At 44.5% G+C, this 60,948-nt stretch overlaps 2 protein-coding genes across 3 annotated transcripts; one reads left to right on the top strand and one right to left on the bottom strand.

The window, feature by feature from the left end:
• Positions 1–2,966: 2,966 nt before the first annotated feature.
• Positions 2,967–6,232, bottom strand: Mrps17 (mitochondrial ribosomal protein S17). 2 transcript variants are annotated; one of them, XM_005080443.4, is made up of 3 exons: positions 6,096–6,215; positions 4,556–4,695; positions 2,967–3,637 (listed from the first exon to the last, which is right to left on the bottom strand). In XM_005080443.4, exons 2-3 carry the CDS (start codon positions 4,676–4,678, stop codon positions 3,371–3,373), a joined length of 390 nt encoding a protein of 129 aa, XP_005080500.1. In that variant the 5' UTR covers positions 4,679–4,695; positions 6,096–6,215; the 3' UTR covers positions 2,967–3,370. The 2 variants fall into 2 exon arrangements, with proteins under 2 accessions (XP_005080500.1, XP_040587405.1); XM_040731471.1 differs by lacking the exon at positions 4,556–4,695 and having other exon boundaries at positions 6,096–6,232.
• Positions 6,233–31,066: 24,834 nt separating this feature from the next.
• Positions 31,067–50,632, top strand: Septin14 (septin 14). Its single transcript, XM_040731604.1, has 9 exons — positions 31,067–31,127; positions 36,268–36,385; positions 37,713–37,908; positions 38,315–38,501; positions 40,121–40,285; positions 44,554–44,650; positions 45,707–45,875; positions 48,096–48,228; positions 49,353–50,632. Exons 1-9 carry the CDS (start codon positions 31,074–31,076, stop codon positions 49,530–49,532), a joined length of 1,299 nt encoding a protein of 432 aa, XP_040587538.1. The 5' UTR covers positions 31,067–31,073; the 3' UTR covers positions 49,533–50,632.
• Positions 50,633–60,948: the final 10,316 nt, after the last annotated feature.

Here is a 60,948-nt window from a genome sequence, read left to right as displayed (position 1 = left end):
GGATTCCCGGAACTAGAGCATAGACAGTTGTGAGCTGCCATGTGGGTGCTGGGAATTGAACTCGGGTCCTCTGGAAGAGCAACCGGTGCTTTTAACCACGCAGCCATCTCCCCAGCCTCATGGCTGCGGTTTTTTAAGAAGCAGAATTTGAACGTGTTAATACAGCAAGAAGCATCGAGGACAGGGCATGTCTTAGGAGTGGTGGGGGCTGATTCACACTGGGAGAGGCACTTGTTCCTTTGAGTGGGGAGAAGGCTGAGGGCGTTTTATACGACTGTAGCCTCAACTGTGGCAGGCAGATATGAGTCTTGCTGGGGCAGGGCCTCCTTAAGAGCGGGAGAGCCCTGTGCTTTACACAGATCCTCAATTTCTTAAGTTATTTGGATTAGGGTCTTGTTGTGTAACCCAGTCTGGCCTCAGATTTGTGGTCATTTTTTTTAACAGTTCTTGAGGTGGTTGAACTTGGAAGAATGGGCTTAAAAATGAGGCCGACTGAAGTCTCATGTAATAGCCAACTTAGAACTAAGAAGAGTCATACAAGTGAAGCGTACAATCACAAGGACAAGTCACACATGACAAAAACAGGTTTCCCCACAGAGACTTATAATCACAGCAGCAAGCAATAGCGACTAATCTGGATTAAACTCAGCTGTCCCCTACACCTGGGAAGGGCCCAAAAGCACATTCCAAGGACAGTTTTGTGTCTTGAAGAAACTGAAGTCATAAGACCCTTGTCTCATTTTCTTGGAGTTTTCTCACAAGCACCAGAACTCTCCTGTAAGAACCCCATTCTTAGGCTGTTTGACAGCAATCTTGCCTGAGGGTTCTATCCTGGCACCAAGCTAGAGTTTTCCTTATGAACATAAGCCATCTCACCTCTGTACAAGGTTTAGGTTTTAGGATCAGTCCTGTGTCCTCCCAACTACTCCCTTCCCCCCCAGACAGGGTTTCTCTGTAGCCCTGGCTGTCCTGTAACTCAGAGATCTGCCCGCCTCTGTCTCCGAGTGCTGGGATTAAAGGTGTGCTCCACCACTGCCCGGAAGGATTAGTTTTTTAAAGTCAGTTTCTTAGCCCTTCTTCTTATTCTGTTTCCTACAATGATGCAAATAAATAAGGTTTTCTTTGAAAACCTTAAATATCCATTATCCTATTTCTCTGATATCTACCTATGTTCAAAATGTCCCAACAACTCTCTTCTAAGAACTCCTAGTTTTGTTTAAAAAAATAAAGATCAATACATGAGTTTGCATGTATGCCTGTGTGCCATATGCATGCAGTGCTCACAGAGGCCAGGAGAGGGCGCCAGATCCTCGGGAATTGGACCTAGCCGTTTTTAGTTGTGTGATACAGGTGGTTGTGAACTGACCCCAGGTCCTTTGCAAAAGCAGCCAGTGTTCCTAACCACTGAATCATCTCTCCAGCCTCATTGGTCATGTTTTTACTTAGGACTTTACACTTCTTCCTGTTTGAAATGTCCTTTTCATACCTTTATTTACTATTCTGCAGACTTCAAATTTTAGTGCCAGCACTGCCCCATCTCTCCAAGTTATTTGGTCTCTCACCACTTAGCCTCCATGGGTCCTGCTTGTCATAAGGGTACCTATGCATCTTCCCACTTTGTGAGCCCGATGACTCATGGCTGTGCTTATCACTCATACCTCCAGTAAGCTAGGCTTGGTGGCATACAGCTATGTAGTCATTCCAGCTACCCAGCGGCTTGAAGGATGACTAAATTTAAGGCACATCTAGGCTCTAAACTGAGACACTATCTCCAAACAATAACAAATCAAACAAGAAACACACATATATCATACATATTAGCTGAAGTCTCTTTCTAGGTCTTAGAAAACTGAAATTCAGAGGTCAAAGCTTCTGCAATTAAAAAGAAATCTGTTAATTCCAGCACTCAGGAGGCAGAGGCAGGCAGATCTCTGTGAGTTCGAGGCTGGGCTGGTCCGACAGCCTCCAAAACAATACAGAGAAACCCTGTCTCGTAAAACAAAAAACAAAACAAAACAAAAAATCTGGGCTGGAGAGATGGTTCAGCAGTTAAGAGCATTGCCTGCTCTCCCAGAGGTCCTGAGTTCAATTCCCAGCAACCACATGGTGACTCACAACCATCTGTAATGAGATCTGGTGCCCTCTTCTGGTGTGCAGGCATACATGCAGGAAGAACACTGCACACATAATCTTAAAAAAATAATCTTAAGTCATAGCACATATGATTGTGTGTGTGTGTCAGTTATCACAATGATAAAGAACAACTCAGAAACCTCCACTTCAAATGCACATAGAGTCCTGCATCTTCCTGGGCATGGTGGCTCACACCTATAATCTCAGCACTCAGAGAACTGACAAGGAGGAGGCTCTGACTGATTCCGAGGCCAACCTGGGTTAAAATGTGAGCCCCATTCTCAAACAAAACAAATCCTCAAAGAATGAAAGTGCTGCAACTAATTGTTTACCTGATTTGTTGTTGTTGTTGCTAGTTTTTGTTTTTTGAGACAGTTTCTGTGTAGCCCTAGCTGTCCTGGAAACCAACTCTGTAGACCAGGCTGGCCTTGGACTCAAATCCAGCTGCTTCTGCCTCCTGGGTACTGGGATTAAAGGTGTATGTCACAACTGCCCAGCTTGTGTTTCTTTTTGCTTTGACAGGGCATTGCCTTGGGAGGAAAAGTAAGTGCCGTTACACGTTGGGGCCAGGGGTTGGCGTCCTAGTTTAATGAATACAGGGTGGAGGTGGACTGTTTAGGATCCTGTGTGCTCTGTCATTCTGTTCTGTTTGAGACAGGGTCTATGTAGCCCTGGCTCTCCTGGAATCCATTATGTAGACCAGTTTGACTTTGAACCCACAGAGCCACTAGCTTCAAGGGACATGTGCACCACTATACCCAGCAATCCCCTGTGTTTTGAGTTTATTCTTTAAATAAGGTAGACTAAGACATAGATAGAGACAAGGACCAGAGTAAGGAATAACAGTTTTTTTTTTTTGCAAAAATTCGGAGTAGAAACTATAGTGACAGCAGGGGGATGGGGCCTGACATCCTATGTGTTCTATCAAAAGGTTTTCTTCTTTCAAAAAAAAAAAAAAAGGTACTGCAGGGCAAAACAAACAAACAAACAAAACAAAACACAGGTTCTGGGACAGCGAGCTTACAAAGCAATGCAGCATACTCAGACATACAGTGTAGTCTGGAAGCATGTTCAGTGCAGAGAATCAGAAACATGGCATAGACCTTTATGGAACACCGTAAGCTCTTGGCTTCATTTACTTTTACTGCTGCGTTAATGTCACAAGGGAAACCGGACAGTCAGTAATGAGAGTCAGAGAGGAGACATATAGACAGAAATCCCTCTGGCTCCTTCTTCCCTAGGTGGAAGAGATCTTGAGTTCTTCCAGAGTTTTGCTCAGGTTAGTGGTTTCTGAAGTGAGTGGACTCTCTAGGTAGTCGGTTCCCGCACAGGGCTTTCCTGTGATTGGGTCGATAACTCGGCCCACTTTGAAAATGATCTCGGCCAGTTCGTGTTTCACATGCTTTGATCGTGCAGCGGGCAGAGCCTTGAGGAGCACAATGTCCCCGACGCAGCACTGCTGAAGGGCATCGTGGGCAAAGTAGGTCTTCCGCTTGTTGAAGTACTGTCAGGAGGAGAGGCACAGATCAGTAAGCCCCATCTGTACTCCGGGGGCGCACAGAGAACATGAAGAAACAATGCACAGAAAACCAGGCAGGGCTTGGCAATGGAAGGAAATACTTCTGGAAGCTTCTAGTACAATTAGCCGCTTACTTTTTGGAAACTGGCAATGACTTTCCTTTCCCAGAGACATTTCTGAGCTATGAGGACAGCCCTTTAATCGAGCTGGCTCTAAATCAATGATTATCTGTCTGTCTCTACACTGACCTCCCACGCAGGGCTCCACACCAGTCACACACTTTTTCCACTAGCTGCGTGAGTCACTGAACCACTTCCAAGTTCGGTTTCTTTCCGTCACAAACGGATGCTCTAAAGTTACTAAGACAAACATTAAAATAAGGATGTTCGGTGGTGGTGCATGCCTTTAATCCCAGCACTCGGGAGGCAGAGGCAGGTGGATCTCTGTGAGTTCGAGGCCAGCCTGGTCTACAGAATGAGTTCCAAAATAGCCAGGGCTACACAGAGAATCCCTATCTTTGAAAAGTCTCCCCCACTCCCCAAGAACCACCACAAACTATTCATCATAGTTAGAATAACATTTTGTTATCTGGTCCAGGAAGAAAATCTTACTGGAGGGTCAGCTCAAATGTTTCTTTACTGAGACCTTCTCTTATGGCAACCTGGGAGGAAAGAATAAAGTGTCTTGTTCCCTGTTCCCACGTTGTTTTGTCCAGTAAATGACTATGGAGTGAACGTAAGTGAACTGGGTGTTCCTGAAACCCTCCTCTGAACCAGGTTATACAGTCCAGCAGTGTCTAGACAGCCGAAGAGGTTCAACTCACCTTTTATCAACAGGCAAACGTTTTTCTGCTCTGACCCTAGTAACTTATGGATGCCACTTAAAACAGGTGTTGATCCTTACCTTTAGCAAGTAGGGATCCAAAACAAGTCTGGTCGCTCTTACTTTAGCGGTCTTTACCATGGCTGTACCAATCACCTTCCCCACCACCCATTTGGCATGGACAGGTGAACGGACTATTGACATTGTGTGTCTCTGAGCACCTAAAATTAACAAAGAAATTCAAGCTTAACCCTGTGGAGTGCTGGGATTAAACTGCTGGGACAGTCTTGCCCCTTCCTCCCTCTCCATCTGACAAGCCAATGGCCCTATCTCTTTCCCAAGAAGTCCACCTCTCCACTGTAGCCCAGGCTGACTTTGAACTGGGACATCCTCCTACACTGGCCTCCCCCGAGTTGGACTGGAGAGATGGCCAGGTAGCTAAGCTTCTTTCAGAGGACCTGGGTTTAGTTCCCAGCGCCCACGACCCACATAGTGGCTCAAAACTTTTGTAAGACCAGTTAGTTCCAGGGGATCTGCTGAAATTACGTAGAGGCTGGTGCCACAACACTCCATTTAAACTTTTAACATTCTGATGGCAAGCACTTACAAAGTGGACTTTTTTGTTTGTAGACAGGGTTTCTTTGTGTAGCCCTGGCAGTCCTGGAACTAGCTCCGTAGACCAGGTTGGCCTGGAATTCACAGAGACCCACCTGCCTCTGCCTCTTGAGTACTGGGATTAAAGACATATGCCACTACTGCCTGGCTAATCAAGTGAATTCTGTCAGGAGCAATGCTCATGTTCAGAAATCATTTTTGCTGTCTTTCTGAATAGCCAGGTCAGAGATTCACACAGGCCTTGTCTTGAAAGTGTTTACAAAGCAGTAAATGAATCTCACTAACTCAGATTCCCCATTCGGAAAGTTAGGGACAACATGGCTTGCTCACAAAGTACTAGGAGGAATTTTAAGAGTGTGCAGTCACATAAATACACTTGTCACACTGGAGTCCCTCTCTGCAAATGAGGCAGGAGACAGAGGGTAAATAGGTAGTTCAGGGAACCGCCCCAGTGAGTCTCCAAGCCAACCATGTGGAAAACTCCCCTGCTGCAGGTCAGAAATTCTCTGCAGATCAAAGTTCCTCTACTTACAGGTGCCTCACGGACCACCAGAAGCTAAGTCATCTTATTTACCCTTTACCCACGATCGTTTTCTTTGATCTGTAACCATTTACAAACACCTTGTCCTTGCCACTTGAACGGTGCCCTTTCTTGGGACCGGCCCACCTGCTTTGGGAGTTTCTATTTCTAATAAAACGATGCTGTTTGAAGCGTTCACCTCCCGAGTCTGCGGGGTTTATTCCTTGCTGTTAAAGGGGTCCGCTCTCGAGGCCACAGCACCCATTTAACCCCGCGGATTGACTTTATTACAGCCATTACAAGCCTGCTACCGTACACACAAGCGCTCACAGCCCGGCTAAGCACTGCAGGTCCTCTGCCGGGCAGGAGACTTTGACTCGGAGAGACTCTGGGATCAGCGGCTACCGAAACCACCGCGTCTAGGGGAGACTGCGGGAGACGTAGCACTGCTGACCTTCCAAACCCAGACCTGGAACCCTCGCTCACCTCCGGATTCTGCCACTGGGACCAAGGCCGGCGGAGCATGGGGCGCAGCGTGATGCCGTCACACGGCGCGCTAGCCCCGCCCCGGACCACCCTTTGCTCAAGGCGCCAGGCCTATGTTTTGGGCGGGGCTAAAGGCAAGAGACCCCGCCCAGTCTATTTGAATCAGCACCTCGGGCGGAAGTCTGCTGGGTTAGGAGTGTCCTGTTTATACTTTTCCCTATAGGCACTGCGATGGGTGCGCAAGAAGTTCCTGCCTTTTCCTATCCCATTTTGTTTCCTGCTCTTCTGATTGTCTAGAAATCGATGGGACTTGCCGTCAAATCACAGGACCTTGTATTCGTCAGACATAGAAGCTTAACTCTCTCCCACTCTCTCTGTGTCTGTCTCTCTCTCTGTCTGCCTCTCTCTTGTCTTGCCTCTGTCCTGGAACTAGCTCTGTAGACTAGGCTGGTCTCGAACTCACAGAGATCCGCCTGTCTCTGCCTCCCGAGTGGTGGGATTAAAGGCGTGCGCCACCAACGCCCGGCTAAATATGTACAATCTTAACTTGTGAGCTATCTTAGCAACTGGTGTAGGAAGACTTGAAAAATAAAATTAACCTAAAACTATAGGACCAGGGAGATGGTTTAGTGGTTAAGAGCACTGGCTGTTCTTCCAGAGAACCCACATGGGCAGACAGCTCACACTGTACCTGTAACTCCAGTTCCAGGGGATCTGACAGCCTCACATGCAGGCAAAACACCAATGTATATAAATAAAAAGTAAATTATTTAAAAAGGAGTATAAATGTGGCTAAATGGCTGATGTCTTTTCTAGCATGCACCATGTCCTGCAAACAATCTCCAGTATTACAGTAACAACAATAAAACAAGGCATCAATCTGTCCAACTCATTTCTTAGCAAATATTTATGGATCGCATATTCTCAGAATCTGTGCTAGGCATTGTAGGGAAAGGATGAATAGAGGGGACCCTCACCCACAAAAGGGCCACAGTCTAACAGAGGCAAATGAGAAAGAAACAAGTATAAAAGAGGTAGGGGAAGAGTGTAAAAACAGAAAGCATTTCTTGACACACACACAAAACCTTTGCCACCCAACGGAGGTTGTGGTTTTGTTTGTGTCAGATCTGAACTGGGGTTGCCCTCAAAGGGGTGGTGTGGTAGTTTGAGTGTAACTGGACCCCAATAGCTCATAGGAAGTGGCACTATTAGGAGGTGCATTGTGGTAGAATATTATTTTAAGGTGTGTGACTTTTGTTTATGCTGCATTTGCTTAACTCTGTGAAGCTGTTATTCTTTGACTGTCTAAAACACCTGATGGTCTAGTGAAGTGCTGAACGGCCTATAACGAAGCAGGAGCAAGGATAGGTGGGGCTGGCAGGCAGAGAAGGAGAAACTAGGAAGCAGGGGTGAGCGGCAAGAGAACAATGAGAGGAGGACATCAGGTGCCAGCCACTCAGCCACCCAGCCAGCCACATAGTGAGAAGGAAAGTAAGACACACAGAAGTAAGAAAGATAAAAGCCCAGGGGGAAAGGTAGACGGGCTAATTTAAGAAAAGCTGGCTGGAAACAAGCAAAGCTAAGACTACATGTTTGCCTGCGTGTGTGTGTGTGTGTGTGTGTGTGTGTGTGTGTGTGTGTGTGTGTGTGTAAGCCAGATCCCTTGGAACCAGAGTCACAGACGGTTGTGAGCCGCTGTGTGGGTGCTGGGAATTGAACCTGGGTCTCCTGGAAGAGCAGCCAATGTTCTTAACTGCTGAGCCATCTCTCCAGGCCTTAATTTTTTTCTTTTCTTTTCTTTCTTTTTTTTTTTTTTTGAGACAGTGTTTAATCTGGGTAGCCCCAGATGTCCTGGAACTTGCTCTGTAGACCAGGCTGGCCTCAATGTCACAGAGATCCTCCTCCCTCTGCCTTCCAAGTGCTGGAATTAAAGACATGTGCTACCCTGCCCAGCTTAAAATGTATTTTTATTTTTCAAGAAAGCAGAATGAACAAATTTTAGTTAGTATAGCAAACTATAAAGTTCCATAGATAACATTTATTAGGCCAGGCTAAACATCCTTTGTGCCTTAAAAGAGTATTAAGATGAAGTGTAGAAAAATGTCTAAATAAAGCACCAAATGACTAACCTTTAAGAAATATTACCCTTTCTGTTTATTCTATTTCTTGTAACTGGTTATACAAGACTGTCTTGTTTAATCAATATTCATATAATTAAAAAGCATTATAGAATAAATCTACAGGTTAGTAATATTAGGTTAGTGTATGTTATTAGAGTTTTAGATTTATTAAATTGTTATATTTTTGTGTGTTTTTTTCCCATTTCCTTTTTAAAAACAGTCTCAAGTAGCCCACATCGGCCTTGAACTCCATCCGTAGTGGAAAGCAGCCTTGAATTCATGGTCCTTTCTCCCACAGCAAGTGCTAGGACCACAAAGAAAACAGGAAACCTGGAGTGCTAGAATTACAGGATTGTCATCACCCCCCACCCCGTTTTAGATTTTACACTGCATTCAGAAGATGGCACAAATATTATTTTTAATTAATAACATTCACTACTTGTAAGACCTCCTGGGAATTTTTAAATGTGCTATCATCAGTTATAAATCTGGTTTCTATGCAGCAAAAGTTCACTTGTAAGCTTTCTTTCCACCATGAATAATTTGATAGTGAATGGAAAGAAAGAACTATGTACCACTAATTGGAAGCCTTCAGTTGGAGGTTTTTCCTCACACTTACAGTCACGTGACTTCTCACGGCTGTGGATTTTCTTGTGTTGGTTAAGGTGAGCGCTCTGGCTGAAGGCTTTCCCACGTTCAGTACGCCTACAGGGCTTCTCTCCGCTGTGCGTCCTTTCGTGTTGGTTAAGATGTGTTCGCTGGCTGAAGGCTTTCCCACAAAAACTACATTCCCAGGGTCTCTGTCCGGTGCTCGGTGAGAGATGCGATGCGGCTAAAAGCTCTGCCACACTGATCGCGTCTGTGGGGCTTCTCTCCGGTGTGGGTTCTCAGGTGCCGAGTGAGGGCTGAATGCTGCCGGAAGGTTTTCCCACATCCGTGACACATGAAAGGTTTCCCCCTGTGTGGATTCTCTGATGTTGAATGAGATGGATTCTCTGGCTGAATCTTCTCCCACATTCGTGACACTTACAGGGTTTTTCTCCGTTAAGCGCTATCTGAGGTTGGTTATGAGCTGAATTTTGGTTGAAGGCCTTTCCACATTCTCCGTGTTTCTCTCTGAGAGCACGCTGGCGGAAGATTTTCCTACACTCATCATATATTTGTAGGGATTCTCTCTTACATAGTTTCCTCGATAGTCAATCAAATCCGAGGACTGCTTTTCTTGTGTGTGATAGTGGAGAGGCTTTTTTAACCAGAGGGATTCTCTGATGTGTAATAAGGTTAGAATTCAGATTATAGCTTTCCTGTACTTATTACACCCCACGCTTCTCTGTGTAATTTTTTGGTGGGCGAAAAATACTTGTTCCAAATGCTTCTGCTGCTTTTCTTGGTTCAATTCTAACTGATAGTCAAAATTCCAGAGTCCTCCTAAAATAGAGTACCAGAAAGTGCCCCCAGTTAGTCTCTCCATTATGACTTCATGGAGCTGGTTTTCATCGGACTCGTTCTGCTTGGGAATTGTCTTTTTCATTTCCGGTCTGTCCACCGGGTCTGAAAGAGATTTGGAATGTACATATCCTTTCCTATAATCCCAGCACTTGGGAGGCAGAGGCAGGTGGATCTCTGTGAGTTTGAGGCCAGCCTGGTCTACAAAACAAGTTCCAGGACAGCTTCCAAGACAATACAGAGAAACCCTGTCTTGAAAAACCAAAAAACAAAACAAAACAAAACAAAACAAAACAAAAAATCCTTTCCTACATTACACTTTAAAAAGAAAACTCCTGCCCGGCGTTGGTGGCACCCGCCTTTAATCCCAGCACTCAGGAAGCAGAGGCAGGTGGATCTCTGTGAGTTCGAGACCAACCTGGTCTACAGATCGAGTTCCAGGACAGGATCCAAAGCAATACAGAGAAACCCTGTCTCGGAAAAAACAAAACAAAACAAAAAAACCAAAAAAAAAAAAAAGCTGTTACATACAGAATCACCAGATAACTCTGATGGTAGTATAAGGAACATTTTAAAAGATGATAAGTAGGAAGACTATGGAAGAAGGTAGGAAACAGCGAGCATGGGGACATTTAAAGCACACATATGGCCATCATAACTAAAAAAAAAAACAAGGTCATCCAGAGGCATCCATGGTTGTAAACAAATGGGTAGAAGAGAGAGAAATGCCAGACGGAGACTGTAGCATGGATAATAAAAACCCAAGACTCTGGAGGACGTCTGAGCTCTGAGAAGGCAGAGCTACGTCCTGGCCCTATAAAGTGTCTTTGCAGACTATTCTATTCATGCTGTCCTGCTACAGCCTCTGGAGTGCTGGCACTGTAGGTGCACACCACCATGTCCACAGGCTCATCTGTTTTTTTTTTTTAAATGCCTGACTTAAAAAAAAACATAATTGGGGCATGGGCCACTGCACGTGTGTGGAGGTCAGGAGCGCGCGCGCGCGCGCGCGCGTGTGTGTGTGTGTGTGTGTGTGTGTGTGTTTTGGGGGATCAGACTCAGGTTGTCTGGCTTCACAGTGACCACTTTTACCCATGGATCTTTCCTGCTGCCTCTGGCTTCATTTTGTTTTTTGTTTGTTAGTTTATTTGCTTAATATATGTGAATGAGTGTTTGTCTGCATGAATGTATATATGCCACGTGCATGTCTGGTACCCATGGACATAAGATGAGGATATCTGGTCCCTTGGGACTGGAGTTAAAGATGATTGTGAACCATCATGAAGGTGGTAGGGACAGAACCTGGATCCTCTCTAAGAGCAACTGTTGAGTCATCTCTCTAGGCCCAGAATAAAGTTACTAGTTTTTGGAGGGTGGGGGCGGGTGAGTGAGGTTTCAGGGTTCCTCTGTATAAACCTGGCTGTCTTGGTAGTCACTTTGTAGACCAGGCTGGCCCCAAACTCAGATCTGCATGCCTCTGCATCCGGAGTCCTGGGACTAAAGGTATGTGCCACCACTTTGGAGCTCTTCGGGCCTGGAACTTGATATGTAGACCAGGCTGGCCTTCAAGTCACAGAGATCCACCTGCCTCTGTCTGCTGAATGCTAGAATTAAAAGTGTGCAGCACCATGTCTGGCCAGAATAAAATTATTTAAAAACAACATAAGCCAGTGTCTGGCAAACAGCAGCCACAACATCAATATTGTTGCCATAACTGTTTGATCAAGAAACCTCACATTTAGGAGGACCTTTCAGAGAAGACACCATAGCCAGGCACGCTGGGACACACCTGTACATCCCCATGCTTGGGAGGCCGAGGGAGAAGAGTGTCAGTTTTAGGTCATCCTGACTTGCACTGTGAGTTAGTGAGTTCAAGGTTAACCTGGGTCATACAGGGACCCTATTTAAAAACCGAGAAAAAAAAAGTGCACAAGTCACTAAGTTTAGGTTTTGAAATATTTAATTCAATGCTAGCATGATATTGATAAAAAAAAACCTAACGGAAAAATCTGAAACTAGTGAAATGGGAAGATGAAATGGAAGCGCCATTTAGAAGCAAGAGCCAAGCTGGGGCGGTGGCGGCGCACGCCTTTAATGCCAGCACTTGGAAGGCAGAGGCAGGTGGAGCTCTGTGAGTTCGAAGCCAACCTGGTCTACAGACTAAGTTCCAGGACAGCTGAGTAAAAAAATAAAAGGTCAAACACTAAGTCACAGGAAGAGACCACGAAGGAGCAGAGATCCCCAAGTACAAGCTAGAAGAGACAAGTGGAAGAGGACTTCGAGACTATCGAGTCGACACCATCCAGCCCAACAGCACGACTGACGTCAGCCACTGGCTTTGAGGGGAAGGGCAGTAGTGAGACTTTAGGGACTTGAGCAGTACAGGAAGGGTAGGGAAGGAATCCCTAAGGTAAGCCAAGGAGCTAAAAAATGAGGTTTCTTGGCTATGGACAGTAATTATAAAGAGTTAGATGATAAAGAGGGAAAGGAAAAATTAAAGTGAAATAGAGAATCTTCGATATGAAAAGAGAAGATTTAAAGAATACTGAAAGGAGGGTCTGGAGAGATAGCTCAGTGGTTAGGAGCACTGGCTGCCAGTTTCAATTCCTAGCTCCAATGTGGTGGCTCACACGCGGTATGTAACTCCAGTCCCAGGGCAATGGTGACCTCTTCTGGTCCCCTCAGGCACTGCATATACTTGGTGCTTAGATAAATGCACCACATAGTATCAAATGGGGAAGAAAAAAAAGAATAAAGAGAGAACGCTAGGGGGCGATCTATAACAGTGTTGATAGACGTTTAAACTTCACATCCAGGATTTCATTTTTTCACAACAAATGTATATTTTCTATTCAACCGGGGGAAATAAAAAAGAGAACAAGACAGCCATTTTTACTTTGTATAAAAGATACAGTGTGAATGGAAAGCTGAATGTTTTAAATAATCTTTCCATTCCGTAAGAAGCGCACTCCACTGAAAAGGAGCCATTTCACCCACTGATTTTGCGTCTCACCTGGGAAAGCATCCGGCTGGCTGCCGCTTTCTGGCAGCCGCTGCTCCTCTTGTTCCAACTGTGCGATTACTTCTGGCTTATAAAGCTGGTGTCCTGGTCATGGGGGCGGGGGATGGAGGTTTTACATGCTTATAGGGAATAAAGCAGTCATCTCCAAATCAGGCCTGCTGGCTCATCTATACCCATTACCCCAGCACTCGGGAAGATGAGGCACAAGGGTTACCATGAGTCTGAGACCAGGCTGCAATATATAGTGAGACCTTGTCTTGGAAAAGGAAAAAAAAAATAATCTCAACAAAGTTGGAGCTTCCCTGAAGAACAAGAGACAAATGTCTGTCTCCAAAACTGGCCAGCTTTCTTCTGTATGCCCTAGATTGTATTCACAAAGGTTTTGATGCCTCCTACGACCTAAGGAAATAAACTCATTTGGATGGGCTCCGGTGTGCCAACAAGTCCAAGCTTACCCAGCGTAAGCAGATTCCTGAAGCTGTCCAGCATCACGTTCTGATAGAGAGTTTCCTGAGCCCGGATCAGCTGTGCCCATTGCTCTCCGGTGAAGTCCCGCCATATCCTGGAATGTCAGCAGCTCCTGAGACACCAAGCACACTCTTCCGTTTTCACTTTTTTTTTATTTTACTTCCTGGCTGCATTTCCCCCCCCCACTTCCCCTCCCAGTTCCTCCCCCATGCTCACATCGAATTTGATAGTCATTTTTTATTTATTTATTTTGTTTTACGAGACAGGGTTTCTCTGTATTGTTTTGGAGGCTGTCGGTCCAGCCCAGCCTCGAACTCACAGAGATCCTCCTGCCTCTGCCTCCCGAGTGCTGGGATTAAAGGCGTGCGCCACCACCACCCCGCCATTTTTTTAAAAGCGAAGGGCATTTTTTTTTTAGTTATTCCAAATTATTTGGTTTTCATAGAAATGATATTTAGGGGCACTTACATCTCATCAGCTAACACAATATTTAGTTATATTGTAGAATTGTAATATTAGGCTCAGACAGATTTTGGAAGGTTCCTTTCCTTGGTGTGCGTGCGCATGCGTGTGCGTGCACAAGTGTTCACATGTGTCCAGGTGTACGTACATATGCCCATCCATGCATGCCACTCTGGAAGTTTCCTCCAAACTGAAACCTCCCCTCCCCCCTCCCCCGCCCCCAGGAAGAAGGGAGAGCTCCTGAGACTCAGGAGGTAAACAAACCATCATAAGACTAGGAGACCAGGCCCGACGTTGGTGGCACACGCCTTTAATCCCAGCACTCGGGAGGCCGAGGCAGGCGGATCTCTGTGAGTTCGAGGCCAGCCTGGTCTACAGAGTGAGTTCCAGGACAGCCTCCAAAGCCACAGAGAAACCTTGTCTCGAAAAACCAAAAAAAAAAAAAAAAAAAAAAAAAGACTAGGAGACCAGAAACTTGGCAAACTCCCTAGGGTTCCTCCCTCACTATAAACAGGAATAAACAACCTGGTGGCGGGGGCGGAAGGTGGGAGCTCAGAGAGAAATTCTTGGACTGTTGCGCTCGCTACCTGCAAGCTGTGCAGAGAGCTCCAGGACTGCAGGCTTTGTGAGCTGTCTCCCATGCTGGGGGTCTCTTTGGTGACACAGCTGCTTTTGAATCATCCCCACTCCTTATAAGTAACCCCTCATCTATACTCCTATTAGCAACTATTAGCAACCCCAGTAAAACTCATTGGTTCACCAACATGGACATTAGTACAGTTGATACTTCGGGCTGTCATGGCTTCCCTTTGTGTGTGTGTGTGTGTGTGTGTGTGTGTGTGTGTGTGTGTGTGTTTTGCATCTCTCCAGAAAGTCTGTCATGTAATAGTATAAAGGTGAGAGGACAAGTGTATTGTTTCTCCAGCATTTATTTATTTTTATTTTATGTACATTGGTGTTCTGCCTGCATGCACGTGTAACTGTGTGAGGGTGTTAGATTTGCTGGAGCTGAATTACAGACAGGTGAGCTGCCAGGTGAGTGCTGGGAATTGAACCCCGGTCCTTTGGAAGAGCAGTCAATGCTCTTAACCACTGAGCCATCTCTCTGGCTCCCACGTTTTCTTCTTGAGACAGAGTCCCTCATTGGCCCAGGAACTTCCTAGTAGACTAGTCTGGCTGGCCACTGAGTTCCAGGGTTCCTGGCATGTGCATGTATATGTATATACTGTATATGTGTGTATATACATGCATACACACATACATATATATGTATATGTAGATACATTTGCACGGTTGTGCATGCGTGTGCATATGTGCTCAGGGAAATACACCTGCATAAGAATAACTTTAGGTATTGGTTCTCACAGGGTCTCTCCCTCTCTCTTTTTTTTTTTTTGCTGTTGTGTCCACCAGGCCATCAGGCCAATGAGCTTCATGGATCCTTCTGCCTCTGCCTCCCTTCTTGCCATAGAAACAGTGGGATTACAGACGTGTGCCACTGCAGCTGACTTTTACATGGCTCCTAGGCATCTAGTCCTCATACTGAGACAAGCGCTGTATCTATTGGGCCACCTTCTGAGCCTAATGCCTGGAGTCCTTTTTTAACCTGGGTTCTGGGGATCACATTCAATCCTCTCGCTGGTAAAGCAGGCAGCTTACTGACTGAGACATCATCCCAGTCATTATATAGCAGAGATTTTCCCCAGCTGGGGAATTGAACCCAGGACCTCGTGTAAGCAAAGCAAGCGCTGCCTCGGAACAACCCTTCTGTATACTGTGAACATGCATTACTCTTTTTTTGGGGGGGGGGGGGGACAGGGTTTCTCTGTGGCTTTGGAGGCTGTCCTAGAACTCACTTTGTAGACCAGGCTGGTCTCGAACTCACAGAGATCCACCTGCCTCTGCCTCCCAAGTGCTGGGATTAAAGGCGTGCGCCACCAACGCCCGGCACATGCATTACTCTTACCGGTTAATAAAAATGCCGATTTGCTGATAGGCAAAAGTATAGGCGACGCGATCAGACCGAGGATGCTGGGGGAAAGAGAGGCAGACACAGGGAGGGAGATGCCAGCCTGCCAATAGAGGAACAAGACATGCTAGAGGACAGGAAATTCACAAGCCAAGTGGCAAAACGTAGATTCATAGAAATGGGTTAGTTTAAATGTAAGAGCTAGCCAGTAATAAGATTGAGCTATCAGCTGAGGATTTGTAAGTAATATTAAGTCCTTGGTGGTTAATTGGGGATTGGTGGGCAGGAGAGAAACATCCGTTTACAGAGCACTCTTTCCCAGCTTTAAAATAGATTCTTCTTGCCTGTGTAGGTGTTTTGCCCGCAGGTATGATTGTGCACCATGCATATGCAGTACTCATGGAGCCCAGAAGATGGCACTGGATCCTTGGGGACTAGAGTCACAGACATTAGCTGGCATGTATGTGCTGGAAATTGAGCCCTGGTTTTCTGCAAGAACAAATGCTCTTAAAGGCTGAGAAATTCTTCCTGTAATAAAAGCATTTTAGAAGAGAGGAAACTGAATTTACCTGGCACCCTCTGATCTAGAATCCATCATTCACTTCCTTCTCCATCTTCTCCAGGGAAAGTAAAGCATTCTGAAAGAATATAATGGGGCGAAAGAGAAAGGAAATGCATTGCTAATATATGACATCAAAGCTGAATTTAAACCTCGGAACATCATGCTCTAGCAGACAATATACAGAGAAGCCCTCAAAGATACAAACTTAAAAGTTAGACAACTGTAGCATCAGTCTTTTTTTAATTGTAAAAATTACTTATTTTATGTATGTTAGTGTTTGCCTGCCTATATGGATGAGCACCATGTATGTGCCTCTGAAACTGTAGCTGTAGATCATGTGATCTGCCATGTGGATGCTGGGACCTAACCCAGGTCTTCCGCAAGAGCAACCAGTGTTCTTAACTGCTGAGCCATCTCTCCATCCCTGTTGTTGTCTGTTTGAGGCAGGGTCCCATGAAGCACAGCCTGGTTTCAAACTTACTACATAGTCAAGGATAACCTTGATCTGATTCTCCATCATGCCCGGCTCACCCTTGCTTTTCCATTGCATGGGGTAGCTGTCTGGAGTATCATATGGGAAATGTAATGGTTCTCAGCCTGTTTATATGCTTGGGGGAATTAGACAGGACACCAAGGCTCAGTCAGCGCCTGCTTTCAGAGATTTTTACTTAATTGGTGCGTGTTGGGCCTGGGCAACAATATTTTAAATTGTTGATGTCTCCAAAGTGATACTAAGTACAGGCTTGGACTTCTGAGATAGTGATGCACAGGACATTGTTGAGGCCCTTTTTGTTCCTTAGGTTTTTTTTTTTGAGACAGGATTTCTCTGCAATCCTGGCTGTTCTGGAACTTGCTCTGTAGACCAGGCTGTCTTTGAACTCAGAGATCCGCCTGCCTCTGCCTCCCCAGTGCTGGAATTAAAGGCGTGTGCCACCACCGCCTGGCTAGTTTTGTTTTGTGAGACAAGATCTCACTACTCAGCACAAGCCAGCCTTAAAACTAACAATTCTCCTTCCTCAGCTCCTCACCCCTCCAAGTGTCGGGATGACAGAATGAGAAGCCACAACTACCCAACTAATAATGTCCAATTCTTTTCTTTTTTTAAGCTGATGGAGGTCAAACACTGGGCCTTGCACATACCATGCAAGAAATCAGACACTGAAATGATGAGAGCAGGTGTTACCTGACACCACAGCAGCCGTCTCTGTTTCCAGGGACTCTGAGATCTCTGCCTGTTTAGAATGGAGATGTACAGGTTCTGAAGATGACTATTACTTCCCCAGAATCCAAAGACATCATTCACTTAGTAGGCATTTTTTTTGCTATGATATTCTAAATTGTCTCTTGCCAGGGATCTGAGAAGATACAATTTCAGAATCACCAGAGGAAGCAGAAGGAATTCAGAAACCTTGGTCAGTACTGACCTATGGAGTCCACCAAGAACAGTACAAACTATTTATTAAGACAGTGCACAGCACGCCAGGCATGATGACGCACATCTTTAGTTTCAGCACTCAGGAGGCAGAGGCAGGTGGGTTTCTGAGTTCAAGGTCAGCCTGGTCTACAGAGTGAGTTCCAGGGCTGCATAGAGAAACCCTGTCTTGAAAAACAAAACAAAACAAAGTAAAAGGGTTTCTCTGTGTAGCCCTAGCTGTCCTGGAACTTACTGGCCTTAAACTTAGAGATCCACTGCCCTGCCTGCCAAATGTTGGGATTAAAGGCATGTGCCACCACTACCCAGCCAATAAACAGTACTTAAATGGTTCTTCATCTCCCTTCCCCTTCTCCCATCTCTCTCTCTCTCTCTCTCTCTCTCTCTCTCTCTCTCTCTCTCTCTCTCTCTCTCTCTCTCTCTCTCTCTCTCTCTCTCTCTCTCTCTCTCTCTCTCTCTCTCTCTCTCTCTCTCTCTCTCTCTCTCTCTCTCTCTCTCTCTCTCTCTCTCTCTCTCTCTCTCTCTCTCTCTCTCTCTCTCTCTCTCTCTCTCTCTCTCTCTCTCTCCAGGGTTTCACTTCCATGGGCTGGCTTTGAATTCTTGGTTATCCCCCTGTCTCGGCACTCCCCAGAGTGGGAATGACAGACATAAGATACTGCCATTCTCAGACTTTTAGATGTCTGATTCACACATTTTAAAAACCAGAGGTTGCAGGACGTCAGGGTGCATGCCTTTAATCCCAGCACAGGTAAGCAGATCTGTATGAATTTGAGGCCAGCCTATAGTGAGCTCCAGGCCAGCCAGGGCTACAGACCAGTTCCCCTTAAAGAAAAAAGAAACAAACAAAAAACCCCAGAGGGCTGTAAGTATGATCAGCTGTGAGAAACTTAGTCCTAGTCTTTTCACTCCATTTTCCCAGAACAGAGAACAAAGTGTCCTTGACTAATTAATTGAAAGACTTCAGAAAGATGAGATTTTCTTTTTCCTTAGAAAGGGTGGCGGGGTGGGGACCAGGTCTGGGGCTGTAGTCCAATTGGTAGACAGCATTTGCCTAGCATTCATGCAGTCCCTCCACGGTACCTACTAAACTTGCTTGGTGACAGAGACCTATAATTCTAGCACTCAGGAAGTAAAGGTGGGAGGGTTCGGAGAGTGAAGCCATCCGTGGTTACTGAGTGAGCTGGAATTCAGCCTGGAAGCCTAAGACTCTGGCTCCAAAATGGAGGAGGAGGAGGAAGGGGGGTGGGCGGGGGAGCAGGCATCTCAACAGTGAAAAGTACTGATTTGCTAATTATTATCACAGAACAGTCTTTGTTTGTTCACAAAGACACCCTGAAAAATAGCTCTTAAACAGCCAGTGATGGAAATGAAGATGCCGTTTCTTTTATTAAAAAGTTTCTCTAATCAGCGTATATTAATTATAAACAATAATGGATTTCATCATGGCATTTTCACAAACTCCTCCCCCAAGGAAAGCATTTCTGTAAAGCATTTTTCTTTGGAAACCAGCAGTTTCACTAGAATAGCCCCCTTAGATAAGGAAGCCATTCACCAATTTTTTTTTTCCGAGACAGGGTTTCTCTGTATTGTTTTGGAGGCTGTCCTGGAACTGGCTCTGTAGACCAGGTGGCCTCGAACTCACAGAGCTCTGCCTGCCTCTGCCTCCTAAGTGCTAGGATTAAAAGCATGTACTACCAATGCCCGGCAGCGACATCAATCTTAAAATTGCACAGCCAATTCACAAAGAGGTAGACCTTTCCCTATTAATTTTAAAGCACTTTAGGAACTGGGCATAGTGGTACATACTTATAAATTCCAGCACTCCCAGGAGGCAGAGGTAGGTGGATTTATGAGTTCTAAGTCACCCTGGTCTACATAAGCAAGTTTCAGACTATCCAGGGCTAAACAGTGAGACTCTGTCTGAAAAAAGAAGCATCATATGGGCCAGATCGGCAGGGCAAAGGAGTGTGCTGCCAAGTTGAGGGCTGGAGTTTGATTCCTGATTTCTCTAAGCTGTCCTCTGACTTACACACACACACACACACACACACACACACACACACACCACAAAGTGAACAAATCAATAACATAAAAAGCTTTAGGAGGGCTGGAGAGATGGCTCAGAGGTTAAGAGCACTGACTGCTCTTCCAGAGGTCCTGAGTTCGATTCCCAGCAACCACGTGGTAGCTCACAACCATCTGTAATGAGATCTGGTGCCCTCTGCTGGCACGCAAGTGTACATGTGGGAGGAATACTGTATACACAATGAATAAATCTTAAAAAAAAAAAAAAGGCTTTAGGAACTAGGCTCTTATTTTGCCACATGTGAGATCTCAGAAAGTGCCCATTGAAAATGAATGAAAATGACCTTAAGTTTCAAACTCAATGATCTCAAAGCCAAAGGTGACACAAAAAACTACATTCATCCGGGGGAGAGAAGCTCATTGGGCAAGAGCACTGGCTTTGGGAAGAGCATTGGGTAAGAGTCTTACCACCCACACCATGGGGTACAACTCAAGGCCAGCCAGAGGTATATAGTAATCCCGTACCCATCCACTGACAGTGCTGTGGCTGGGGAGGCAGCTAGGAACGTTTACTGCTCTTTCAGAGGATCTGGATTTGGTTTTGATTCCTAGTATTCATAAGGGGCTGCTTACAATCACCTGTAATTGTGGCTCTAGGTGACCCAGCATCCTCTTTGGCCTTTGAGAGCACCTTTACACATATGGACACATTCCCACATAGATGTACACATATATACATGATTGAAAAAGAACATATAGGGATCTCACTGTGCAGCTCTGGTTGGCCTCAAACTCACAGAGATCCAACTGCCTTTGCCACCTGTGGGCTGGGATTAAATGTGTTCACCACAACAGGCTAAATAAGTTTCTTTGTTACATGTCTTCAAAGGTTTTGTGTTGTGATGTACGTTATAAAACGCACCAAAATTCCCATCAGATAGGAAGCATGGTGATATATATTGTGTGTTATGTTTCCCAATGTTTTACGGTATTTTTATGTGCTCTCCTTACACGTTTACATGAGTTCCAGGGATTGAATTTAGTGGCAAACACTTTATTCTTGGAGCCATCTCATCAGCCCAAGTATTTACATGTTGTTCATGTAAGAGTTTAAATATGAAGAGATTTTGACATCTCAGACCTTGTGAGACACCTCATTTACATTTTCCTTGTTCAGAAAGCACTTTTTTTCCTCACTGTAACTGTCCAGGGGCTCATCTTCATATCTCATTGATGTGGGATATTAATATTTCCTGACAGCAGGAACTACATCTGCCTATTCACTCTTCAATTTTCTTTCCTTCCTTCTCTCTGTCTCTGTCTCTCTCTCTTTCTTCTTTCTTCCTCTTTCTTTCTTTCTTTCTTTCTTTCTTTCTTTCTTTCTTTCTTTCTTTCTTTCTTTCTTTCTTTCTTTCTTTCTTTCTCAAGACAGGGTTTCCTTGTGTAGCTCTGGTTATCCTAGAACTAGCTCTGTAGACCAGGCTGGTCTCCCCCTGCCTCTGCTTCTCAAGTGCTGGATTAAAGGTGTGCGTCACCACTGCCCAGCCACTGTTCTGTTTCAATGCCCAGTGACTGGCAATAAATACTTGCTAAAAGAATACACGAAAGGGTTTTAGTGTCTGTGTTTAAATTGTTTTTGTTTTGAATTTTTATTTATTTTGAGATAGGATCTCATGTAATCCCAGGCTGGCTACGGTGACAGAAAAATGGCAGATACTCTGTATGTATATAACAAGACACTGACATAAATTATAATACAATGTAGCAATGCACCAGGGAACCACTAACTTGGTCTAGTAAATGCTTTCGTTCTACATGTAATTACCAGTGATGTAAGGGTTTACTATATCTCTAGTTTTACTATGATTTATATTAGATTTATCTCAAATACACAATATAATGTATTTCAGAGACCAAAAAAAGTAAAACGGCATCAGTTTTCTACACGGGGTATACAAATGTTTTTTATTTTTTTATTTTTTTGAGGTACGACCTCATGCAGGTCAAGCTGGCTTCAAGTGTATCATTAGGTGTCATCTGATAGAGAAATACTGCACAGTGTCTGTGAGTGATCCTGTGTTGGGTAGTTAGCACCTGGCTTTACTAGGGTTGATCTGAGCCGCATGGTGGCGCAGTCTGGTTAATCCCAGTTGCAAGAGGACTGCAAATTCAAGACCAACCTGAGCAACATAAATTCTACCTCAAAATTTAAAATATAGAGGGAGAAGAAATAGCTGAGGTTACAGCTCTCAGTAGTAGAGCATGAGGCAAGCTCTGGGTTCAACCCCCTATACCCCCAAACAAACAAACAAATGAAAGATCTGTTTAATTAAGGTTAAACCAACTATGATCACTTAAGACAGATACAGAGATAGAAAGTACAGGGCCAGCCGTGGTGGAGAGAAACAGGGAAAGCAATTTTCTAGTAATAGCATAGGAAAGACTTCACGTGCGGAAGACCTAAGTCCCCAGAGGGACACAGGGTAGGAATGTCTTGGAGAGGGGCTCAGCGGGATGCCCGGATCAGTGCGGCTAGGAGTCCGCTGGCTTCCACCCTCTCCCGGGGTGCTTGGCACTCACTAGTCTCCAAAGACAAAGGGCCCTGGGGGAGGCTCCGCCCCCGTGACGCCGAGGCCACCGCTTGTCTGGACCCGGGAGGGAGAAGGTGCTGAGGACACTGACGGTCCTGACGGTTTGAGTCAATGATATCCGGTGACTGGGCCCCTGGACCAGCTGACCACGCCTGGCCTTTTCCACTGCCCGGGCGCAATGGCTACGGAACTGGGGTTTAGGAGCTTGAGCGCACATGCGCCAGGATGCCTGGAGATGCCCTCCCCACCTTGTCCCAGCTTCTAAGGGCTCAGCTAGGCAAGTCTGCCTTTTCCTAAGGGGTCTGTAGACCTCCGACACCCTCAGTCTTCCACAGGAGTTTCCTGTTCTGAGTGTCTTTAATGGGTGAGCCCAGGACCTGGAGGACAGCCGTTGTCAGTCAGAAACCTTACAAGGCGACAACTCAGACGTAATTCACCCCATCCTGGAGTCATTCTCGTCCCCTCCACCCCACTGCCACTCTTACATAGATTACTAAAATATATGAGAACTCTAATCACAGGTCGACTGAATGGAATTCGTGTGTGTGTGTGTGTGTGTGTGTGTGTGTGTGTGTGTGTGTGTGTGTGTGTTCGTTCCGGAGCCACTGAGGATTAAGTTCAGGTATCTTCTCTACTGAGTTATAACCTCTGTCCTTTTTCCATTAATTTTTAAAAAAGATTTATTTATTTTATTTGTATGAATGTTTCACCTGCATGTACACGCGTGCACAATGTGCCTGGTGCCTGCTGACATTAGAACGTATCTTACCCCTGAAACTGTGTTATGGGTCCCAAGAGCAAAAAATCACTTTTTTGTTTGTTTGCTTGTTTATTTTATTTTTCGAGACAGGGTCTCTCTGAATAGCCTTGGCTGTCCTAGAACTTACACTGTAGACCAGCTCAAGGCTTGAACTCACAGAGATCTGCCGCCTCTGCCTCCCCAGTGCTAGAATTAAAGTCGAGCATCACCAATGCCCAGACAAAAGGCCCTCAGTCACTGAGCCATATTTCCAGTCCTGTATTTGTTTATTTTTTCCTTCCTTTCTTTATTTCTTTTTCTCTTGTGAGACAGGTCTCCCTAAGGTACCCAGACAGGCCTGGAACTTGCCATCCTGGGTCCGGAGCATCAAGCTCAGCTAGAAGGGAATTCTTGCTCACCTTGAATTCAGGGAGTCAGTGTTCTTTCTCTGCCCCACATCTGTCCCCCCTTTCTTATTTGCTCTGAAACAGCTTTTTTGCTAGCTCAGGCTGGCTTGGCATTCACATCCTCGTTCAGCTCACCACGTGCTGGGATTACAGGTGGGAACCACCAGGGCCATGCTAAATTTAGCACTCTTAATTACTAAAATCGAACGCAAAGAGGGGCTCGACAATTAATGCTAATTATAAACAGAATTTTACATATTTCATCTTTGAAAAGCTTTTAAGAGAGGGGCTGTCAGAGACTGATCCGCAGGAATACAATTGAACTTGAGTGTGCTCATTGCTTGGAATGCATTTCTGTAGCTCTATAATACTCTTCTGTGGAGGCTTGCCCTTTAAACATGTCCTTAATGCAGATTAATGACATTCACTTGAAGGTTAGGTGGGAGCTCCTCAGGCACAGAAATGGAATTTGATATAGCATAATGTCTTTTCAGTGTCATAGTGAGAGACCTACCTGACTCCATTTTGAAGGCAGGAGACACTGTGCTGTATTTTTAAAAATAAGTTTCTATTAAATGTGAGAGTTGAGTTGCTCTCTGTGTCCTGGAACCAGACCTTCCCCAACACATGACCTTGATTTTTTTTAGGATTAAAAAATTTCCTTGATTTTTTTTAGGATTAAAAAAATTTCCTTAATGCCCCATTGTCTCCCTTCTGTAAAATTGTAAAAATGATTTTAGTCCTCAAATGGGGCACCAGAGGTGAATTCAGGGCTGCTCTCTTTAACCCGACTCAGGAGGCAGTCTCTGGCCAGCTAGCGGGTGCACCCCAATAAAAAGCAAGCTTGCTTCAAATTCAGCTCAAATTGTGGTAGTGGTCTTATTCTCACACCCTGGGGATTAATCATAGAAGGCTGAAAATGCTACAAGAACTATAGTTTGAGCTTGGAAAGTAGTCTCTGTTTTAGGTGTGTGTGTGTGTGTGTGTGTGTGTGTGTGTTGTGTGCCTGTGTGAAGAGGACAAAGGAGGCTGTTGGAAGTTCTCTATCACTCTCTCCCTTGAGATAGGGTCTCTCACCAAAAACCAGAGCTGGCTGCTAGTTATCAAATCCCAGCAATCCCCTGTCTCCATTCTCAGAATTACAGGTTTGTGGTGGGGAATGGGATCTGTTGAGGGATAGAATAATTGTAACGGTATATTGCTGTTTTACCTTGTCTGCTTAAGGCACCTGATTGGTCAAATAAAAGCTGAGCGGCCAATAGCTAGGCAGAGGAGGGATAGGCGGGACTGATGGACAGAAATAAAAAAGGGCCTGCCTGCTGGGGGCCAGCCAGCCAGCCATGGAGGAAGCGGGAGAGCAGGATGAACCGTACATAGGTGAGGTGAACCAGTCTCAGGGCAGCACATAGATGAATAGAAATGGGCTAATTTAAACATAAAAAAAAACCTAGCTAGAAACAAGCCTATGCTGAGGCCGAGCATTCATAATTAATAAGAAGTCTCTGTGCCCTTATTTGGGAGCTGGTTGGTGACCCAAAGGAAGTTCCAATGGCAGGGATCTGGCTTCAGATCCTTATGTTCATGTAGCAAGCACTCTTACCCACTCATTCACTCCAGTCATCTCCCCAGAATCTTCTTTAACAAACAAGCAAGCATGGTTTCATATAGCCGACAATAGCCTTGAACTCAGTAACTAGTCAAGGATGACTTTGAATGTCTGGTCCTCCTGCCCCCACCTCCTGAGTGCTGGGATTACAGGCCTGCATCATCACGTCCTGTTTATGTGGTGCCGAGGACCAAGCCCAGGACGTACCACACGCAAGGCAAGCACTTTGCCAAGGTTGTACCTGCTTCTGTGCCTTCGATGGGAAGGGGCTTGTTTTCAGGACACCTTTCCTATTGTTCTAACACAGAGAGGGAGGCTTCCGTTTCTCTTGATCAGCGATAGCCTGCTCTTCAATACTTGCCTCTGCAGCAACTTCAAACGTGTAAGTGCTTTTTCTCTCCCAGAGATACATTTTACGTATCCTTCCGCCCAGTTCTTTGGCCCTCTTTATTGTAGACCCGGACTAGCCCAGTAAACGGTAGCTACACCACAGCCTGGCTGTTCTCCTGTCTTGGTATCACCTCCATCAAACAACCACCCCACACTTTTGATGTTCAACCTCGATAAGTTCTCACAACACCGGTAGAAAGGTAGCCAGAGTCTTGGCGAGAATATCATAGAAGAGTTGAAGTGCACTTCTGGGTTTTGAAAACTCACCATTCCCTGAGCTCAAAAACCCACTCAAAATCCCACCAATCCCTGGCTTGCCCCAAGCTCAGGAGTTGAAATCCCACCAATCCCCACCCTGGGAATCTCACCCCCCCCCCCCAAGAAACCCTCTCTAAGCCTGCCTCCCCCTCAGTTCCGTGTTGCTTCTCCCCTGAGCAGAGGCAGTCACCCTTTTGTGTTTTCCCCAATAAATCTCTTGTGTGAGGTTTCTCGTGTGCTGTGACTTTGTGGTATTCCTCGGCTCCCGGCTGCCAGGATGCATTTCCGTTCAGAGCTTGAACACTTCCACTGGGAAAACCTTTCCCCTCAGAGATGTAACATTTACATTCCCTATCCCAGTTCTTCAGAGACTCCTTATCCTCCCCCTCCCCCCCCCCAAAAAAAACCACGAGATGGACCCACACTGTCTATCTTTGTCTCAACATTCTTGTCTTCCAAGCTCCTACCAGATGGCTCGTTAATTTCTGCTTATGGTAGTCAAGGACTTTTCTGGCCTCAAATTTCAAACTCTAACATGTTTTTCCTACAAAGGCCTAAGAATCACATGGTCAGTTTTTATTACAGCCATTGTCCTCTTTCTCCATACCACCTTCCCCATTAGTTACTGTCTCTGTGGTTGTGATACAACACCCTGTCAGGGAGGAAGTGTTCATTTAGGCTTGGGAGAGTCACAAGGCTAGAAGCTTGAAGTAGCTGGTCACCTTGCATCTTGTAGCCAAGAAATTTCCTCTTTTCTGCGCAGCATGGGACCTAAGGCTGGGAATGGCGTGACCCACTTTTATGTGGACTCAATCTTCAGAGGTTGAGGTAGATAATACTACACAGGCCGCAACACAGGCTAACCTAATTTAGATAATCACTCATGGGCACCACCAGTGGCTCATTTCTTAGGTGTTTCTAGATCCTGTCAGGTTGACTGTATAAGCCATTATACACACTATGACAAACTATACCCTCAAAACTGTGAGTCAAACAACCACAGCCCACCCTTAAGCTGCTTTTGTTAGCCCCCCAGTGAGAAAATAAAATAACTAATATAAGGGATAGAAGGGATCCCTTCCTTCCTCTCTTTCTTTTTGAGACAGGGTTTTTCTGTGTAGTCCTGGCTGTCATGGAACTCACTCTGTAGACCAGTCTGTCCTCAGATCCACAGAGTTTTGGCTGCCTCTGCCTCCCTCCCGGGATTAAAGGCCTGCACCACTGTCTAGAGTATAGCATCAGAGAGGCTTCCTCCAGCTACTGATGGAAACAGATGCAGAGGCCCACAGGCAAACATTAAATGGCAGAGCTTGGGGAATCCTGCGGAAGCGGGGAGAGGAAGGATTGTAGGAGCCAGAGGGACAAGGACACCATAAGAAAACCCACAAAATCAACCAACTAGGGCCCATAGTGGGAAAAAAAGACCAAACTGACAACCAGGCAGCCTACGGGGGTCTGTCCTAGGCCCTCTGCATATATGTTACTGAGTACCTTAGTCTTTTGTGAGGCTCCCAACGGTGGGAGCAGTGGCAGTCACTGACTCTTTTGCCAGCTCTTGGGACTCCTTTCCCCCCACTGGGTCGCCCCCTCCAGTCTTAACACAGGGTAGGTGCCTAGTCTCATTACCTGCCCTTTCCTGAAGGGAAATGGAGGAAGGGTGGATGGAAGGGGGGGGGCTAGCTGCAGTGGGGATGTAATCTATGAGAGGGAGGAAGGGGGGATGTTCAGAGTCAGATGACAACGGCTCTCTTCTCAAGGTGACTCTGGCTTCAGCACTCTGGAGTTTTGCTGGGAGATCATGAGAGATCTTTTCCCAAAGTAAGACACTTGTGCTGATTTCGGTAACTCCCCAGCCTTACTGTGAGGCTTCGGAAACTCCCCCAGAACTGGGACCGCCAGCATCTGTACCGATAAGGGTGTTCTGAAACTCCCTTTCTGAGCTTATCCGGGCCAAAGGGAGCCTCCCCACTCTTTACAGATAGGGAGCCAGGACTGCAGATGCCAGGATAACGTGTTTATCTCTGGATGCGGCTGTAGTCGCGTTTCTGAATCCTGCAAGCTTCCTCTCTCGTGGATGTCCCGTGGTCTTCCAGGGTCATCTGCCTCAGGGTGCGGCTATAGAATTGTTACTTTGATTCTCCCCGGTGATGGAGGAGCTGGTGAATGATGGGGCCCCTGTTACGCCATCTCCTCTTCCTCTTTGTTCTCAACATCGACGTCCTCTCCCTCCCGCTCCCCTCCTCCTCCTCCTCCATTTTTTCCCCCAGTCTTGTTATGTAGCCCACTATGCATCTCAACTGAAACTCGCTAAGTATCTCAAACTGGCTTCGGACTTGCAGTTCTCCTGTCTTGGCTGGGATTCCTGACGTGCGCCAGTAAAAGCCTGTCTCGGTTATGTTCCTTGCTGTCACATACCACGACTGAACAATCAAGTGTCTGTCAGTTGTCCTTGCAATTCAAACTGGAAAGCCCCCGAAATGGACCCACCGAGTAGTTACTGTCTTTGTCCTAACTCAATCCCAATGATGGTTTCCTTCCAGACACCATCTGATTAGGTAGACGCAGAAACGTCTTACGGTAACTCACTTTGATTTTCTTCTTTGCCGCCCACACGGTAAATTACAAGATGATCAATACTACAATTTGGCAGGCACTGGCGAGAGTAACAGTAAATTTATCCACCATTGCCTTTGAATCACTGGTGTAAATCTCAACACAGTAGAGAAGGCAAATCATATCCTAGCATTGTTAGGAAAAAAAAAGTGATCTCATGGGTACCCCATTTTGAGAGATTCTTCTTGATATTTAAAACATATTTTCTATTATTTTTAGCTCTCTGTGTGTGTGTGTGTGTGTGTGTGTGTGTGTGTGTGTGCGCGCGCGCGCGCGTGTTTATACGTGAGCATGCGCACATGAGTGCTGGTGCCCATGGAGGTGAGAAGTGTGGAATCATCTGGAGCTGGAGTTACAGATGGTTGTAAGCTGACTGATGTGGGTGCTGGGAACCGAACATGGGTCCTCTGGAACAGCAGCAAATGCTCTTAGTCACTGAGTCATCTCTCCAGCCCTCTTCTGCTCTAGGTTTATGTGCTAGAAAAAAATGCCTTTATTTCTTTAAGGCATTGGTAACTAGACTTTTATTATTTATTTGTTTTTTTTTAATTGGACAAAGCTGAAGTTTATTAAAACACATTTTCAGCATAGGTGTTAAGTACAAGAATTAAGAGAAAGAGAGGCCATTGAGAAAAAAGTAAGACTCTCGAGAGACCATAGGTATGGGCTTCTCAGAGGAGAGCTGTGATCACATGATTAGGAATTAGGCTTTTAAATACAAGGCTTGCATTTCTATTTTAGCAGACTTACCATAATGTCACCAGCTATGCAGACGGAGTCACTCTTCAATTTACAGTTATGTACTTAAATATTTTTTGAGACAAGGTCTCAGATAGCTCTTGTTGGACTCATACTGAATGTGCTGGAGAGTTTTATGTCAACTTGACACAAGCTAAAGTCATCTGAGCAGAGGGAACCTCAAGTAAGAAAATGCCTCCATGAGCTGGAGTTGTAGGCAAGCCTGTAAGGCATTTCCTTAATTAGTGATCAATGGGGGAGGGCCCAGCCCATTGTGGGTGGTGCCATCCCTGGGCTGGTGGTCCTGGAGTCTATAAGGAAACAGGTGGAGTGAGCCACGGGACGGGGGGAGGGGCGAGCTAGGGGGGGGGAGCCACAGGGAGTGAGCAGCACCCCTCCATGGCCTCTGCATCAGCTCCTGCCTCCAGGTGCCTGTCCTGTTTGAGTTCTTGTCCTGACTTCCTTTGATGATGAACAGCAATATGAAGTTTAAGCCAATAAGCCCTTTTCTCCCCAACTTCCTTTTTGGTCTTGGTGTTTTACTGCAACAATAGAAAGCCTGACTAAGACATGGACCAATATCGGAAAATGATCTTGAACTCCTGACCCTCCTGCCTCTGTCTCCCAAGTGCTGAGGTTATAGGCATATGCCACCAAACCTGGCACTTAGCTTTATAAGAAGGTTATGAAACAATCTTGTTTTTTAGCTTTTGAAACACTTATTACTGATTGTAGAGAGGGACTGAAAATAATGACAATGGCCAACATTAGATTTCTATCAAACACATACAGAAATTTCACATGTGCTAGAGTAAATTATGTAGTAGTAGAACAGAGGCCATTTGTAAGAGAATCTCATTTAACATCAAGGAAACCCAAGATAAACTTATGTACTAGTGTTGAACAATCCCCAGGTATGTCAGATGAAACAGAACCACCCTTTGTTTTGATTTTGTTTTATCCACACATAATATTTTTTCTAAAAACATGTCTCATGGGGGTTAGAGAGATGGCTCCACAGTAGGAGTCTTTTCTGTTTTTGCAGAAGACCTGGCTTTCCCAGAACTCACATGGCAGCTCACAAGTGTCTGTAATTCAGTTCCGGGGCATCCAATGTCCTTCTCTGACTTCTAGGACACCGGACTTGTACATGGTGCACATACATACATGTTCAGGCAAGACACTCAAATACGTAAAACAACAACACACAAATCCTTTTAAAAGGTCCCATAGCCTTAGCATCTTTGTGCTGTTCTCAAAAGTGGGCTAGCGTAGCCTTCTCAGAGCATTCTGCTTACACATCAGGACAACACCTCCTTTTGTATGCCACCTCCCTTGTTCCCAACTGTTGCAAATGCAGTGGATATCAGTTCGGCCCAAATCTGCAGATAGCAAGGGAGCGGACACCAGCCTCTGAGTCAGTTCAGACTGTGCGCATAGTGCGGCTGGAACCTGGGGCAAGTAAGTCACTTGGTGTCCTGAGTCTGACGATCGTAGATGTCCTCTAAGTACTGCAGGAGGTACAGCGCCCGGCGCTATGCTAGGCGCATCAAGGCGCTTCTTAAAGGAAAAAAATTGGGTTTGGCTTGGTTCCTAAAGAATTCGTGTAGATTTTAGAAGCCTGTTTTCCTTTGTCAATGTCCTAATTTCACCCCTTCCCGATTTTCCTTCATCCTCTGGGTGCTTATACTTCAGCGTCCAAAAGTCATTCTGAGTGTCTGCCTTCTTGTCTTATCACTTCTTCTTACCATGCTCAGAGCCCTTTACATGGAGGACTGAGTATAGTGTTATGCATGTACGGAATGTCACAGTGAAATTCATCACTGGTTAAAACAATCTATGGAAAGATGATCTCTGTAACTTCTTGATTTGAAGCAAGTTTATCTTTCTTTTCCTTTTGTGTATCATTTAAGTGATTTTACTTTACATATTGGCTATGTTATTGAGTGCACACAAGCTTGTTTAGGATGAAAGATACAGCTTCAAACAAATTGGGAGTGGGAATGGAATGAGAGTGTTTGTGGTAGTTTTTGTAATAGATTTCTCTATTGATGTAAGTTAGGTTAGAGAATATAACCGTTGTGGGCAGAACTGACCAAGTTTTCTCTATTTCAGCCCTTTCGGTCTGGCATGGCAGAAACACCAATGAACGTGTCAACACCAACGCCCGACAATGAAGACACAGTTAAGTATACCTTTCAAATACAATTATGCATTGTGTATTTCAATAAGTAGTTTCAAAATATTGACTATAAGTTGATTCAGGTCTGTTAGCAAAGGAAGCTTGTTATCTTTGGAAATGAATGAACTTTACTACAGATTAGATTTAAATGTAAAGGATGATTTAAATTATTGCTAACATGTTTCTTTCTTTCTTTACTTTTTTCTTTTTGGTTTTCAAAAATGGTGTTTCTCTGTAGCTTTGGAGCCTGTCCTGACACTTGTTCTGTAGACTGGGCTGCCTCGAAGTCACAGAGATCCGCCTGCTTAGGATTAAAGGCATGCGCCACCACTGCCTGGCCATTAACATGCTTGTTGACTCCGTTTATCTTTTTTCTTTTCTTTTTCTTTTTCTTTTTGTGCAAAAACATTATTCTCATTTAGAAGCTAAGGAGACTAAATCAAAAATTAAAATCTCCCTAAAGGTGTCATTAGTTTTGTATCACTGTAACAAAGTACTTCTTGGAGGTAGATGTGTAGAGACTTACTCACTGTCCTCTGCTATTCTATTGTCCCCACACCCCCCTGTACCCCTCCTCTCTGGATCGGAAATCTAAGGAAGGGTAGGAGGCTCTGTTCCAGCTGTGTGGGATCTGCCTCTCTGACAGCTACCTACAGTGGCCACAGGGTCCCTAAGACCCTGGGATTCTAGTCAATCAATCTCCTGTCATAGGAATAGCCGGAAAAGATTTTCTTCCATCCTGTAGTTTGCTTCTTCGCTGTCAATCATTTTCTTTGCTGTGCAGAAGGCTTCTAATTTATTACAATCCTACCTACCAATCTGTCTTCCCCAGATCTGGATATTCTGGGACTTAATTCCCAAAAGTAGTTGCATGAATGACTTGCAATGTCTTTTTCCAGAGTCTTCCAGCCAGCTCTCTGAGCTGCAGGTCTTTTTTTTTTTTTTTTTTTTTTTTTTTGGTTTTTCGAGACAGGGTTTCTCTGTGGCTTTGGAGGCTGTCCTGGAACTAGCTCTTGTAGACCAGGCTGGCCTCGAACTCACACAGATCCGCCTGCCTCTGCCTCCCAAGTGCTGGGATTAAAGGCATGTGCCACCAATGCCCCGAGAGCTGCAGGTCTTAAAGGGACACATGCCTCGTTTACTTTATGTGTCACAGACCAGTTTCCCGCTGCAAGATATTCTCACTGGATTTGTATCAGATGTTTTTGACCAAGGGCTAACTGGGACTCATGGTTGATACCTGATGAGTCAGTAAAATACTGCTGAGGGTTCCCAGTGACAACAAACAAACCAGGAGTCATTGACTCCTGCAGAAGCAGGTTCAGGGTCTTCTCAAGATAGCTCTCATTATGCTACTGTAAGTACGATTTTGAAGAACACACTTCTTTTCTCTTTCTTTCTTTCTTTTTTTTGGGGGGGCGTGTTTTGAGACAGGGTCTCTCTGTATTGTTTTGGAGCCTGTCCTGGAACTTGCTCTGCAGACCAGGCTGGCCTCGAATTTACAGAGCTCCACCTGCCTCTGCCTCCCTAGTACTGGGATTAAAGGTGCGCGCTACCAATGCCCAGCAATCACACTTCTTTTCTATAAAAATATTTATTTGTTTTTATTTTATGTGTATTGGTGTTTTGCCTGCATGTCTGTGTGAGGGTACCAGATTCCCTGGAACTGGAGTTACAGACATTGTGAGCTGCCATGTGGGTGCTGGGGAGAGTAGCCAGAGCTCTTGACTACTGAGCCATCTCCCCAGCCCCTAACACACAACTTCTTGAGAGCCAGATTTCTGTGGGGATCCCACAGTCTGCTGACAGTTCATTTCAACCCAGTCCCACTCCTGTGCTGGTTCTGCTTAGGTTCTCATCTCTGTCCATGTTCTCAGCTGTGTGGCGGTGCAATCAGTTCTGGGGAACCCGCTGTTCCACTGTCTAAGGTTTCTTGAGCTTCCCCAAGCTTGTTTGCACCTTTTGGACTGTTCTCCAGTCATCTCGGTTCTGCCTGCAGGAGAAACTGGTCAGTGCCAGGTGCTCTGTCTGCCATCTTGGATCTGTCTAATGTCCTGCATTTCTTTGGGGTCTGTTATAATGTATCCCTTTTCATCTTTGATTTTGATTATTTAAGTCTTCTCTGTGTTTTTCTTAGTTTAGCCGAAACACATATTAGATAAATGAACTAAAACATTTTTAAGTTCTTTGTTGGCATTTCTTCAATATCATTTTCTTTGGGAACTGTTGCTGGAGAATTGCCATGTTCTTTTGAAATTGACAGTTACTAAAAAAAAAATATTTCCATCTGGCAGTGGTGACACATGCCTTTAGTCCCAGCATTTGGGAGGCAGAGGCAGGTGGATTTCCGTGAGTTTGAGGTCAGCCTGGTCTACAGAGAGAGTGCCAGGAGAGGCTCCAAAACGGCACAGAGGAACCCTGTCTCAAAAACAAATAAACAAACAAAGGAGTTTTTTGTTTGTTTGTTTTTCGAGACAAGGTTTCTCTGTGCAACAGTCCTGGCTGTCCTGGAACTCTCTCTGTAGACCAGGCTGGTCTCAAGCTCACAAAGTGCCTGCCTCTGCCTCCCTAAAGGCATGCCACCGCCACCTGGCGATATTTCCTTTCCTTTTCTTTTTTTTTTGGTTTTATGAGACAGGGTTTCTCTGTATTGTTTTGGAGGCTGTCGGTCCAGCCCGGCCTCGAACTCACAGAGATCCGCCTGCTTCTGCCTCCCGAGTGCTGGGACTAAAGGCGTGCGCCACCTAGGCCCGGCTCTGGCGATATTTCCTTTCCTTTCCTTTCTTTTCCTTTTCTTTCTCTCCCTCCCTCCCTCCCTAGATAGTGACATGTACTGCAGGTTCAAAACAAACCTTTTTTGCTGACAGAGTGGCCACAATACCACGATTACTGAACTTGACAACTGTTGTCTCGTTCCACAGGAATCTTTGTGGGTGCCCCCGGCACCGCTGGGACTGAGGGCAGTTGTTTCCAGCCCTTTGCTTCTGCAGGAGCTTCTGGTGTCTGTCCCATTAGCACAGCTCAACTCAGAAGTGCCACTGCTACCGTTGTCAGGCCGGCCACAGAAAGGGTACTGCACACTCAGGGCTGTGTGGACGACGCCTGCACCAACAGCTAGAATGTCCCCACCCCTCGTGTCCCTCAGCAGCAGGCTCTCTGCAACCCTATCGCAGCATGCACTGTCCCCAAAGCCATTAATTACAGCCACAGACGATGTAGAGAAACTGTCATGCCCAGCTGGAATCAAAGCCAAGACACGCACCAAACTGAAACACCAACCCACGTCCTCAGGAGAGAGCCATTTAGTGGGACACTTTTAAGTGTGGTCAAGACAACCACAGGCACAAATATGATTGCAGGCGTGTAAGAAATGTGGCCAGAAGCCGGGCGGTGGTGGCACACACCTTTAATCCCAGCACTCGGGAGGCAGGGAAAGGCAGATCTCTGTGAGTTTGAGACCAGCCTGGTCTACAAAGCTACACAGAGAAACCCTGCCTCGAATATAAAAAATAAAAAAAATATGACCAGATGCCAGGGAATGAAGGCTCATGCTTTTTAATCCCAGCACTCAGGAGGCAGAGGCAGGTGGATCTCTGAGTTAGAGGCCAGCCTGATCTCCAGATTTTCAGGACAACCTGGGTTGCACAGAGAAACCCTTTCTTGAAGAAAAAAAACAAAAACAAAACAAAACAAAACAAAAAACACAAGACCTGGGAAGAATCCTACAGTGTCTGACCACAGGGTGACTGATGACTGTCAAGAGGTCTGGACCTAGTCGGGCGTTGGTGGCGCACGCCTTTAATCCCAGCACTCGGGAGGCAGAGGCAGGCGGATCTCTGTGAGTTCGAGGCCAGCCTGGTCTACAAAGTGAGTTCCAGGACAGCCTCCAAAGCCACAGAGAAACCCTGTCTCAAAAAACAAAACAAAACAAAACAAAAAAGGTCTGGACCTGCCCTGGCCCCATTAATGGTACTCATGGGAAAAGACAGCCTGCTATTTTCAGACACATCTTGTCCTGCCTCTTAGATAGAATGTTATGGTCTATTCCAATCTTCTAAGTCAGCAGATCTCAACTTTCCTAACGCCATGACTGTTTAATACAGGTCCTCATGCTGTGGTGACCCCCGACCATAACATTATTTCGTTGCTACTTCATAACTGTAATTTTGCTACTGTTATGAATCATAATGTAAATATCCGATATGCAGGGTATCTGATACGTGACTCCAAAAGGGGTCATGACCCACAGGTTGAGAGCCGCTGTCAAGTTCACAGCCTCCCAGTCAGGAATGCTGCAGTTTATAATCACTCCCTGAGCCCATGGTCCATCAGCCCCGCACACTGCTGGAGCACAACCAGGGTTCATGCTGCTGCGGCTGCCTAGTGTCCGGTTGACTAAAGACCCAAGATTCCTGCGATGAGCTCCAGGTGATAGGGTGACAGTCCAACAGACAGCAGGCATGGATCTTCTGACCCTGCACTGAGCCAGAGGCTCCATCAATGGGCACTGGCTCAAGATGGGACTGTGGTAGTTGAGCCAGTGTTAGCTTCTACCCGCCCAACACCAGACTCTAAACGAAGTCCTGTGCTTACCATCTTGTTCAACTTTCCTTTCTCCTTCCTTCCTTCCTTCCTTCCTTCCTTCCTTCCTTCCTTCCTTCCTTCCTTCCTTCCCTCCCTTCTCCTTCCCTTCCTTTCCCTGTTCCTCCTTTTTTTTTTTTTTTCAAGTCAGGGTTTCTTTGAGTAAGAGCTCTGGGTGTCCTGGAACTCACTCTGTAGACCAGGCTGGCCTCGATCTCACAGAGATCTGCCTGCCTCTGCTCCCAAGTGCTGGGATTAAAGGGATGTGCCAACACCCACCACCCGGCTACCCTGGGATTTCTAATGGTGCTTTATTGTCTTCAATTTCTTATGAAATTTAGAAACATACCCTCTCAAAGTGTGATCAGAGGTTGATTCAATTTATTTATAACTAACATCAACATTTGAGTTCTTTTTGCAAAAAAAAGAAACTATACATTTGCATTGAGTAGACAGCGCAGTGATAACCAGTCCTGATTTTTAAAAACATATTCAGTGTAGTCCTTCCAAAGAATGTTATTTCTGATTCTAATGAGAACCGTTTTATTTGTTTTATCTAAGAACAATGAGAACATCCGTTGCTTAACCACTCTGGGCCATTTTGGGTTTGAATGTTTGCCCACGCAGCTGGTGAACAAATCCATCCAGAAAGGATTCTCTTTCAATATTCTCTGCGTGGGTAAGTGCCAGACGTGCATTTAAATTATTGTTTCGTTTGTCTCCTACTCATTTAAACTGATACCAAGCATTATAATATTGATGTTAATTCAGGAACATTTCTTCATATTTATATTGTTTTCCCCTTTCTTAGCTGCATTGTTTAAATACCTCAGAACACTCCAGGCTGGCCTGGTGACACATTTTTTCTTTTTTTTGAGACAGGATTTCTCTGTGTAGCCTTGGCTGTTCTGGAACTCCTCTGTAGAATAGGCTGGCTTCAAACTCACAAAGATCCTCTCATGCTGGTATTAAAATGTGGGCCACCACCTCCCTGATGTGATTTATGTTTTTAATCCCAGTGTTTGGGAGGCTGAACAGACAGATCTCTGTGAGCCTGAGGACAACTTGATCTACATAGCAAATTCCAGGGCAGCTAGGACTACATAGTCAGATCTTGCCTCAAAATTTTATTTTAACTGAAGACATTTCAGTGTTTTTCAAAATCTGACACAGTACAGTCCATTTTCTTTCTTTGCCACGATAGTGACTAAGGGAGTCCAAACCAGTATGAATACTTTCCAGGGACATCTCAGCGTGACTGTTCATTTATGTATTCATTGGAAACAAGTATCATTTTCAGTCAACAAACTCTAATTCTATACATTAGTAGAATATAATCTGTTGCTGTGATACTATCAAGTAGAACGATCAGACCAAGATAAATGAACATAGTCTGTAATTGGACATTTCCTGTTACAATCACCTGGTCCCAAATACAGACTCAGAGGCTGTATTTTATAAATTTATAAATTACAAATGCTTGGCCTATAGCTCAGGCTTGTTACTAGATAACTCTTACATTTAAATTAACCCATCATTCTATCTATGCTCAGCCATGGGGCTTGGTACCTTTTCTCAGTACAGCCTTCTCATCTTGCTTCTCTGCATTTTCCAGTGACTCTCTGACTCAGCCCTTCCTCCTCCTATCATTCTCTGCATCCAACCGTCCCACCCAATCTCTTCTTGCCCTGCTATCGGCCAATCAGTTTGGAGCATTATCCACAGCAATAGAGCTCCTATTCTCCTATCGTTTTAATAATGAGACATTTGAAATGCACTTTTTCATTAGCTGTAGTTAATCTGCTGTGCAATGAATATGAAAGCCTACTCCTGCGTATTTGTAACTATGTGTGCGTCTATTAATAAATCTCAGTTCTAGCCACAGCCTCTTGCGATGATTCTGCCCTTCCCATTCAGGAGTGTGACCAGTTAGAACCATTTAAACCACCCACTGAGGTTCAGCATGCCCTCACACCTCTGCAATGATGCGCTTATGTTTATTGCAGGAGAAACTGGAATTGGGAAATCAACACTGATCAACACACTATTCAATACTAATCTCAAAGAGAGCAAGTCCTCCCATTTCTATTCAAAGGTTGGACTTAAAGTGAAGACGTATGAACTTCAGGAAAGGAATATTCCACTGAAATTGACTGTTGTGAAAACAGTGGGGTATGGTGATCAGATAAGCAAAGAAGCCAGGTTAGTGTCTTCTTACAGTTTTTAAATTAATTTTTAACGTTAGCATAAAAGGTATTGGATTTCATTATGATGTGTTTTTTGTTTCTTTTTTTTTTAAGTAGAGGCCACTCATTTTTTCCTTCTCTCTCTCTCCCTCTCTCTCTCTTGAGATGGGGTTTCTCTGTGTAACCCTTGCTCTCCTCGAACTCTTGATCAGGCTGGCCTCAAACTTAGAGATCCACCTGCCTCTGCCTCCCAAGTGCTGGGATTAAAGACGTGTGCCACCACCACCCAGCAAAATGCATCGATTTTGTCAAGTGCCAAACTGTTTTTCCACACAAATGTTGATTAAATAGTAAGACATCAGACTCAGATTTTATTAATCTGTTGATGCTAAATGTTTCAACTAATAACTTTTTTTTTCCAGCTACCAGCCAGTGGTTGACTACTTGGATGCGCAGTTTGAGGCTTATCTCCAGGAGGAGCTGAAGATCAAACGCTCCTTGGTTGACTATCACGACTCCCGCATCCACGTGTGCCTCTACTTCATCTCACCCACAGGGCACTCCCTCAAGTCCCTGGACCTGATGACCATGAAGAACATCGACAGAAGGGTGGGTTTCGTCACCCCTCAGACTTCCAGGGTTCAATGGATGCTCTGAGATGACGATGCGTCGTGAGGAGTTTCTATGCAATTACTTTAGAATATGTGCATATGTTTAAACGTTTTTTCTGTTGCCCTTCAAAGCAGCCGAATGAACTTTCCAGGGTGCTTCAAACAAAATGCCATAGAGTGGATGGTCTAAACAATAAAAAATAATACTTTTTCACATAGTCCCAGAAGCTAGAAAATCAAGGTGCTAGCATTTATCTTCTTGGCTTGCAGATGGCTGTTTTTTTAAAAGATGTATTTATTTATTATGTATACAGTGTTCTGTCTGCATGTATCCCTGCAGGCCAGAAGACGGAGATTTCATTACAGATGGTTGTGAGCCACCATGTGGTTGCCGGGAATTGAACCAGGTCCTCTGGAAGAACAGCCAGTGCTCTTATCCTCTGAGCCATCTCTTCAGTCTGAGACCATTAAGTTTTTATTTATTTATTTATTTATTTATTTAGGTTTGTTTTTGGAGACAGAGTTTCTCTGTGTAGCTTTGGAGCCTGTCCTGGAACTCACTCTGTAGACCAGGCTGGTCTCAAACTCACAGAGATCCACCTGCCTCTGCCTCCTGAGTGCTGGGACTAAAGGCGTGCACCACCACCGCCCAGCTCAAGTTTTTAATCTTAAAAATACCATTTGTAATATAGTTGCATAACGACACATTCTAAACTGTTGTATTTCCTCAGACAGGTTCTCCTGCCAGAATACTTTCATTTCTAACCTTATACATTTCTTCACTGCTTGAATTTATCATGAGCATGTATTCTCATAGAGGGTCAACTAAATTGGTATTTATATACGTATGTGTGTTTACATATATATCTCACAAGTTCAGATTAAATTTTGTTCATTTGATTAAGTTTTATAGTCATTTATTAGATTTTTTTCCCTTCTGGCTTAGCATAAATGTTTGGGAAAACATGGGATTTGCCCAAGGATTTGAAAAACATGCCTTGAGAATTCTAGAATAACCGCAACTGACATAAAGCTGACATGTATTCATCCGTACCATATTACAGGCTTAAACAGATACAGCTATGAATTGGGTAGGGCAAGGTTAAATGGAAGAGGGAACATTGGTTAATACGCATGTATGGAGAAGTGATTACATGAGTGACAGCTAAGAGAAAAACTCTCTCTCCCAACATTTTGACCAGAGGTCTTTTTGTCATTCGGTTTGATAAGTAATCGGTCTACTGCATCCTACTGCTTAAATTATGCTAATTCCAGAGGCGTTGGGAGCACGAGATTTGGAAAAGAAACAAGGTCAAGGCTTCTAAACCCGAGTTCTTGTAAACGATGAGGGCTCAAGATGGAGCTCAGGGTACAGCATTTATCTAGACCATTCAAGCTTTGAGGTTTTAATCCTCAGCACTCCCCAAACAAGAAATTCTCTGTGGCTGAGTATGATGGGGGCACACCTGTGGGTAACCCCAGCACTCTTCACCATATGCCGGCAAAGATCCTGTTGTAACAGCAGCCGCAACAACAAACACGCGCGCGCACATTCTTTTCCAGGTGTAGGGTCTAGACTGAAAAGCAGTGAAACCTGACCCTCCTCCCTTCTAACAGGTGAACATCATCCCACTGATTGCCAAAGCCGACTCCCTTTCCAAGAGCGACCTCCAGAGGTTCAAGAGTAGCATAATGAGTGAGCTGGTCAGCCACGGCATCCAGATATACCAGTTCCCGATGGAGGAGGACGAAGACGCTGCTCAAGTCAACCCCTCAATAAACGTAAGCTTCGTCTACTGATCACGAGCTCCCTTTCACACGGGAGACCCAAGAACGGTTTGTAATCTTATCTGCACGTTATTGTCGCTTGTACCAGACAAGAGACAATAAGCAATACATTTTCCTCAAAATACATTGTGGGGGAAATGTTTCTTCCCTCCCTCCTTTTCTTCCATTGTTTCAGTCCTTCCTGGCAGGGCTTCACGTGGTTCAGACTGGCCTTGAATTTTCTACATAGATGAAACTGATGCAGCCTAATTCCATCTCCTGAGTACTGGGATGACTGATAGGTGCCGCCGGGCTTGGTTTAGGCAGCGCTTGGGGTTCAAACTCAGGACTTTGTGCATGCAAGGCAAGCCCTGTCTCAACAGAACAATATCCCCAACTATTTAATTTCTTTATTTTGAGACATGCTTACTGTTGTGGGTCTAAGGCTCCAGAGCAATCCAAGCAGACGCAAGAGACTCAAGATTTTATGGGATTGGGCAGCACGACAGAAACTGACAGGTTGGAGATAATAGTACACCTGTGCCAAGTTAGATTGCAGCTTTCACCAATGAGGATTCAAAGATTAGGGACTTCCCTAGGAACATTTTCTGTGATACACTTATCTTATTCTCATTGGTTGGTTCACTCACGTGGGACAGGGCGGCTTGCCCACCATTCAAGTCTCACCTTGACAACCAGGAAGTCATTTGCCAAGGGAGGTCTGGGACGGTCTTGGGAACTTAAACTTTACTTATTCAAAATGGTACATAGTAATCCTAGCATTTGGGAGGCAGAGACAGGAGGTTTTCTGAGTTTGAGGCCTGCCAGGGCTGCATAATGACTCTTGTGTCAACAAAACAAAAAAACAAAAATAAATTGATCTAGATTTTAGTGTTCAATAGACTAAGATGTAAGCACCACATAATCATTAAAATTCAGTGGTTTTAATGTGTTCCCAGATACATGTACTTATCTTAGTGGACAGTTGTACAAGAGTTTCATCTCTTCAAAAATATGCCTTAGCCAGATTATAGGTGGTACTCGCCTGTAATCCTAGTATTTGCAAGATGGTTCAGGAGGGTCAGGAGTTCTGGCTCGTCCTCAGCGCCATAGTGAGTTCAAGGACAGACAATGTCTCAAAAAACCAACTCAAAGTCTCATACCCTTGTTACCTCTTGCTCCGCCTACCTCTCAGGTTCTGAACAGTTGCTGTCTTGTAATTACTTTTTAAAGTATTTATTTTTGAGACCACAATATAATTACATCATTTCCCCGTTTCCTTTCCTCCCTTCAAACCCTCCTTGCTCGTTTTTCAAATTCATGGCCTCTTTCTTCTTTAGTTGTATTCTCATATATATACATACACATACATGCCACATACAAACACAGATATGTCTATATTCTTAAGTATATAAGTACACTTGTGTGTTTGTTTTCAGGGGCTGACCATTTGGTACTGGAGAAACAACTGGTGTACTCATCCCTGGGGAAGGCTTCTCCCTGCTCTCAGGATATATTAGCTGCCCGGAGGTCTTTGTGTAGGGTTGAGGCCTCCTGGGGTCCCCACCCCACATTAGTATATCTACTGTGCTCCTTGGCACTCATGTCGGTGAGACTTTGTGGGTGTAGTTTCTGACATCCCTAAGAGACAGTCTCTCCCTGATTCTCTGCCTTTTATAGTCATTCCGATCTCCCTCCAGTGGTCCCTGAACAGGCTTGAGCGTCATTGTGTTGTAAATGTATCTGTTGGGATCAGGCTCCACAACTCTCTCTCTCTCTCTCTCTCTCTCTCTTTTTTTTTTTGCTATGATTTTCTTTTTTTTTAAGATTTATTTACTTATTATATATACAGTGTTCCACCTGCATGTATGCTTGTACACCAGAAGAGGGCACCAGATCTCATTACAGATGGTTGTGAGCCACCACGTGATTGCTGGGAATTGAACTCAAGACCTCTGGAAGAGCAGCCGAGTGCTCTTAACCTCTGAGCCATCTCTCCAGCCCTCGCTATGATTTTCTGTAGCGATCTATGTTGCAAAGAGAAGTTCCTTGGTGAGGGGTGAGGACTACACTTACTTGTGGGTCTAAGGACAAATATTTAGATCATAGTTAGGGATTATGCTGGCTTAGTAAAGTGGTAGTTCTAGGTTCTCCTCCAAGATCCATGACTTCACTGGCCCCGGGTGGTTGACTGGGTTTCTGTTACCAGACGTGATTTCCCTCTTGTTAACCAGATCTTACCTCCAAAATTAGAAAACTGTTGGTTTCTGCCAAGACATGTGTACCACTACTGCGCTCTTAGGTTACTGTTCATGCTGATTACTGTTGTGGTTCATAGGCATCACAGCTGGGCAGAACCGCTGGCTGCCTCTCTCCTTTGGAAGCTCGAAAGGCATCTTCTGGAACCATGAAAGCTGGTCTTCAGGAAGGGTGTTTTAGCCTTTACCAACAACTCAAAAGAGGGCTTCTCATGCCTGGTGTTGAGTTTTTTGTTAGATGGTGTTTGTGTCTTGGAAGGAGCATTGTCAGCCCAGATGGGAAAATACCATTTAAGCTAGATGTATACATTTATGGACCAATATGTATATTATAGGTATTTTTTATTATGTGGTTTCCTCTTCTAGATATCTCATGTGATGAATAACATGTCATCTTTTGTATCTGTTGACTTCAGTTGGGATAATGTTTTTAAGACTTACAATATTGTACAAGTACCTATTCTTTGTGTGTGTGTGTGTGTGTGCGTGCACACACAGACACACATACACACACGCACTTCTAGATACCATTGTGTGAATATACTACATTTAGGTTTATTCCACATTTTGAGTATTATGAAGAATGCTATTATAAACATTTATGTACAAGTGTTTGTGATGGTATATACTTTAATTTCTCCTGGGTGTGAATATCTAGAAGTAGAATTCTTAGCTCATATGACAACTCTACCTAATCATTTGTTGTATCGATTCCAAAAGCGCCTGTCCCAGGAGTTTTGTTTTAATTTCTTGGTCTTAATTCATACTACTTAATGTTAAAAAAATCTGGCTACATTACTTAGTTTGAGAGGATCCCATTTTTTTATTTGCATTTTGGATGACTACATATGTGAAATGTCTTTTCATAGGTTTTTGTATATTTTTATGTCTTCCTGTAGAGAAGCAAATATTCAGATTCTTTGTTCATTTTGATTGTCTTTTTCTTGTACGTTACAAGGGTTCCTTGGATTCTCTTTTTTCATTTCACTCTATTTCCTGTTATGGTGTAAAGTAGCCTAAATTAGTCAACCCATCTGTCTTTATATAGTCATTATTCAGTCTCTCTTTATAGCCCCTAACTTACCCACTCCTCCTCCTCCTCCTCCTCCTCCTCCTCCTCCTCCTCCTCCTCCTCCTCCTCGTCTTCTTTTAAAGACAGGTTATTTTTGTGTAGCCCTGCCTGTCCTGGAACTAGCTTTGTAGAAGAGGCCAGCCTGGAACTCAGAGATGTACCTGCCTCTGCCTCCTGAGTTCTGGGGTTAAAGGCTGTGTCACCACCACCACCACCACCTGGTTTTTCATATGGGATCAGACTCAGATCCTCATGTTCACATTGCAAGCACTTAATCAATAGCTGAAGGCATCACCCTAGCCCTCCTGAGGACACACATAATATTATTTATTAGCATATTTTATGCAGGGTATCCATTAACTAATTATAATTTTATTTATTGTTGTTATTATTATTATTTCTTTGAGACAGGATCTCACTATTTAGCCCTGGCAGTCCTGGAACTCACTCTGTAGAGCAGCCTGGCCTCAAATTCAGAGAGATCCACCTGCTTCTGCCTCCTGAGTGCTGGGATTAAAGGCGTGTACCATTATGCCCAGCTTAATTTATATTTTTAATAGTTTCATCTGCTAACTTACATACTATCATTACAATAGTTTACCTATCACCTTAGCAATAGTGTCTCTGTGTTTAGTGTAAAGGCAATGTGAGAAAATTATGTGTATTAACAGTCTTTTTTATCTTTGTACTACATGCATCATGGTGCCTTGCTTTAGGAAAGGTAGCACTACTAGGTAGGTAGTTTTTAATTATATGTCAGCCTGAGATTAATGCTTATAAAATAATTAGCACATATTTTCCCCTAGGTACAAAAACCCGACATGATAGATTATTTGTGTAGTCAAATATGTTATACTAGTCTCACCTTAGTCTCTTCTGTCTCAGAAAAAGAGCAACATAGTAGGCCACAGCATTTGGAGGGAGCTTAACTTGTATTGTTTTTATTTGTTTAGGGCCTATTACCTTTTGCGGTGGTAGGAAGCATGGAGGAGGTGAAAGTTGGAAAAAGGATGGTCAGAGGCCGTCACTACCCTTGGGGAGTTTTGCAAGGTAAGCATGAGATTGTGTTTCCTGATGATTAAACCCAGTATATACTGTGTCATCCATAGTCTCAAACAGCATTTTGATCTGAGCCAGTGCTGACAACTCTAGCTGGCGTGTAGGTTAGTAGCTGCTAATGAGGAACACAGATTCCATTTCACTGAAGCTTCCACTTACAGTGGCTATGATTCCTTCTCATGGGACAGTTGTTCTCAACTTTCCTAATGCTGGGACCCTCTAATTCCTCATGTTGTAGCAACCCGCCCACCATAAAACTCATTGTTACGTGAGAACTGTGATTTTTCTACTGCTATGAATCATAGTGTAAATGTCTGAAATGCGGGACGACCAACATGAGACTCCCGACCCACAGACTGAGAACCACCGCTGTAGGATTTGCCAGAAGCTGATGTAGACCCACACCTACAAAGCCTCCTTGTTTAACCCATGCGCCACAGGCACTCGGTCTCTGTGCCTCAGAATGCCGGGGGCTCCTTTTAACAAAACTGAAGAGTAGATTTTAGTGCCTTTAAGAAAAGATGAGAGCCTACCACCTAGATCCACCTGCCCAGGATGGCAGCGCCCACAGTGGGATGAGCCTTTCTGCATCAGTTAGCTGTCAAGAAAATGCTCTACAGACTCGTCAATAGACCAATCTGATCGGAGGCAACTCGTCCACTCAGCTTCCCTCTTCCCTGGTGTGTGGGGTTGAAACCAAGATCAGATATCACACAGGCTAAATCAATAGGAGAAATAATCGGTGAGATCAAAGTTTTTGTTTTTTGATATGCATGAGAGAAAGAGAGAGAGAGAGACAGAGACAGAGAGAGACAGAGACAGAGAGAGACAGAGACAGACACAGAGAGAGACACACAGAAGAGACAGAGAGAGAGAGAGAGAGAGAGAGAGAGAGAGAGAGAGGAAATGGGCGAAGAAAAAGCTGGAAACAGCATGAAAAAAGAGCAAAGTATTTGGATTGAGAACAACCAAAATGGTAGGAAGCTCTTATTAACCAGGTAATAACAGAAACCCTCCGTGATGAATTTATAATTTTTTTTTGACTAGTGGAAAATGAGAATCACTGTGACTTTGTGAAGCTCCGGGATTTGCTTTTGTGTACTAGTATGGAGGACCTGAAGGATCAAACCCACACCCAGCATTACGAATGCTACAGGAGCAGCAGACTGCAGAACCTGGGCTTCAATGACATGGGCCCCAACAATCAGCTAGTGAGGTGAGTGAAGACTTTGCCACCAGGCTGGTGGTTAGTTAGGAGTGCTTGCTGCCCTTTTAGAGGGCCCAGGTTCAAATCCCAGCACCGCATGACACCTCACAATTATCTGTAGCTCCAGTTCTAGCGGATCCAATGCCCTCTTCTGGCTTCGGTGGGCACCTGGCCTATGCGATCTACATAGACATGCATGCAGATTAACACTCAAACATGTAAAATTAGAAGTAAACAAGTCTTAAAAAAGAAATTGCTCTTAATGTATAAATTGATCCTTTAGGATGTCCTTAAAACCACAAGGCGTGCTCATTCATGAAGCATGAGAGGATACGGCTCATTGAACTTTTAGGTTTTTAAGAGTTTTGGATGTAGATGGAGAGAGACATCAGGAGCAACATCATGACAGGACTCATTTTTACGCTAGTGTGTACAATATTGCATGTTTTGATCTGTGAGCTCCAGGGAAAACATTATGCTTTAAAAACATTTGTTTTATGCAAAACAGAGGCTCATAGAGGAATAATCAAGTATTGGCATTTATTAATAAAACTCACAAGGGTTTTGAGAAGAACTTGCTGGAAAACATTGAAAAGCAGTTACATAAAGTGCTAAAAGTCAGGTGAAAAAAAACTATGAACGGAAGAACATTTATGTCACAGTAATAATATTTTGGCTACAAAAGTATGGACAATACGGTTGGAATATGTTCATGTTGTAGCAGTCATGGTTTTCTGGAGACAATCAAAACTGAACCATCTTTGTATGTGTGCATGTGTGTTGTGAGGCAGATTTTTTTCCTGGAGAGATGCAACACACACACACACACACACACACACACACACCAATTAGTTTTCTCCAGAAAGGGAGCCCAGGTGAAGGGTGTTTGTCATGTTGAAATTCTTCTCAATCACTTTTTTGAGACAGGGTCTCCCATTAAACTTGCAGTTTGCAGGAGTCCTCTGGAATCTGTTTCCCCAGCCCTGGGATTATAGGCATGTACTGCTGTTCCCAGCTTTGATTTTTTTTTCATTTGGGTTCTGAGGACCCAAACTCATATCCGTGTGTGTGTGTGTGTGTGTGTGTGTGTGTGTGTGTGTGTGTGTGTGTTGGCAGCCACTTTATCCACTGTGCCAGTGGGTTCTCAACCTTCCTAATGCTACAACCCTTTAATATAGTTCCTTAGGTTTTGGTGATCCCCAGCCATAGAATTACTTCGTTGCTACTTCGTAACTGTAATTTTCTGTTGTTAAGAATCATGATGCAAATATATGACATGTAGGCTATCTGATATGTGACCCCCATGGGGGTCACCACCCACAGGTTAGGAACTACTGCATCGAACCATCTCCTCAGTCCTGAACTATGTTAAGTGAATTATATTTTAAAGGATACTTATTTGGGCCGGGCGGTGGTGGCGCACGCCTTTAATCCCAGCACTCGGGAGGCAGAGGCAGGCGGATCTCCGTGAGTTCGAGGCTGGGCTGGACCGATAGCCTCCAAAACAATACAGAGAAACCCTGTCTCGAAAAAACCAAAAAAAAAAAAAGATACTTATTTGAATTATTTTGAGAACAGTCTCATACCTTAGAGTTTTCCTAAGACGCTGTTGTCCAAAGATCAGACCTCTTGATGTGGTGGCACACACTTTTAATCCTAGCACTTGGGAGGCAGAGGCTGGTGAGTCCCTGTAAATTAGAGGACAGTTTGTTCTACATAGCAAGTTCCAGGCCAGCCAGAGATCCTGTCTCAAAAACAAAGCAAAACAAACAAAAACACTAAACCCACAACAACAACAAAACCCGGGGAAATAAAATATTGGCTTTGGGAGCAAGAAATCACTGATATAGTTGTTTGAAATTTTAGTGGTCATATACTCACATAATTAATTTATCCCAATTTTTACACCTCATCATGTAGAAATGTGTTCTGTTGCTACACAGAATATTGGTGAATGTCAATTTAGAAACACACACACATATGTAATGTCAATCCGTATTAGCACTTAAAAACAATTTTAAAAAATTTACACTTATTTATTTTGCATGTGTGCACCTATGCAGAGGTCAGAGGGCAGCTTGCAGGACTTGGCTTTCTCCTACTGCACGGGTCCTGGGCATTAACTCAGGTATTTTTTTTCGTTAGAGTGGGAACGCTAACCTGCCAAGCCATCTCACCCGGGTCTTTACGAGCGCCTTCAGTTCAAGAATAACGAGCTTTCGCTTTTAGTTTCCAGGAGATGTATGAAGCCAAAAGACAAGAGTTCCAGGGTCAGTGTCAGAGGGAGGAGGAAGGACTGAAGCAGACGTTCATGCAGCGAGTCAAGGAGAAGGAGCTGACCTTCAAGGACGCTGAAAAGGAGGCATGTACTACCAACCGCAAGTCCGTTCTCCGCGTGCTATTCTGGGGGCGGGGGGGGGGGATGAGCCCCAGTGCCTTCTTATTTTCGAAGAAACTTTCCAGCCATCCTGTGACAGAGCCCCCAGGCTGTCTATGGTATCTTTTGAAATCTGTGTGGTGGCTTCTTGGCTTCACAGCCCCTGCCTCGTGCGTGCCCACAGAATTAGCGTCATGCCACAGAACCCAAGATTTATAATTTGTACCTTCCGGAACATCAGAAGCAGCCATACCTGCCCCCACTTGATGTTGGCTGGGGTTACTAAGGAGTACTGTGGCAGTACACAGCAGTGAATCCTGAGGTCACTGCGACACCTGTCCAGATAGCCTGCTTCCAAGACCTCCCGAACCCCTCAAGGCCATTCTCCATTGTATTCATGAATATAACTGATTCCTAACTATATTAATCTCTTTAGCAAAGGGTTGCCTGGACATATCCTGAGCATTCTTTTGAAAACTTCTTTATATTGTAACTTCAGTTTTCATTAATTTTATTATTTCCAATTAGTTATGAATTCAATCTTTAGGTTTTTGTTTTGTTTTGTTTTTTTGAGACTGGGTTTCTCTGTGTAACAGTCTTGGCTGTACTGGAACGCATTCTGTAGATCAGGCTGGCCTTTGAACTTACAGAGATCAGCCTGTCTCTGCTTCTCAAGTGCTGGGATCAATGGCTTGCCTCATCACAGCCTAGCTTCAATCTTCAATCTTTAGTCTCTCTCTCTCTCTCTCTCTCTCTCTCTCTCTCTCTCTCTCTCTCTCTCTCTCTCTCTCTCTCTCTCTCTCTCTCTCTCTCTCTCTTGTTTTTGTTTTTGTTTTGAGACAGGGTTTCTCTGTGTAACAGCCTGGCTGTTCTGGAACTCACTTTGCAGACCAGGCTGACCTCAAACTCACAGAGATCCACCTGTCTCTGCCTCCCATGTTCTGGGATTAATGGCATGCGCCACCACCACCTGGCTCTTGACCCCTTTTAAGGGCTTCCATCTTCCTTGTGGAAGTCCAAGGATTTTAAATAAGTGTTTCTTGGGTCATACTCTGACTTTTGGATTCCGAGAATCGTTGTGACTCCTGGGTTGCTTCTTCTCTTTATAGCTGCAGGACAAGTTTGAACACCTGAAGAGAATCCAGCAAGAGGAGACCTTGAGACTGGAAGACGAGAGAAGAAAACTAGAGGAGCAGATCATAGACTTTTATAAAATGAAGACTGCCTCTGAGACGTCACAGGCTCAGGTGTGCGCCAGCGTGAAGAAGGACAAAGAGCGTAAGAAATGACCTGTCCTCACCGTTCCGGAGGACTCTCCCCACCATTCTCCATTCATATACCCGTGAGCTTGTCTTCTTAGCACTGAACTTCGTCTGGAATTCTAACGTTTTCAAAAACAATTTAGTGTGTGTCATTCTCCACGAGAGTGTCAAATACTCAGGAGACAGATACTACGTGTATCTTGTTAGGGGTTGAAACAGAGTAGCACTCAATAGTACCCAGTAAATATTTTACTAACTGAAATAGCCAAGAAGTATATAGATACTATAGACAGTTATGATCAGAGAGTGGACATTCCTTTACCATAGATGTGCCTTTGACTCCAGTAGTGATTTGTACAGTTTCTGTCTCCTTAGAGTTTTTACTTTGTGTGTGTTTTGTTTCTTTCATGACAGGTTCTCACTATATAGCCCTAGCTGTCCTGAAAATCTTTGTGAGATAGGTCTGGCCTTGAGCAGCAATCCTCCTGCTTCAGCCTCCAGAGTTCTGAGATTATAAACATAAGCCACCATGCCTAGCTCTATTGAATTTCTCTTGAGGATGCATAGGCATAAAGTATTGTTATACAGGTAATCATTGGTTATTCCTTTACCAAATTCTGTTGATAGCAATTCTTGATAACTTGAGTTGCAATGAAGTACCATGTTTTGATTAGAACTCCTCTGTGATTTGGTGTCAGATTTGTAGAAGTATAAAATGAAAAGATTAAAAACCTAGATAGCAACAGGCTATAGTGACAGGCTTCAAGATTTTGGTTATATGCTAAAGTCATCAAAGTATACAGTATGGGATATGTTTTTTTCATTTAAAACTCCCTTCTTATTTTTATAGACTGAGGGCTTTTTAAAATTTTAAATGTTTTTTATTAGTTACTTATTTGATGTTTTGGTTTTGAGCCTAGACGTTAATAGCTGAATTGTCTCTCAGTCCCAGTTACTGATTTGAATGTGGTTGACCTTCATCTTGACTTATTCTATTACAATGCAGCCTTTGAGGGACTTTGTCTTTGTGTACTTCAACCACATTTGGATCAATTCTTTCTTTCTTTTTTTTTTTTTTGGTTTTAGAGACAGGGTTTCTCTGTATTGTTTTGGAGGCTGTTGGTCCAGCCTGGCCTCGAACTCACAGAGATCCTCCTGCCTCTGCCTCCCCAGTGCTGGGATTAAAGGCGTGCGCCACCACCGCCCGGCGGATCAATTCTTTCTTAATAGTTCTGATTAAAGTATATTTCTAATGAAATTGTAATGTTGCCTCCGTTTCAAATGCAACATTTAAGGCTAGCACTATATACTCTCAAAATACAACTTGTAGCTTATACTTACAATATCTTCATGGGCAAGTTTTATGCAGAAAGTTATGAGAAAGAGAAATACACAATCTGTTTCAAGTATGTTAGTAAGTCATCTTACAAATGGGATAAGAAAGAAATATAATACATGTATAATGTAGTGGCAACTATAGAAGGACAAAGACCCTTGTTCTGATAATTTATATATTCATTCCTAGTCTTAGGACAATTCTTAAAGCACATTGGTACTATTAATTGAATAAATAATTCCAGTAGTAGTGTGCTACCTGAGTTATACTCGTGGATAGTTTAATTTAGCTAATTGACTTTTTTATTTTTTTGAGAAAGGGTTTCCCTGTATCTGTAGCTGTCCTGGAACTCATTCTGTAGACCAGGCTGCCCTTGAATGCCCCATGTCTATGTCTCCTGAGTGCTGGGATAGTGCACCACCACTACTGAGCTAGATAATTGACTTTCAAATGTAATATAGTACATTACTGTTTTTTCGATATGGCTGTGAGTTATATTGATGAAATGTTTTTATATTTCCATTCTTTAATCTTAATGCAGTGCTTCTAACATTAGAACTGACAATGTTATATAATAGATAAAAATCAATAAAATTCATCTTGTGTGTTAGTGATTTTTCCACCCCTCTTACCAAATTACTTTATCTAAGTAACTTAACAAGAAATTCCTATTTTAACTCATGGTTCCGGGGAGTCCAGTCTTTTGCAGTTTGCAAGGAATGCAGGATAGTTCAGTTTACGGCATGGTGGGTTGGGATAGAGATCAAGACAGAAAGTGGCTAAGATACATTCCCAGTGGCCAACTTTTTCCAGTTGTCTAACATTTCCTAAAGCTGACTTGATCTCCCCAAATAATATCACTGAGTCTCAAACATTGAAAGCATGAACATAGTGGGAAATTTTCATATTCAAGCCACAGCATTGTATCAGTGAACCAAAATGGTATGGCTATCTCATAACACAAGATGTCCCCAAGCGGTATAAGTTCTCACATTTTTTTCAAAGTCTAAGTCCAAAGTCTCTTGTGTCTGAAAACAAACTCCTAACTGTGATCCTTGTAAAATACAATAAATAAAAAACAAGTTTTGAATATCCAAGATAAAATATCAGAGGTCAAACCTCTTTAGAGACAGGAGTTGGGAACATAGAAAGGAGAGATTGGGCCAAGTCAAGACTGAAATCCAGCAGGGCAAGCTCCGTGTTCTGCATCTGGGGCACGTATTGGAATCATCTGAACTCCAATGGGTGTGGGCAGCCTCATCTCCGTGGCATTGCTACATGGCCTCGTTCATTCCCTGCATCTTTGCTCAGAAAGCACTTCTTGTTCCGAGCATCTTCAGCATTGATGTTTCGAAGCTTTAGCCCCGCCCCTTTCTGTATGATAGGGTCTCATGATGTATCCCTAGATGGCCTGAAACTTGTTACGTAGACCAGGTTAGCCTCAAAAGTAGAGATCTGCCTGGCTCTGCCTCCAAGTGCTGGAGTTGGTTAGTGCATTCGTCACAGCGCTAGAATTTTATCTTCATTCTTACAGCTTCATTCACTGCCCTCTTCTGCAGTCAGTTTGACCCTGCTGCACATTGCCTGGTTTTTAAGCCCTTCCTTAAAAATCCCAGTGGGAGCTGTAGGGGCCCTGAATATCTACAAAGCCAGTACCTTGTGGATGATGTCATAGTCAACTACCAGCTGGAGCAGTAGAGAGTCACTCTTGGAGCAGTAGAGAGTCACTCTTGGAGCAGTAGAGACTCATTCTTGGAGTAGTAGAGAGTCACTCTTGGAGCAGTAGAGACTCATTCTTGGAGTAGTAGAGAGTCACTCTTGGAGCAGTAGAGACTCATTCTTGGAGTAGTAGAGAGTCACTCTTGGAGCAGCAGAGAGTCACTCTTGGAGCAGCAGAGTCACTGTTGGAGCAGTGCTGCAGTGGCTTCTAAGGACTTGGGAACCTGAACCCAGGACACACTTCTTTGGGTGGTCTTGTATCAGGGTGCCCCAGTGGCTCTCTCTTCTCTTTTTAATGGGTTTACAATTTGATATCCTGGAACCTAAGGTAGGTGGCATTTGGCCAATTTCCTATTATCCCAAGTAAAGTATTTGTCGTCTCTTCAACAGGCACAAATAATCCCCTTAACAATAAAATTTTCGTGTCCATGACTTTTGACTTGAACCTTTTCTGGTTAAGCACCATGTTTTTCAAATCATCATGCTCTAGTGTTTTTTTCTTCCAAATCCACATTGTCCACCCGCGATAATCATGCCACATTTGAAAGTTATGCTGTCTTGAAATTTTCTCTGGCAGATTTAACTAGTTCAACACCATTAAACTCAGCCACTCACAAAGTTTCAGAATGTGAACAAGATATATACAAAGTCTTCCAGTTAAGATGAATGGCCTTTGGTCCAATTCCCATTACAATTCCCATCTGAAATCTCATGAGCCATCTTTACTACAGACATTCTGGTTACCTTTCTGTTACTGTGATAAAACATCATAGCCACAGTAGCGTATAGAAGGGAAAGTTTATTTACGCTTACGTTTTCAGAGGACTAAGAGTCCATCAGGATAAGGAAGCATGGTAGCCAGCAGATGTGGTGGCCAGAGCAGGACGCTGAGAGATCCCATCCTCAACATCAGTCCCAAGGCAGAGAGAGTGAACTGGGAACCAAGTGTTCAAATGCTTGAGCCTATGGGGGATGTTTTGTTATTCCGTGGAACCCCCAAAGTCATCTATTAAACATTCTAGGGCTTCTCTAGACCACAGCTCCAAATTCTTCCAAATTCCTTTCGCGAACTAGTTCGAAGGGCCTACGAGCCTGATGGCCAGGCTGAGTCTCAACAGCCACACTTCTCAGGTACCAATTTCCTTCACTGGCCCCTGTCTTTGTTACTGTTATGTTGCTGTGGCAGAGTGCCATTGTAAGGGAATGAAGGAGGGAAGGGTTTAATTCGGGCTATGGTTCCAGAGGGACGAGAGTTCGTCAGCAGAAGGGTGGAGGCGAGAGGCAGCAACCAGGCACGGTAGCTGGAGCTGATTGCTGAGGGCCTACATCCTGAGACACAGACAAAGCGGGGATGGCCAACTCAAAACGGCACATGCCGTTAAGCTCTGAACACCCGACACACTTCCTCCTGCGAGGTCACACTTCATAGGTCACACTCCTAGCTTGAGGCACACTTCCCCATGCAGCACTGCCTGGGGACCAAGTATTCAAATGCCAAAGACCATGGGGGACATGTCATTCAAACCACTGTACACATACGTACGTATGTACATACATACATACATACATACATACATACTTCCCTTTTCCATCACTGTGGACAACTTATTGGACACAGATAACTTACCAGAATAAAGATTTTGGCTAATGGTTTTTTTTTTTTTTGGTTTTACAAGACAGGGTTTCTCTGTATTGTTTTGGAGGCTGTCGGTCCAGCCTAGCCTCGAACTCACTTGGCTAATGGTTTTTAATAGTTCAGTCTTTTCATGTAAGGTGTGGTGAAGCAGTTCAGCTTACACAATGGAAGGCTGGAAACAGGAAGAAGCTGGGGATAAGACACTACAGAGGTCCCCTCGTTAGTGCCCCATATCTTCCAGCCTGGCTCTACCATCTCAAGTTTCCATCATGCCCCAACACAGCACCACAAACCAGAGAACAACCAAACATGGCCGGTTGAGGACATTTCCTATTCAGCTCAGAGCACTGTGTAAAACTTGTCACTCTGCCCCACTCCCATTACTTCATTAAGTTAACATGTACACAGAAGACACACAGTGTGTGTTTATGTGGATCCACGTGCTTTGGCATAGTTGCATGTACATACATGCTAGAGTCTATCTATAGGTGCGGATCTCATTGTTCATGGTTGTATGCATATGTCCGGTTATGTGTGCTCACATGTGCCTGTGAGTGCTTTGGGACCCTGGAAGCAGCCAGGCTGGGAGCAACAGCAGCAGGGTTCTGGTGCACACTTCTCTAGTTGGGTTGAAGAAGCCCACACCCTGGTGTCCAAGAATGAGAAGTCCGTGCATCAGGACACCGGTGTTGGCAAGCAACACTCTAGGCTGCTTATTGGTTTGGTATTATAATGGGTAGATTGTACAGTGAATAATTACCAGGTTATTCCTTTTGTTGATCTTTATGCCATGCAAATTACTGAATAAATTATTAATCCATTATGACTATGATGTAATTCCTTCTCATTGTCAAGTATTGTGAGAAGCGCCTGCCCAGAGAAGTAACATATAAATGTTACTAACAACTATACTCATACTGTTTTAAACAGAGAAGTAACATATAAATGTTATTAACTAACAACTATACTCATACTTTTTTAAACAGATGTTTCACACATTTCAGCAACATCAATCCTTACTTCATTTGCATGTTCCTTGTTTTTAGCATTTATGATAATGAGCATTTTGATTTCTGTAAATGTTGTCTACTTTTCTACTGTGTATTTGTTTAACAATCATTAAATAGTCTGTTGTCCTTAAGTAGGTAGCCTTTTAGCAAATGTTCTTTGTGCAGGATTTTTTTTTTTAATTGTGCTGGAATTCTTGGTTATCCGCAGGCATGAGTTTAACCGGGCTAGGGCTTCTTTTCTTTCCACCTGCTTGGATTGCTGATATTCATTTTTCAGTGCAAACATGTTCTTGGTGGTTGTCAGCTAACAAGGAGGCTCTGCCTTAAAGAAAGTGTAGCTCGAATCAGTCATTTTCTCCAGACTCAGTCTGAGATTGGTAACACGCACTGTCACTCACGGCCAAGGGCCTGAATCCTGGTCCAATCAGGGGTATTGGGGTGAGAGGAGCACAGGTTGGTGGGCTTTGTGTGGGTGTCACTACGGTGGCTGCTGTTTTATCTCCTCCCTGGAGTCCCGGGGCTCGGTGCTGGGAGAGTCATTGTGAGGACGGTGGGGCACCCGGAACCCGGAGACCAGGAACCGGGACATCCAAACAGGCCGGAGGGGACACCGTGGAAACGAGCCATTCAGGAATCCTGACATGGTGAGTGGGGCCCGCCCTCTGGTTACGAGAGCTGTGCTGCAGCCGCACGGTCCCGGTCTATTCCTTTTGGGATGGCTCGCTCGGTCCCGCAGCGCAGCGAGGGGACAGGGCTGGTGACCTGCTGCCCATCTGTGACTTTTGCACCCCGGCCTTGCGGCGATGGCGGGATCTTGGGGACGACCTGACTCCCTATGTGTGGTCCTTGCCTGAGGTAAGCTCTGGGCTGGGGTCCCGGCACCATCCCGTCCAGGCATCCGAATTCACGGGCATTATCCATGCAGGACCCTGTCCACGCAGCCTTCGGGGGCGGTAAAATTCTTACTACAATTTTTATTCGTAATTTGTGTATATTATATGTGTGAGGATATGTGATATAAAGGCAGGTGCCCTAAGGCCAGAAGAGGACATCAGATCCCTTGGAGCTGGAGTTGGAGGTGGTTGTGGGCCTCCTGATGTTTGTGCTGGGAACACTGAGCTGGAGTCTTTTTGGGGGTAGTAAATTCTAAAGATTCCATTCCTACCCGCACCTGTCTGGAGAACGTTTCAAACAGACCCGTATTTTATATTTTTCGTTAACTACTAGTTGCCCTTTTGGGGTGGGAGTGGGAGGTGGAATTCAAGACAGGGTTTCTCTGTGTAACCCTGACTGTTCAGGAACTCACTCTGTAGACCAGGCTGGCTTCGAACTCACAGAGATCCGCCTGTCTCTGCCTCCCGAGTGCTGGATCAAAGGCATGCACCACCACCGCCCTGCGCGGACAAAGTTCTTATGGGAACTGAGAGACTTAAAGCGGGACAAGGGAGATAGCTTAAGATGTGCTGAGCTCCCAGCCAGCCTGTCAGAAACCTGCTGTTCCCCTTCTCTCCCTGATGCGCGCTAGATGGACACTCAAAGTTAGACCAGTGGGGAAAACGTATGCCGAGGGAAACTGGGAACTTGGCGTTTTCAGGCTTTCGTTACCCTGGTCCCATTGGAGGCAGCCTGTGGAAGCACCAGTTCTGAGTGTGTAAACGCACCACTCTTGCTGGTCTTTTGCACGCTCAGCCTCTCATTTCCCGAAGCAATTCTCTTAAACAAGTTTGTGGACAGAGTACATGTGTGTGTGTCGATTCGTGGAGGGTTGTCAACCACCTGTGTTTATGATCACATCTTTCCCCCTTCACCTATATACCTTTTTTGATGTTGAGGGTTCGGCCTGTGTCCTTGCACGTTCTGGGCATGCACTGTATAGCTGAGGTGTCTCTACCTCAGTATCTCCCTTTTGATTGGGTCCTTTAATCCATTCACATTTGCTGTCACTCTGGATATGACTGGACAGGGTCTCAGTTAGGGTTTCTGTTGCTGTGATGAAACACCATGACCAAAACAACTTGGGGAGGAAAGGGCTTATTTGACTCACACTTCCTGATTGTAGTCCACCACTGAAGGCTGTCAGGACAGGAACTCAAGCAGGGCAGGAACCTGGAGGCAGGAGCTGATGCAGAGGACATGGAGGGGTGCTGTTGACTGGCTTGCTCCCCATGGCTTGCTCAGCCTGTTTTCCGATAGAACTCAGGGCCACCAGCCCAGGGATGACACCACCTATAATGGGTTGGGACCTCCCCCACCAATCACTAATTTGCAAAAGGCCCACAGGCTTGCCTATAGTCCAATCTTTTTTTTTTTAATTTAAACTAGAGACAAGCTTGCTTCACATGTCAATCCCAGCTCCCTCTCCCTCCCCTCCTCCCACACCCCCACCATCTCCCCCAGCCTACCACCCAATCCCCACTCCGTTCCCCAGGGAGGGTGAGGCCCTGCATGGGGGATCTCCAGAGTCTGCCATTTCGTTCAGGCAGGGCGTAGGCCCTCCCCTAAGAGTTCAGGCGCCTACAGCCCAATCTTGTGGAGGCATTTTCTCAATTAAGGCTTCCTCCTTTTTGATGTCTCTAGCTTGTGTCAAGTTGACATAAAACTAACCAGCACAGACAGTAACAATTTCTGTTAAAAACAATTCTTAGATCATGTAGGTTCATTTATCACTTTTCTTTTCATTGTGATTATTATTTTTTATTACATTTTATAGTATAATGAATTTTACATTGTTTTTGTTTTAGTTACTCCCATTAAAGAAATAGCATTAAGGTTTTAAAAAGTAATTTAATTAACTTTATTTTATGTGCACTGGTGTGAAGGTGTCAGATTCCCTGGAACTGGAGTTACAGACAGTTGTGAGCTGCCATGTGGTTGCTGGGAACTGAACCAGGGTCCTTTGGAAGAACAGCCAGTGCTCTTAACCACTGAACCATCTCTCCAGCCCCTAGCCTTAAGTTTTTGATGGGCTAATGTAGATTAATTTGGGGGAAATGTTCATAGTTTAATGGTGGATTTTATCATATACTTACTTAGTGTGTATGTAATAGTGTATTTGCCTGTGTAAGTTTTATTCTACATATTGCTTTTTAAGACATGTATAAGTATAAAGTAATATGTACGTATCTATATGATGTAGATATAAAAGTTATATAGTTTTGTATTGCTTATTAATGGGGACATATAAGACCTTGAATGTGGCAGGCCCCTAGCAAATGTCTTACACTTTATCATTTCTTTTTTCTTGACTATACCTCCTCTTGTTCTAATTGCTTGCCCCTTGTACTTTTGAATTCCGCTGTATTCTTAGGGTCTATAAAAGACACTGAGGCTCTAGGAATTACATCCAGAAACCCTTTGAGCAGTGGTTGTCAACCTTCCTCATATTGAGACCCTTTAATACAGTTCCTCATGTGGTGGTGACCCCCAACCATAACATCATAACCACTGTTACTTCATAACTGCAATTTTGCCATTCTTATGAATCATCTTGCAAGTATCTGGTATGCAGGATATCCGATGTGCAACCCCTGTCGTTGTTTGACCCCAAAGGGTTGAGAACCGCTGTTAATCATTGCTTGCTCTTCCTCTTATTCTTCTGTCTGGTTTCATTGCCACACTCAGTCCTTCCTCCTCCAAAGTGGCTGTTCTGGAACTCACTCTGTAGACCAGGCTGTCCTGGAACTCAGAGATCCACCTGCCTCTGCCTCCCAAGTGCTGGGATTAAAGGTGTATGCCCCTGAGGTGCCCCCCCCCCATGGATGACCCACTCACTGATCTGTTCCAGTTGCATTTCTCATCATCCGTAGCAGGGACATTCAACTGCTCTTCCCAGACACACCTGTGGCTCTATGTGCTGTTTGGCTTTTTCTTGTGGAAATGTAAATAAATGCTCATTCATCCCAGCAGGGTACCAATCATAGGCCAAGGAAATGGTTCTGTTTTTCGCTCCAGTGTAGTTTAGTGAGCTGGTGAGATTACTGAGATTGCTTATAAAGTATGGATGAGCATCACATACAGGAGCAAGGATAACCAAACAGCTGCATCTCTGAAAGTTCATCACAGCATGAATGATGATGACTCCAAACACTATCGCTGGAGCCTAAGATCACACAGTCACTGTACTGTTCATCTTTATTTTATTTTATTTTTTATTTCAGGAGCTGATGTCATTCGAGGATGTGTCCATTGATTTCTCCCCAGAAGAGTGGGAATGCCTAGACCCTGCTGGGTGGAATTTGTATAGGGATGTGTTGTTGGAGAATTACAGAAACCTTGTCTGCCCCCAGTCCCCACATGACTCATCAAATAATACACTCCTCATTTAAAAATTTTATAATGTGAATGCCAGTGAGCTTCAGACAGATTCTGGCATGATGGAACTTGAGCAACCATTGCTCAGGTCAAATGGAGACATCCATGCACTAGACAGTGGAGAAGACCCTAATTTGGGGTCGAGGGCATGTTTGTGTTTTCTTGCAGGAAAAGAATAAAGCTTCGGCAGCTGTCAGACCATTTAGTGAGATACATGGAGCAGAGAAAAACTGGACCTGAGACCATGGGAGCCTACCTAAGCCAGTTTGAGTGAGATCTCCTAAATCAGTGTTCTTGACCCTTGATGTCATCGAATCTACAGCCCAAGAAAGAAAGAAAACAGTCGGTTCGAGATTTCCAGTTTCTCAACAGACCTGCTGCATTAACCTTCCGGACCCGTGAGTTTTCATCCCGAAGCCAACAGAGAACTGGAAAGACTAACTGTCTGCCCTTGACACACCTTGAAACAACAGAATTCATTTTGCCAGTTTTCCCTTTAGGGGAAAAAAGGACCCATTTAAAATATTTGGACATTGGTATGGACTATGAGTGGCAAAAGCCTCTTTTCAGTATTTGAACAGGACATGGTCACTTGAAATATCAGACTTGATGGTTCCTGCTTCTGGAATCACGACTAGGCCAGTGTATTTTTCTGGAGAAATGCAACTTGTCCTAATGCGACAACTATTGTTCATATTTTTCGTAATGCTACATGTGTAACATCAATGATTATGCCCAATGTATCTGTGCAAGTGCACTTTCTAAATGCTTTCCTGAGCAGATCTTGAAACGATTGTAAACTTTATCAAATTGTAACAGAATGTAAATCACGTGCATGTTACCCTTGTAACAAATGAAGGCTGGTAGAATGTTATGGCCCAGATCTGGTGATGGGTACGGTGATGGAGAGGCGCTATGTCAATGGGGGTCCTGGAAATGGTGGCAGTGGCAGTAGGCATTCTGGCTTTATGCCGAGCTCAAACGTGCCTTGTTCCAGAGGCAAGAGATCCGTAACCAAGTATTGCTTAGCTTAGCCCATGGCAATCCCGATAGCCATGAAGGTTGGTTACAGATGATTTAAGATTGGGGTGTCTCCGACGACGGGCAACCTGTGGGGAAGACCCCTCCCACCTAAGACAGGGGTTCAAGGTCCCCCAGAGACGGGAAAGGGAGGGTGACCCTACTTGACCTAAGCCAGGAGTGCCTCATTTGAAAATAAAAAGGGGTGAATTGTGGGAACACCAGACCTTGAGCAGAGACCCACTTCCCCTTCTGCCTGGGAGTAGGCAGCTGTAGACAATGTTTAGTAAAAACATGTTTACTAAAAACGATACAATAAGTTCCTGGAAAAGGCCTTCCCACAGAAACCGCCCTGACCTCGACCTTGTCCAAAGACTAACTGCACCTTCAAAAACCCACACACTTCCACCT

This window comes from Mesocricetus auratus, unplaced genomic scaffold, assembly GCF_017639785.1.
Source record: "Mesocricetus auratus isolate SY011 unplaced genomic scaffold, BCM_Maur_2.0 Super-Scaffold_100025, whole genome shotgun sequence".
Taxonomy (NCBI): domain Eukaryota; kingdom Metazoa; phylum Chordata; class Mammalia; order Rodentia; family Cricetidae; genus Mesocricetus; species Mesocricetus auratus.
This window is presented reverse-complemented; position numbering and strand designations above follow the sequence as displayed.

Coding starts and splice junctions, on each gene's coding strand:
- Mrps17 (XM_005080443.4), bottom strand. CDS start 4,678: ATGTCAATAGTCCGTTCACCTGTCCATGCCAAATGGGTGGTGGGGAAG. Junction 3,638..4,555: donor TGGATCCCTACTTGCTAAAG/GTAAGGATCAAC, acceptor TCCTCCTGACAG/TACTTCAACAAGCGGAAGAC.
- Septin14 (XM_040731604.1), top strand. CDS start 31,074: ATGGCAGAAACACCAATGAACGTGTCAACACCAACGCCCGACAATGAA. Junction 37,909..38,314: donor CAGATAAGCAAAGAAGCCAG/GTTAGTGTCTTC, acceptor TTTTTTTTCCAG/CTACCAGCCAGTGGTTGACT. Junction 45,876..48,095: donor CCCAACAATCAGCTAGTGAG/GTGAGTGAAGAC, acceptor TTTCGCTTTTAG/TTTCCAGGAGATGTATGAAG.